At 38.2% G+C, this 72,089-nt stretch overlaps 1 pseudogene; it reads left to right on the plus strand.

Moving 5' to 3' along the window:
* Positions 1-34,497: 34,497 nt before the first annotated feature.
* LOC107546267 (hydroxymethylglutaryl-CoA synthase, cytoplasmic pseudogene) lies at positions 34,498-36,197 on the plus strand (annotated as a pseudogene).
* The last annotated feature ends 35,892 nt before the right edge of the window (positions 36,198-72,089 follow it).

Genomic DNA, 72,089 nt, shown 5'->3' on the forward strand with positions numbered 1-72,089 from the left:
GTAATAGATGATATCAGTGGAAATAGAGGGAATGTTGAACAAAAATTTTTAAAAAGCCCAGCCATGTGTGGCTTAGTGGTTGAGCATCGACCTAGGATCCAGGAGATCGAGGTTCGATTCCTGGTCAGGGCACATGCCTGGGTTGCGGGCTCCATCCCCAGTCCGGGGCGTGCAGGAGGCAGCTGATCAATGACTCTCTCATCATTCTCTCTCTCCCTCCTTCTCCCTTCCTCTCTCTGAAATCAATAAAGATATGTTTAAAAAAATAAGTTTAGCCTGGCCAGGCATGGCTCAGCGGTTGATCGTCGACCTAGGATCCAGGCGACCGGGGTTCGATTCCCATCAACATGCCCAGGTTGCGGGCTCGATCAATGACTCTCTCATCATTGATGTTTCTGTCTCTCTCTCCCTCTCCTTTCCTCTCTCTGAAATCAATAAAGATATATTTTTTTTTTAAAAAAAGTTTTAAAAAAATGCTAATTGTTAATCTCAAAGAGATTTCAGAAGATATCTCTTCCAAAAGAAAAGGGCAAACATAGAATGGAAAACACTTTTGGGAATTAAACAATATGAGTACCAAAGTACAAAATTTAGTGCATAGGATGAATAATGAAAGAACATGGCTTAAAGTAGTATTGGTTACATGAAAGACAAAGTTGACAGTATCTCCCAGAATATAGGATGAAATTTAGAGATAAAAAATATAAAAGTAAGTTGAGCAGGTATTAATATAAGTTCTATAAGAAGAGGAAGTAATTATAAAAGTTAAAAGAAAATTTCCCCAAATTGTAGAAATCTTAGGTCTCAGGAGACCTTGAGGATAAGCTCAATACTAAGAGGAGTTAATACAAAAGAGAAAAGAAAGTGGAGAAATATCTTGTTTCAGTTTAAAAATTCTAAGAGTAAGGAAAAATCCTTAAAAGCTTCTGAGGACATGGAGATAATTCATTTACAACAGGAAAGAGCAATAATCTTGGCAACTCTGGATACTTGAAAGCAATGATGTGATGACTTAAAAATTATAGCAAAGATGACAGTTCACTTGCAGTTCTCAATAATAATTCAAACTGTCTATAAAATAGTATTCAGAATTTACATTTTTAACATATAGAAACACAGAACATTATACATAGCACTCTATGAAAAAGTTACCCAGTGGGTGCTCAGGATAAAAGAAAAAGAGAGGATGAGCTGACACACAGACAGGGTTCACAGTGCAGCAGGACTTGAGGAGCGTTTAAGGGAGCTTGTCATTGCTGGCAACACAAATTAAAGGTACAAGTATTTTATTTAAAGCTACACTAATCACCACCAGTGGAACTAAAAAGAAATAATCCTACCCTTGGAAGTAATTTTAGGGATGGGAATTTTGAAAGATTTGTATTTTTTTATCTTTCTGTGTTTCTTGCAATGTATTTTTTACTATGTAAGTATATGATTTTATAATAATAATGACAAAAATAACTAGTTTTGGAAAGAAAAACTCCTAAGGTCTTTGATATAACATCAAAGAAAGCACATAAAATTATTTTAAAAGTTCTTTTAAAATTTTATAGGTACTTCAGATTTTTGCTTAAACCATCGAAAGCAATCAAGGCAAATGGTAAGAAGAGGCAGTGGATGAGGGCAGGAGGGCTAGAGATCAAAACAATTACTATAGTTTAGGAGAACTTTGAAACAAACGGATTGTGGCCAGGCATTCAGCTCCTGCACTAGAGAAAACATAACAGGGTTCATGGTGTGTAACCTGTGCAGTTGCACAGGAATCTATGCTCAGGAGCATCTCTTGCTTGGGGTTAAATGCTCTATGGTTGTAGTCTTGAAATTTGTGATAATTTTATCTTTGAACTTGTATTTTGTAAATGAAGTCCAGTGCAATGCTAGAGCATGAGATGGGGGCTATGAGCCTTGGAGCCTCAGAGCCTTGGCTCTGTCAGGACTGATTCCTCTTCTCTACCTTCCCACCTCCCTGGAATCAGTTATCTGCCTCCTGGTGTTTGCCACTTGGTGCTCTGGACTCTGCTTGGCCTCTCCATCCCCGCCTCACCATGGCTGCCACCCCCTGGGCTGCATTGGTGGGAGATGTTTGCATTCTGCCCCTGTCTTCTGCTTCTGGAAGGACTTGGGCATCAGCACAGGAGGGTAGGGATTAGGCAGACGCCTTCTGGTGTCTCAGGGTGGGATAAAGCTGTGACCCTTGTCACTTCAGTCTGGCCGTGCTGTGGTGCATTCTGCAGGCAACTTGGCAAGGGGTCTGCAAATGGACTGAATGTCTGTGTCTCTCAAAATTCATGTGTTGAAACACTTAGGTGATAGTATTTGGAGGTGGGGCCTTAGGGAGGTAATTAGATTATGAGGGTAGAGCCCTCATAAATGTAACTAGTACCCTTATAAGAAAAAACCAGAGAGCTAGCTAGCTCTTTTTCTACTATTTGAGGATGCAGCAAGAAGACAGCCCTCCATAAACTAGGAATAGAGCTCTCACCAAGAACTTGACTATGCTGGCACCCTGATCTCAGCCCTCCAGCCTCTAGAACTGTGAGAAATAAATGTTTGTTCTGTAAGGCACTTAGTCTGTGGTAATTTGTTGTAGCAGCCTGAAGTAAGACAGAGCCTTTCCATTCCCCATCCAGCATTGACATTGGGGTGCACATATCTGCTGTGGAGTGGGGCCCCAGGCTGTGGAAAGGAAAGATTGACTTTGCTTCTTCCAGTCAGGACTACAGATTTTCATTTTGCACTAGGTCCTGCAAATTATGTAGCTACTCCTAGAAGTCAACTTCATGTAAAACAAAGACTGAGACATCCTTGGGTACCATCCTGCCGTTTCTGTTGGGGTCACAATTCTCTCTCCCTATTCCCAGAAGATATGAAATGTCAGGAATTCTTGTTGATCTTCATATTAGTACCCTTGGCACTACCATAGCCACTTCCTGAGATTAATACTTCCTTCTCATTCTCAGTGATATTTTCTTCTCTTAGAATAGCCACCAGTGCTGCTGTGGACTTCAAAAAGTTGCCCACTCACTTTGTTGCCAGTTCCAATTTCAAATCACCCAGTAGATTTGTTCCTACTTAACCAATCTTCCCTGACACCTTATTTCCATGCATTTTGCCTTCTGCTGCAGTCTGCTCTCACTTGTATTTTCTGTCTCCCAGTCCAGTACTTTGTTCTTTATACTCCCACAGTCTCTTTGTCCTTGTTAATCTGGTGGTAAGATTTATCTCCTGCATTTCCTGAAGCTAGGTGGGATTTACATTCTTGCTAGCATTTATTTTTTTACCAAGCCATTTTTTATCTTGGGAATGGTATTTTTCAACATGTCATTATGTTGGGTGCTTTGTCTAAATCAAAATATAGGTCTCCTGAAATTTGGGAGTACATCTGTGTCTTTAATTAACTCTACTCCTGCTGATCTTCATTCAGATTTCATTTGAAATAATTTCTGCATGCCTACTGTCTATAAGGCCCAGCACCTGGGGCTGGAACATCCACATAAAATGCTCTCCTTAGAATTTTTCAGGAGAGCTGCTTCTATTTGAAATAGAAGGAAAACACATAAACTACAAATAATTTTCATACAGTTTATATTTCATTTTGATGATCAGTTGACTATTAGGTATATTTCATATGAAATTAATATTAATGTTTCAAATATTACCATTAATATTTCTTTTCTCTTCCATACTTTCTCACCCAGCCACTGGAATGGCTCAGATTACTTACTCTAGAAAATACAGGAGCAGATAGGCAGGATAGAAACAGTGACAGAAGTGAAGTAGGAAGGAGAAATGTACCTAAAAATCTTTGGCAGGCCACTCTGGTGTGCTAAGACACAGTTTGGGGAACACTTTGACAAACTTACAAGTGTGTTTGGTTTTCCTATGTTTCAATAAATATTACTTGACAGCAGACCATAGCTCCTAAATAGATTCTTGGTAAAGGCAGAAAGAAAGAAATAAAAATGTAATATATACTCTTTCTTCTATATGCAAGGCATTATACTAAACTTTATACATGTGCTATTTTATGCTCACAGTTTCTGAGGGAGGTGGATATTATCCCACTTAGAGGCAACAGAGGCTCAAAAACATTAATTTTCCATACTTGGACAATTGAAGAGTGGGAGAGCTCGTCCTCGTACATCAACCTGTCTGATTTTGTGATATTGCACGGCACTATAAGAATTCTGTTCTTTCTTATTTATGTTTGCTTTGTTTTCCTTAGAAACTCAGTGGGCTAATACTCAGCTTTATTAATGAGACAGCCTGCTGCCTGACCTGTAAAACCTCACCTTTTCTCTTAGGAACCGTCTTAATTTAAAGAGCTGCCAGTCTAGGAAGGGTCAGCAATCTCCTTCCTGTTGAATTATCATGCCTCATACACTTTGTTTTATGGCTTCAGATTAGAGCTAAAGTTCTCCCTAGTTATCCATTGCTGTGTTTCAATAGGGACAGAGTTGGGCAGTGTTTTCCTTGGAAGTCCCTGTGGTCACATTCTGGCATGGGAGGAAACTTGGGCTTGTTTATCAGTATGCAACCAGCCGTGGGGGAGGTGGGCTTCCCCTGCCCCTCCTTCTTCCATGTTAGTTAGCTGATTTCGGAGGAATGCGAGTAATGATCACAGAGACACAAGTTATGAGGTTTTGGTTCTTCAAAGAGAAGAGTCATTCTGGGACCACCTTTTACAATCCTGCCCTTCATAACCCCAATTTTTAAACTCCTGATTCAGAAGATCATGGATAAAAGCTAAACCAAAATCAATGTGAGAGAGAAAATTGTGAGCCATGTCAGCTGCTGGGACCATTGTTCTTTGCAGTATTCCGCTGACTTCAGGAATTAATGAACTACAGGGCCCTAGATGCAGGGTAGATTCCGAATTAGCAAGATGAGTGTAACGCTAACCTAACCCTGCCAGCTACAGCTGTACAGACAGGATTTGGAGCAGGGTACTCTAAAGGCCTACTCTAAAGTACCTTTCCAGACTTTCCTTTGAAACTTCTTGCAGTCCTCTGCCCCAGGACTTACTGTTTTCACTCATTTTCTTCTAATTTTAAAATTTTACTCAAAACATTTATGCAATGTTTATTATATAGAAAAATTTAATCCCATGAATAAAACACATAAAAAGGAAGAAAATAATTGTGATAAAGCCCTGTGCTATTATTTTGTACATTTAGACAATGTGCAGCATCTCTGTAGTAAAATCAGTGTCATTTAGAGAATTTTAAAGAAAATGATGGAAAGAAAGCTATTTTCTGAATTCCAGTTCACCTTTTTAGTCTTAGAATAACCTTCTTCTCTCTCTAAAATCAGTGGAAACTTCTCTGGTGAGGATTAAAAATAGTAATAATCAGCTCAAAATAATCAATATGCCAAAGAGGCATATTTTGGGGTGGCACATTCTGCTTCTCTTCAGTGGGTTAGGACTTCAGCATATGAATTCCAGGGGGACACAGTTCAGCTCATAATACTGCCTGAAATCTATTTACAATCCAGCAACCAGAATGATCCTTGCTGAACACCCGTCAGATCGGGTCATTTCTCAGCTCCAGTGCGTCCTTGCACGTTCCCATCTGGTGCCTGGCATAGAGGAAACACTCAATGCGTATTTCTTGAACAAATGTACTTCTTAAATGTGCTTTTAAAACTTCAAATTGGTCCAACACCTGTTTAATAAAATGTAGCTCTGCCCTCTTTTTTCCGTGTAATAAATGTAATAACCATGTGTTTTAGTGTTCCAAGCTCTTGCTTTACCTTGATGCAAGTATATTCTGTATGCCTAATGCATCTTAACAAGAATTTCAAAGACACAGAAAGGTGAAAGGTTAAAGAATTCACAGCTATGCTCATTAGTCCATCACCAGTTATCCCACATATTGTGGGCAGCATATTTCTCGAAACCACGTGTAATTGACACAACATTCAACTCTAAATACTCATAAAAAGTAGAGCAGACTTTCTAGTTGATGTAAGTCTCTTGATATCAGAGAAAATGTACATAAAACTTTATATTCATAAAGTATAACTTAGTGCTTTTAACAGCAGGCTTGGTAATTAGTTGGGCAATTAAGGGACCATAAATTATAATTTTAACTCAGATAGACATCCTTTCTAGCACCTTGGGAAGTCCATTTACCATTACTTCTTCTATTTTCTCACCTACAAAATAAGTTTAAAAATAGATTCTCCGTAAACTTGCTCATGAACTAAAGTAAAAAAAGACAGGTTTAAAAATGAAGGAGACCTTGTAAGGTTATCTGGTAAAGTCCCCAGCTTTCAGGCACATTAATTTCATGAGGCTAGAAAGTCACCTTCTCTATTTGAGTCTTGAAAAATTTAAAGTATTTAATGTGTTTTAATGTTGTTTTTATAGAACATTACATAAAAACATTGCAAAGTGATATCCATGTAGTAGTATAAGTGTGTATCATATGGGAAGCGAAACTCTAGCTAACGTCTGCTACAAAGGTGAATGTGTTTACCAGGGGCAACTTGATTGCATCTTACATTTTAAGGCCAAGCATGAACATATGTAAAGTAAGGTAATCCACTTTCATTAAGGCTGTTAGTATCTGTAGGTCATGATTCATCCATCTGCCACCCAGCCTCCTCTATGCAGACCCCATTCTGGATCCGGAACTGAGCTTAAACGTTCCTCTTCCTTTCTGAAATCATATTTTCTTAAAAGTGCTGGCTTGTATTTCTTTTCCTCATTTTGTTGCCTCTTTTCTTTCTCTCTCTCTTTAATACATACCTTGTTACTAACAAAACCATCAATCAAACCCATTGTGCATTTTTACAGTTCTGCATTTCTGTTATCCCAAAGGGATTTCATTCCTACAATATTTACTGCTGGGCCACATTTATTCATCTTATCTTGCCTTTATATATATAGTTTTCTACTGCACTCTTCCCTTGGGACCCCAATGGAGCTGAAGTTTATAATATTGAAGCGGTAATGCATTTTAGAGCTGCACCACCTGGGTGGCCTCCTGCAGTGGTTCCCAGTTTGGGCATAGGAGAAGGAAGACTACTGATATTATCTCCTCAGAAGGTCATGTGTTGATGAAAAAATTATTCTGATACTTGTTAAGCTCTTGACACTTATTCCACTATTGCTATAGCTGTCAAGACTATTGCAATAGGGAAGAGAGAGATGAGCTCAACTTCAAATACTAGAACAAGTGGAAATTTTTAACTAAGGGGTGTGTGTGTGTTTGTGCTGGTGGTGATGGTAGCAGGGGTAGTAAATGGATGGAAAATTAACAAGAGGAGAAATCAAGGGTATTGGGGATTCTTGCTAAACTGACTTGACAGAATTCTTGCCGAAGGCAGATCAGGATGATCAGATAGTAAGGGGGTGGTAGGGGGTAAGGAATTTGACCAGCTATCAAAGGTGACCAGATATCCAGAATGGGAGAATTCTCTCTAAACTGGCTTAATAAAATTCTTGCTAAAACTAGGTTTAGCAGTCCCAGCAAGACCCAAGGTCAAGGCTTAGTCATGAAGAGGAGCTCTTCAGATTGTCTTGATATTGATAGATGACCTGACTTGAGAAAAATTGGCTCAAAATGTCTTCCTTAAATCCCTGCAAATTTGCTTATTTCAACTATGTATTTCTACATTGGTTCTCAACTCCAGTTACACATTGGAAATATCTAGAGAGCTTTTAAAAACATAGCTGCCTCAGCACCCATGACCATCATAGACTTACTGAAAGTGTTTGGAACTGGTTATAGGCATCAGTGATTTTTGAATTTCCCTAGGTAATCTGATGTTTAGCTAGGGTTGACAATCATGTCTCTAATTCACTAAATTAAAGAAACATTACTCAACAATGCCCCTTTCCCAGAAATTAAAATGATTTCTATCCTTAAGTTTGGCAAATTCTTAACATTTCCTTCTCTTAGCTATACAACCACAATTCTCTTACATTTTTCTTACAGGAAATATTTTTCACATTCATCTATGGATCAGTGAGGGTTTCCTCACATCCTTTCTAGTCTGGATACCCTGTGTTAACAAATGTCTGACATTTCTGATCCAGTAAAAATAAATATTTCCTGTTCCTTGCATGACTTATTCAAATAAACGAATTGCTGAAGTTCAAGTTACTATTTCTAAGTCATCCTTGTATCAGATTGCCCTTTTTTCAAAAGGAATTGTCTGAGTAAGGGGGGGGGAGGGTGGGGCAGGCAGTAAGGCATTTAGGAGATTAGGGCCTGTAGTAACCTGCAGTTGTCTGTTGGGTGAGGCAGAAACTTTGTCTAGTAAGCTTGTGCTATGGGAGACAATGTAGTCTTCTCTGAAGAAGCTGTGGGCTACCAATGTAGTTCTGTGGTCATAAGAACCATGAGAAGAGCTCTTCTTTTAGTCTTCTTGTGGATACTTAACACCACCAGTGAGTCACCTTCTCAGGGAATTCTGTGGCTTTTCACAAGTCCTTTCCTTCTCTTTTCTGTAAATGGTTATGAAATGAATTATTATTAATAAATTATATTTCTGTGACACCTTTCTTTTGCCAAAGCTCCTAGGGGGCAGCACATACAGAAATAAAAACACAAATAAAAATATTTCTTATACCTCTTAACTCTGCCCATTGTCTGAAGGAATTATTGTTAATCCCAAGAATCACAAGTATTTTGAGTAAAGTTCTGTAAAATCCTTCAAGCTTGGAGGATGGCAGCCGTTAGGATGAAATAGTTGTAAGATAAAAAGCTTTAAACTTTAAAAACAGCTAAGAGGTGTATGAACTTTGGCTTTTTGGACAGGAAGAACCTTAGAAGAAATTGAAAAATTGTGTAAATGTTATATATTTGGGGGAAATTTTAAATATTACCAACTTGGTCTAAGTAACTAGTCACTTTAAAATGCAGAGTGTTTTTAAAAACTAGATTAGAATCTTAGCCAAGGACTAGGATTAACTATACGTTTTTGGTAAAATTTAAATAGCTGTGATGAAAATGGCTAGGGTTCATGCCTTTAGCAATTACTTTTAAAATTTGTCTTAATCCTCAACGCAAAAAGTTAAGAAAGGGAAATCAGTTGAAAACAAAATACCCAGTTTATAGCACAAAAGTAGTGTGTGGGTGAAGCTATCATGACTATAAGCAGTTATTTCAAAGACAGATGCATGTTGAATATGGAAGAATGATAAACTCATAGAGTGCAACTGAAACATTAAAATTTCATAATATAAAACGTAAATTTCCCCCCCTTAGGCCTCAATACATTCAAAATAAACTCCACTTTCTTTTTTGTTTGCACACTGCTATCAGAAGCTGTCATGTCTGCATTACTTAGATAATAAACTAGAATCATTGCCTGAGCTCAGGCACTTTGTATGGACTTTAGAAACAACTCTCATTACTGGCGTTTACCCAAAGTTTAGACATTTCTCTGATTCTGGTTACTCTGGCTGTAACTCACAATAACTGAGTCCTCTGAGGTCACTTGTTAAAGCTGATACCTTTTAAAAAATCAATAATCTGGACCACAGCTTGCCTGAAACCAGTTGATATGTTTGTTTTCAGAGAATCCTGCACAGTGACCTGGTTCTCGAAGTCAGAGGGGCAATGATGAAGTGGTTAATCATTTGTCTCTAGCCTTACACATATCTGAGCTTATCATTAATCATCAGTGTCTATGGGTGTGCTAGCACTTTTTTTGGACTGGTGAGTTATAAAAAAATATATAACTGGTGGATAATGATTAGCAGAAAGTGGATGGAGAAATATCGATGCTGTCAGTTCATTGTTTTGTGCTTAACTTTTGCCAGTATTCATTATTACAGAACGTTTGAATGACTTCATGTCAACACTGTGACGAGCAGTTCAAGCCTTCAGAAATTTTCACAAAATACTTTGAAGCCATAAAAATTGTCACTGGGGCATATAAGGCTAATCTCTTGATATAGCTCTTTGTGTTATGCCTGGATTCAGACTTGGAAGAGTATATCCCACCAAGTGAATGTTTTGTGTGTGGCTTATTTCAGGGTCCTGGTTAAGTTTCTCCCTAAGTGCATGTTTCCATACAGTTTAAAAAGTATTTAGATTCCATCTCTAAGCCCAATCTTTCAAATTTAGATTTATCTCAGTTACATTTCAGGGATATTCTTAGAATTGCAAAAGGTGAATTCTCTCTACTTTCTGGTACCAAACACTAAACCTTCTGGAGTTTACTCTGACCCTGCGACCAGACATCATCCACATCATAGTCTCAGTAGGCAGAGTTGCTCAATCACCTTTTGGTTTGGTGAATCTTGAGGTTTATCCCTTTCTATGAGTTTATCATTACCTGACTGGTCTTTTCAAGGACAAATTCTTTACTTAGAATAAGAGTCACGTTAAGTCATGGCTCCTGACAGTGACTATTATGTCTCTGGTCAGTCATTCGGTTGCACCTCTAGCCTTTGGCATTGGCCAGTCAGTGAGAGGACATATGAACAACATTCCACGTTGGTCAGATCAGACCATCATAAGCAAGTAATAGCCGTGTGTGAGTTTGGGAGTATGCTATATTCGCTCTTTGCTGGTTCCACCTCTGTTAAATTCCAGTCTCAAAGAATGTTTACAAGAAATACCTACTGCATTCCTTTTTGGATAGAGAAACCGGGATGCAGAGGACATGACCTTCGAGACTTGAAACAGCAGTATCTCAGGCATTTGGCCCATGATTCACCTTTTTAAACCTTGTCTGGTATGTAGGAGACAATAAATAGTTCTTAAATAAATGATTGAACATTGAGTTAATCTTTAATGGTGCCAACCAAACTTACACCTTATCATGTGCCTTTCATTTGCTAGTGAAACATTTCAGAGGTTTACCCCTATGATACAGTCTGAAATTCAAACTCATTGTCTTGTCAGTCAAGTTTCAAAATAATTTGCATCATATATATTTTCAGTCTTATCTTGCATTATGTTCTTACAAGAGAGAAAATTTAAAATCATTAATGCTAATACTAGGTCATATCATTGTATATAGGAATAATATATGTATAGTACATTTTGTTTTATTTTGAATGATGGTTTTATTTTGAATACCATCTATTTTCAGACTATCACACTGATGTTGAGAGCCATCTGGATGAGATTGTCTTCCTCACTGATTTTCCTCTTCATTCATTTTTAGTCATATTAACCATAAAACCATTAGGAAGATGCAGTGAATATATCTGTGAATTGATTTTTTTTTTTAAGTTCAAATTTCTTTGGAGAAAGCTGATGACTGAAATACATTTAGAATTTTTCCCCTGTGTGTTTTTTCCTACAAATTTTTAATTGTTGAAAAGGAAAGAAAAAGTCAAAATTAATGCAACTTTAAATAAAATATCACTATGTAAAATGAATGTAAAATGTGAAATGTTATGATGAAATTAATTAGTAAAGCCAAATCTAAGAACTAGGATCATATGTATAAATATATATAAAATTATTATGCATGTATATATGTATAATTATAGTACATATTGGATGCAAACATTTCCCACTTATTTTTGTTACAATATTTTGAAAAAAAATTATGACAGGTCTGACAACAATAGGAATTCATAATATATAAAATAGTTTTGCTTAGATTTTTATATATATTCAGTATGAGCAATTACTAGTAAAATTAATGACAAGAACTGAGAAAATGTCTCTGTACTTGATATCAGTAAGACCTTTTCCTTAATTTCTTTAGCCATATGTTCTGATGCTTTTTCTCAGCATCAAAACATACTTAAATATCATCCTCTTCAAAGATAAAATAAAACACGAAACCAAATTAAGCCAAAGAACCTGTCTCAGAATCAATTTTGTATCTAGCTTCTACCTTTTTCAATTTTATCTGCAGATCCAAAATGCTCAAAAGACTTGTCTACCCAACTGGCAACATTTCATTATTTTCCATTCACTCATCAGTCTACTGTAAGGAGTCTTTTCTCTCTTTACTTCACCAAAATGGTTCCCTTTTTGACCACTAGTGAAATCCTTATGTTTAAATCTGTTTCCACGTGCTTTTCTTCTCAGCAGCAACTGATACTCTTGACCACTGTCCTTGAAATACTTCCTTTAACTTCAGCTCTGGGTTTCACATTTCAGGCTACAGTTTTCCTGTGCAGGTTCATTTCCCTCTACCTGGCCATTAAGTGTTGAAATTTCTCAAGCCTTTACTCCCTTCTGTTTTCTGTGTCTTCTTCCTATGGTATCTTCTCTATGTCCATACTTTAATTTACCATCGGTCTGATAAGGACTTTGAAATTAATATTTTGACCTCAAACTCTTTTTTATCTTTAATATTGTGTATGTCGATTGTGCCTTCTTTAAAGGTGTCTTTTTTAGATGTTTTTAAATTTTTAAAAATTTCTTTATTTTAATTTTTATTGTTGACACTTACAGATGTCCTCATTCCCCTGACTTTGCTGCCCTCCACCCAACCCCCACACTCCTTTCCCTTCATCACCACACTGTTGTCTGTGTCTATGTGTTATTCGTATATGTTCTTTGGGTAATCCCTTTACCTTCTTTTATCCAGTTGCCCTGCCCTCCCTTCTGACAGCTACCCAACTGTTCCATGTATCCATGCCTCTGTTTCTATTTTGTGCATCAATTCATTTTATGACTTCTTTTTAAAAATGTTTTAAAGGTGTCTTAAACTCAACATGTCTAAAACCATACCCATAGTCTTTGGAACCACACTGTTATCCTGTGTTTCCTATCACAGTGAATGCTATATCACATCTCATTCAAACTTCCTCTGTGCTATGTTCCAGTTGGCCTGCCTGCCATTCTTTCAATAAACCAAGATAATTTCTATCAGAAGACCTCACACTTGCTTTTTTCTGCCTCTCCATTCTTTATTCACTTCTCAACTTAAACATCACCTCCTCAAAGAAGCTTTTTCTTGAGCATCATCTTCTATCTGTTCCTTTTGGCCAGGAAGTTTCTTCAACTCTACCCACTCCCAGCTCTAGATTTTACCTGGTTAATCCCTACTTGCTCTTCCAGTTTCATCCCGAAGTTCAATATACTGTGTCTGGCCCTGTGCTGTTGCTAAAATATAATGATGATCTGAAAACACAAGATGCTACTCTCTTACCCTTAGTCTAGAACAGAAACCTGTCTATAAACTCACTTGGTTCCCAACAGTAACCCTTTCTAACCCTCTTAACCTTTGCACAGCTTGTAAATATACATATTTATGCATTTATGGAATTAGTTTTTATCTCTCCCACTAAGCAGTAAGCTTCATGATTTGCAATATGTATTTGTAGAATAAATGAATTAATCATGTCTATTTAATAAACACTTCTTACATACTAACTATGGTAGATATTGAAACTCAATCCTTACTTCAATAATTAGTATGATAATATTTTGTGTATCTGTCCATATTTACAATGAAGAAAATTCCATGGTTAAAATTTGATGCTTCTGTTATTAAACACTCAGCTCAAGTTCATGTTTTGTAACATTTTCTCTCTCTCTTCTATAATCTAAGTTTCTATGCATATCTCTGTGTAATAGAAATCTTGCTTGTGCTAGTTTATAATATCCTTCTATCAGGCTAATCTCTTTTCTTTTAAACCACAGGTTTGGTAGGTCATCCTGTGGTATCTCTTTCCCCCTCACTCTCTTTTTTAACCACATCATTTGCATTTGTGTGACTCACATTACCTTCATCTTCCTACCCACTGAGGACATGTTTCTAAACTATGTTAAAGAGCTGGGCCAGTGGAATGTCATTCATATGGACAAAAATGTGAATGGCACCACATGGACTGGGTAAGGATGTGGCTATCCTATAGAGGATCATTTAACAATTGTTAAGTTGGCTTTCAAGTGTTTGATCCCTTCAAATGAAAAGGAATTAACTAATTTTAAGGTTGGATATTTATAATGGTAGTAAGTTCCTTTCTACAGTGTACTGAAATCCACCCTTTCTTTTGGTTCTCCCTTCTTCCATTTAATAATCTAAATACTTGGAGAAACTAGTGCCAGACAAGATCTGAACATGGCCAGATATGTTATCTCTTTTCTAATTGTTTCTCACATAGTAAGATGTCTAGATACCTTCAAAGGCCCCTCGAGCGGGGACAGAGCTGGAATGCACCTTCACAGATTTTAATCTAATAGTTTTTGTTGTTGTTTTTGTTTTTTTTACAAAAAGTTCTGTTTTCTCATAAATGGATTTAGTTTTATCCGAGGGACTACTAAATTCAGTTGAATATACTATTGTAAAGATAATATAAAAAACCATTCTGGGCAGAAATGTTCTTTAAGAGCCTAAACCCAACAGTCTGTGTTGTAGACATTCCTTAAAATAATTAGTTGACAAAAGTTTCCATTTTAGTTACCATCCAGGGCTAAAGAAATCAATACATTTGATAAATTTTAATAGACTCAGAATTGGGAGAGATATTTGAGTCTCTGTGCTGAAGTGAAATCTGAAAAAGTAACTTTATTTTTATCTCTTACCTGAAACTTTATTATTTCTAGGGGCAAAATATACTTAAAGTGACAAACTAGACTTTTAACAATTGTTAATATAGCAAGTATTCTGTGTCTTGGAAGTTAGGACACTTTATGCAGTATAACTTCAAGAAAATCAATATAATATTTCTGTAGATATCCTCCTTATTGAAAGATTGCATATGTTCTGCCCAAAGAGACATTAAAACACTCAAAAGCAAATTTTTGTTCCCAATATGCTCTCGGGAGATATGAATGATATTGTCTCAATGTCTCTTCTTATAGAATATATTTAAAAATATACAAATAATTATTTAGGAAACAAACTCTGAGAGCTAGTTAAAATTGAGCATGTACTTTGTAAAGGCAGCCTATCAGGTGTATTGAGCACCTGCCTTGTAACTATACCTGTGATCTCCATAATCCAGAGGCCGAGGGAAGAGCACATGGTGACAGAATATGTAATGGAAGGGGGGATGACCCCCTTCCATTCTCTTCATTGCAGTAGGTGGTAATACTACTTCATGGACAGGAAACTGTAAAGGAAACAGGGGCTGCCTCCTTTTTTCACATGGCCCCAGTAAGGCAGGGACCATTTCAATATACTTAGGCAGAGGAGCCCAGGGAGTACAGGCTCTCTGGATGGACCATGAAGCTGTTTTTGCTAGCCCCCTTTGCATAAGCTCCCGCCCTAGCCTCTCTGTGCATCTCTGTTGCGGGTATGTTAATGCTGCTTATTTTAGTGGCCACACTTGAGGATGAAGTAAATTGCTTGAGCTCTGCCCTCAGCAGCAGAGTTCTGTCTCTATGCAGCATCCCCAGGGACGCCCCGACTGCCATGGACAGTGGGCGTGTTGCTCACCCTCTCGCTGGACCTCGAGGCTGTGTTTGACGCTTTCCGGGCACCCTGCTCTCACCCTGCGGTTCTCCTAACGCACCTCTCTGCCCCTTCGTGCCTTCCTACCTCCCTAGCCATTCCTCAGATGCATGTGTTTCTCATGGTGGCGGGTCCTGCTAATTGCTTACTCAGTATCGATTCTTCCCTTTTCCTTCACCACTGGAATCCTGCCTTTAATGGGGCTAAACTATAGTACAGGTAAATGTATTCACTTCTCCAGACCTTTTTGAGAGCAGTTTTGTGCAATGAGATAGAATCAAAAAGTCTAGAGGGTTAGCTTCTGGGGATGCTCTTGTTTTCTAGATAAAAAGGGACCTGTACCTTTTCTTTTTCCCCCTTCTTGCCGAGAATGAAAAGCTTGCCTGAAGGTAGACACGCCAGCTGGTAACCTTGGGGGTGAGAATCGCATGCTCAGGAAAGCAAAGCGAGGTGGGTCATGGGTTTTTTATTCCTTCTCTGCCTGCCTGCCCCTGGATTTCTCATGTGTCATAAAAATAGATCCTTCTTTGGTTAAGTCACTATGATTTTTGTTTATTTTCAGCCCAAAGCAAGTCATGCCAATCTCTGCCATTGTATCATGTTAAAAATTATTTTGGAAAAATCTTTTAGTATTTATTTTTATTTTTTACTTTGTTTTTATATTGTTATAACTATCAGTTAACAGTGTCCTTCCCTTTAATGCAAGCTCCTTAAGTGCAGAGGTTGGGCTTTTGATCCATGTACTCAAACTACCTAGCGTACATCTGGGTAAAGGCAAGAACACTGTGCTCTGACGCTGTATACATGAATGAAAAACGGAATTGGGAATCAGACTCCATGGAAAGGCCAGCCATTTTAATACTATTGAACTTTCCATTATATTACACTTTTTTGGGTAAAAAGTTTAATAATTTTTAGCGGGAGCCCTAAGAAATAGTAACTCAGTCCAAGGTTCCTAACAACCAGGAAGTGAAGAGAACCCAGTAAACACAGGGAGGTGCTTTAAACACATGGACTATCTAATGTTCTAGAAGGGCCAGAGGAGAGAATGGCTGCAGATGGGTGGTGGCTGGAGTAGTCGAGCGAGCATTCAGAAAGAAGAGACTGGTCTGAGCGTAGTGCGGCCATCTGTCCCATTTTACTTCTTCCTTGTTTTCTGGACGTCTACCACCACTGTCACTTTAGAAATGTATATGGTATGTCTGCTGGACAGCTTCTGTGGTCTCCAGCTTTGTCCCTTTAAAATTCACCCACAACCATCAGTGTCCCAAGATTAAAACTTGGCCATGTGAGTCCCTTGTCTAAAAGGCCTCCAAAGCCCTTTACTGCCACTTACAAATCTAAGCATGGCACACTGACCCCTCCTTGGTCTGTTTTCCCAAGTCCTCCCCAGTCCATGCCTCGTACTTCAGCGCCTCATCTTCACGGAACATTTGCACTTTTCTGCATGTCCTGTGCTCCTCTTTGCCTCCACACTCTTGCACAGGTTATCTCCATCGCCCATGTTACTGGTCACTTACCTGGTGGCTTGGCTAGTGCCCCTTAATTGTTTTAAAACAAAAGTCTACTCTGTCTCTTACAGAAGCTTTAACCGCTTATTATCTACAGAACCTTGAATAAGTTACTAACCCTTTATTTTCCTTATTAGTATAATTGTGATAATAATGGCACCAACCTCATGGGGTTTTTGTGAGTTTGAAATTGGTCATCTCAATACATGTAAAGTACTTAGTACACAGTAAATAAGTACAATAGGTGTTAGTATATAGTATATTAGCCATTATTATTTTATCATAATTTCCCCAGCCCTTCTTTAATAAATCTGAATTTGATATATGTGCACTGTGTTCTGTAATACCATGTGCATATTTCTACTCCTTGACTCATCAGCAGGCAGAATGGCATAGTGGAGTCAGAGTATACAGGTTTGATTTTTAGTTCTGCTAATAGCCTCTCTGTGCCTTATTTTTCTCAGCAGTAAAATCGGGATAATATAAGATATATTTCATAGGATTTTTGTGAGGATTAAATGATTTAATTAATATGTATTAAGCTCTTAGAGTAGTGTGTGGCACATAGTAAATGCTATAGAAATCTTTGCTGTGCTAATAACATATTTACAGATATGTTTTTCACCACCTGAAAGTGAACTTTCTTTTTTCAGCTTGACTGAGATGTAATTGACATATACTGTGTAAGTTTAAGGTATACAACATAATGATTTGCTACATATACATATTGAGAAATGATTGCCACAATACGGTTAGTTAACACGTCCATTACCTCACATAGCTACACACAGTGTATGTGTGTGTGTTTCTAGTGAGAATGTTTAAAATCTACTCTTAGCAGTTTTCAAATATACAATACAGTATTGTTCATTATGGTCACCATGGTGCAAATTACATCCTGAGAACTTATAACTGGACTTTTGTATCTTTTGGCCACTTCACCAATTCCCCCCTCCCTCAACACACATGCCCACCACCCCTGGCAACTACCATCTGCTCTGTTTCTATGGGCTTGATTGTTTTAGATTTCTCATTTAAGAGGGATCTAACAGTATTTATCTTTCTTTGTCTAACTAATTTCACTTAGCATAATGCCCTCAAAGTCCATTTATGTTCCAAAGTCTGGGATCTCCTTTGCTTTTTTGTAGCTAAATAATATTCCATTTTGTATATACATATATACACCATTATTCTATTCATTCATTTGTCATTGCCTATTTAGGTTGTTTCCATGTCTTGGCTATTGTAAATAATGCTGCAATGAACATGAGCATGCAGATATTTCTTTGAGATAATGATTTCATTTCCTTTGGCTATATAACCAGAAGTGGAATTGCTGAATCGTATGGTAGTTCTATTTTTAACTTCTTTGATCTGTTTGTGTGTGGTTTAATTTCCATATATTTGTCAATTTTCCAGCTTCCTTTCCATTATTGATTTCTAATTTTATACCATTGTGGTAATAAAAGATACTTGGTAGAATTGCCATCTTCTTGAATTGCTGAGGTTTGTTCTGTGTCTTAACATATGACCTCTCCTCATGAATATTCCTTGTATACTTAGAAAAGAGATTCCAGTTATCTTGTTTATGGATTGTTGCTAATTGGTCTTCTTGTGAGGGGGACTGAAGTCAGGAAACGCCTATGTTGCTATTGTGATTTCTGAAGGTAAGGGTTGTGACATTCATTTTATAAATTTCCAGTACCTAATGATGCATGAGGTATATAGTTGACATTTCTCATTCTTGAGTGAATAGAATATTCTTTTCACAAAGGAACAAAATTAAAAGTAAAAACTGATGAAGTTTTAATTTAAACATCCCTAAGTTTACTATTCAGAAAGAGTGAAATTATTGGCATACAATGGATTTCACCATTCTCCTCTGCTAGTATTTCTTTATTCCTGTCAGATTTGATAAGGAACATAATAAAACCTAGAGAAGAGATTAAACTGCTGACATTTGAAATATCTAGTTAGAAAATCTGATGTTCTCAGTATTTTCACTCCCATGGTTCCTGACTATATTAAGCAGGTTTATTTAAGGGCAACTTAGGTCATAAGAGATCTTATTCTGGATGACAGATTATACTGGGCCTATGCTTTGTGTGTGTTCACCACATTGCACTGTATTGATGAAGAATTTGTTGAGCTTCCTTCTATTTTATCATCGGGTTACCAGATAACTTGGGTCAGGCTAGTTCCTCTTAGAGGCACATGCTTAGTGCAGGAGCCTGGTCCCTCTGGAAACAATCTCTTCAGTCAGTTTGAAGATTTTACACAAGAGTGTAACGTGATTAAGTTTGGATTCTAAAAAGATCAATCTGGAGTCCCTGGGAAGAAAGACTAGGGAGAGTGAGAGCCACGGTGGGAGAACATTTAGAAGAATGATGCAATAGCCCAGGCCAGGGACCAGGACAGAAACAATCATGGGGTGGCGAGAAAGAGCTGGAGTTAGGAAATGTTAAGGATTTATAACAGGTGATCCTTGTTGTTGACTAGTAGTGATGGATGGAGGATGTTGGAAAGGCCCCTATGCATCTATATTATATTTCTGGGTGCCTAGTATAGGACTATTAGTCAGTGTAGAGAGGAGAAATAGTAAGTTTTATTTGGGAAGGCAACCACTTCTGTTTCCGGAGGTGCCTGTGGCCAGATGGATGTGCCTGGCAGGCAGTTGTTACAGGGTCTGGAACTCAGGAGAGTAGCCAAGGCTGGAGATAGAGGTTCAGGCATTGTTACTGTATGGGTATTAGTGGAGACCATTGCTGGGGACGACATCACAGGCAAAGTATATACAGCAAGACAATTAACAGAATGAACTCCAACTTGCCACAGTGGCAAACTGATTTATTTTTTAGGAGATAAGGAAATGGAGTGCAAGAGATCTTGAAACACTTCAAGACCTACTTATGGAAAGTTCCTTAAGGTCATGGAAACAGCCTACTATCTTTTCTCAGAGATCTTAAAAACGTAAGTTACTCTTTTATATGTATATGGATGATTCAACAAAGGGGTATGTGTGCAAAATATGAAACACAAAACAAAGCAAGTAACTACCAAAAACCAAAACTCTTAGGTACATTCTTAGTTGTAAACAACCTCCATCCCTTTTCTTCAGAAAAGGCTATAGGGCAGTCCTGTGCTCTAAATTTATAGATTTTTTTTTTCAAAGTGAAAAATACTTTTTATGTTACGTTCTAGTACACACACACGTATGCATACCACTGACACAAAAGTGTTTTTTTTTTAATATATTTTTATTGATTTCAGAGAGAGGAAAGGAGAGGGAGAGAGAGAGAGATAGAAACATCAATGATGAGAGAGTCATTGATCTTGCCCGCAACCCGGGCATGTGCCCTGACAGGGAATCGAACCCCGATCGCCTGGATCCCAGGTCAACGCTCAACCGCTGAGCCACGCCCGGCCAGGTGACACAAAAGTTTTATAAAACAATACTCAACCTTGTTTCCTGTGATGTACTCTTGATGTTTTTCACTCCATTCTGTTTATTTGGTTTCATTCTGTTCCTTCTTTTCCATTCTGTTCCACTGTAAAAATAAATAAACTCTGATTCCACAACATACAGAATTGGTTTTGAAAAGTACTAAGAGATCACAATCGACAGTTTGAAAAACTCTGCTTTAAAATCTACTGAATTCATCTTGTATAGATTAAAGATGAATTCTACGAGTAATACCTTTATTGAAAGTAGGCTAGTGTGAAAGAACTTCTAGAAGACTAATTAGGGCCCTGTGGATCTTCTCACAGGAACCTTGCCCGGGAGTTCTAAACCAGTTAGTTGATAACTTACTCATTTCAAATTCAGCTGGTGATATTATGGGCTACCTACCTCAGGTATGGCGCTGTGCTTGTTGCTGGGGATAAAATGTTTTGGAGATCCAGAGTTTCTGCAGTTTAAAACTTATGTAATTTGGGGACCCACTTTAAGGAAGAAAACCCATAAAACTGTAAATATAAAACTAGGTGCCAAAGTGATTATTTATTTATGATGGAGAAAAAAATCACATTATATTCTTCGAGTCTCAGGTCCCTTTTGTCTAAGATCCCTTTAGGCAATTTGCCAAAAATGTTTACACAGTAATGCTTACTGATGGCAGCCTCTTTCCCTTCTCACCTAGAACACTGCAACCCCACAACTTCCACCGCTCACAGGGGCCTGTCTGAACAAATGGACCACAGCCTGACATTTCATTAGCTTCAAAGTAAAGCCACCTCCGCTTGCTCCTGTGTAAACAACATTAAGCACTTGTGTCCTCTGGCAAGGCAGACACAGTTAAAGGACTAGTCAAATAATACATTATTCAATTATTTTGTGGGATGGAGAAATACAGGGAACTAGGAGAGCTTACAGTAGGGAAATTAGACCTGGTCTGCAGCACAGGGAAGACTTTCCCGAGGAAAGACCAGCTAGGGGCAGGAGTCCAAGCTCACGTGCCGTAACCATAGGCCAGATCCAAGGACAAGTGTTGGTGTGCAAACTGTCTGCACCAGACATGACAGGACACATCCAGAAACTTGGAGTTAGTGCCAGAGCCCTTTAAAACAATTTGAAGGAGTAATTTAAAATCCATTAAGTCTAGTAATATATTTAAGCGTGCATTGTGCATGCATGCCTTTTATTTTTTAGTTTTGTTTTTCCAGAAATTAATTTTTCTTCATTTACAAAAGTATGAATATGCACAGATTGGGGGGGGGGGGAAACCTGGTCCTTCCCATTGATAGACTGAGAAGCACTGCCAAAGACACTCCATACAGTAGAACCCCATGTTCCTCTGCTTTCTGCCTGTCATACTTAAATAAAATCAAAGTGAAAATAAACATTTAAAATAAGAACTAGACATCAAGAAATATTACCATTAGTAAATAAGATACAATAATGACATTAAAAATAGGATGTGAGAGTTAAGAAAAATTCAAGATAGGACATGCAAAATTAGAATGTGATAACTTCTAAAAAACATACAGAACCATTAAAAGTATAAATACTTACATGCCATGAACTGATATAAAAGGAGCGTAAATGACGACGAAATTTTCACTTAGGAGTTGAAAACCATGTGGATCCTTTTGTACTCCCAACACCAGGCTTGTTCTCTGGTTGAAAGCCAATGGGTAGAGATGGATCCCTTGGTCTTGTTCTGGTTGCTTGTGGGTCCCAGCATCCATGTTGCTTTATGCAGGGAGGAAGCGCTGATTGTTCTTGGACTTGGGCATGTCTCCAGTGTACAATCCAGCACTGGTTCCTTTGGATTATTACCCCCCATGTAAAGAACATCTGTTAGAAATACAAGGGCATTATCTTTCAATTTTCAAAGTCCAGAGCAAATTTCACTTTCTGATGTTTATGGACTAAGAAAGGGTTTACTTCTAAACATTTAATTTCATTTCTCAGCAGTCAGTAAAAGAATGTTTGAGTAATTATGAAAGTGATAATGGATTTTACTTTAAACATCAATCTTTAACTCTCTTTTAAAATAATTTCTAGGTGTTCAGGCAAATTTAACATTTTGATATTATTTTTGTTACATTCATGGAAACAAAAAGTAAAAAACTAATAATATATTTATATTCAAAATTTCCCCCCTTTTTCTCATTCACATATTTTGCTACTTTAAAAATAATATTGTTTTAGCATGACCCCTGATTTCTTAAGTAAATTTATATTATTCCTTTTGCCAGTAAATAGTGAAAATTTGGTTATCTTAAGAGAGGATTTATTAATGCAGTAAAAATACAATATTTTTAAAAGTTGCTTATAAAAATATTAAAAGTATGATTTCTTTTAATTGAGTTAAACTAGCAGACTGTCTAATCATGTATTTATCTCTGTAAGCTTCCAATTCTTGCAGGGTATATGTCATTATTTTAAAATCAATTCATAATTTTGTCAATTTTTTTCTTGACAGATTTAGAACATTGTATATTGGGTTCATTTAGAGTTGTTTCCATATTTACAAATTAGCAGGAATGGATGACATTTTCATTGTAGCTTTCTTCAGCCCTTACGTCATAATTGCTTAATTTAGACAAAGTAATGTCATGTCACACTGGTAATTTAGCAAAGATAAATCACCATTTTGTTAAGTTGTTTTCCCTCCACCTAGTTAGAAGTATGCACTCTTAAGGAGTTGGTGAAATTTACAAATGGGATCTGCTTTGAACTGAATTTTAGGGGAAAAAATCTTAACTGAGATTAATGCAGAAAAGATTAATGCAAGTGTTTACTTGCATTTTCTATATTTGTTATTATTATTTGTGTAAGTCATTTAGTTTTCAGAAAATTGGGACAATTTTAGAGAAATGTCCTGTCCTCAAATTGTAACATATAGATTGTAAATAACTTATTAAATGATTGAAAACATTGCTGTCAACAAGAAAGAGCACACATATTGTCCAGAACTTTTTAATTGCAAGAGGAGCACACATGCTATCTGGAACATTTTTATTAAAGGAGTTGGTGTTGTACCATAACAAAGAAATGTAAACATCTCTTGATAAATTGATGGTGATGATGTTTTCATAAATCACGCTTCCATGAATGATCTCTGATCGCACTATTTAGATAGTTTTGTATTGGTTAGAACGCTGCATAACCATTCTAACAGCATCAGGGAGGAAGGAATAAATGAATAAATGAATGATACTGGAAATATTTGAAACATTGATTAGAAATCATCAAATCCCTTGAAATGTTTAAAGATTTGCTGGAAATTCTGCCTTTTCTTGGACTTCTTTGGATAGTGTGATAAATTGGTCAAGCCCATTTTCCAGACTCCTGCAGGAGTTTTATCAAAGCAACAGCAACACATGCTTGTGGACTTTCTTTAATTTCCCTGTATTATTTATTCTTTGGAAGACACATTTCAAAGGGAAAAGCATGTGTTGCAGATGCTGTGGATCTAATTACAGAAGTACACAGATGTCATAAAAAATTTACCTTCAGGCCCAGGATATAAGATCAGGATTTGAAGCCCAGGAGTCTGCTGAGGTAATATCCATTGTTCTGTAGCAAACAAACGTGACAAGCTCTGCAAATGAGAGGCATGATGGCATCTAATGGTGCTTTCCTCCCATTTTGCTGATACAGTTCATCTGGGCCCCACTGTGCAAAACAAGATGAAATTCAGTCTTATTTTAGTTGACTTCTTAGGGCTAGTTTTGACATATAGTTGTCAAATTAGATATAATAATAAAAGAAATACAATTATTCAACAAATTACAAGTAAATTTAATTGCTTATAAATAAGGAAATTAGGAGAGTAATTTGTTGGAGTAAAATAAGTATATTTTGGATAATGTATGTCAGCATTAACGTGGTGTTGCTAGATCATGCTTATAAAAATCCATTGTGAAATCTAGATAAGAAGTTATCCATTTACTCCCTTTAAAGCAGTCTTTTCGCCTGAGACATGGATGTGAGAATCTAGCTTTCCTTTAACCCAAACACATTATTACATAGCAAAGAAGAAAGAGAGTAGGACGGGGGAAGGCTACTCAGTAGAGGCCAGAAGCCTCTCCACTCTGAATTTTAAGTGCTGCTTCTGAAGTCGTTTTCTTCTTTTTCATTAATAAAGGATATTAAGGAAGTAACACAAGCATAATAACTGTTCACACAGCCCCTTTCACAAGATATTCTCAGTGGCTTGCATTTTCTGGGCTTTGTATCTGATAGTGGAATAGAACTGATGCAGATGGTGGAGAAACAAATTCTTTGGAAGTGGATGCAAAGAGCAATATGGTATAATCTTGGACACAATGCTTCCATTGTGTTTCATGCATTCATTCATTTGCAGATGCATTCATTTGCAAATTACTCACAGCTCCTATCTCTTTTCAAACTAAGAATATGTCATTCCAGGAAGGCCAGCACATCCACTACCCACTAGATTCTTTAAAAGGCTGACCTCGTTCTGGTTTTCTCTGCCCACTTCTTGTTTCCTTTGAGAGGCTAGAAGAGCCTCAGTGAAGAAAGCATGGGCTTATGCGGATTTTGAAGTTAGTTCCCCAGCTACACATGCCTGTACATTTTTCCTGCAAACACTTCGTTGCACATCTATCGGAAGATGAATTTAAATTAGTGAAATTAACCATATGTTGTTGAAGCAGTCTTGTCAGATAGAAAGAATTATGTTGGTTAAGTTTATTTTTTATAATGGATGTGCAATAAGCAGAGAGAAGACATACTTAAATGGATACCTATTTTTATTTATCAGGGGGAAAATATTTTACATATTCTCATATTGGGTCAATGTTATAATCTTGGGAGAATTAAAGAAATAGAGAACAATGATATTATTATAGAGGAAAAAGCCATAAAAGGAAATGGTGGCAAGATAGAATAAAATTCTCCAATAATTAATAATCAGTGCTTGGTGTTTACCAGTTCACAAAAGTTTCAGTTTAGATTGATCAAGATGAATCTGTTGCCTGCTCTGTGCCAATGCTAGGTCCTGAGTCTCGGAGATGAATGAAACAACCTCCATCTCCAGGGAGCTCCCAGTTGACAATGGCATCTGGGCAGAGTGAAGCCTGGTTGTGCGGGAAGCCCATCCTTGATAATGAAATCCCTGAGCGGAAACTTGAAGAATGATGTCAACTGAGTGCCTACAGGGGATAAGAGCAAAGACATTTCCAGCAAGGGCTCAGGAAGAGAGAGGGTGTGAGGCGAACGAGCAGTTTCAACATGACTGCATGGTCTCCGTTTCAGCAGCGCTCTAGCCCCGTTACACTCTCTCCTCAGATTCACCGAAGGCTCATCTGTACATTAATTTAAGTGTATTATTGACTTGCTTTTGACCTTTTTATGTTTTGATGCTATTCATGATATTATCAATGGTAGGAATAATTGAAATAATTTCAGTTCCCTTCCCACCTGCTTCCCGATTTTTGACATCCATCCTGAGAAAGGTATTGGAACAGATCAATAGAAACAGTTTGTTGAGGAACTATGAAAACTAACTGATCACCGGAAACTACTGCTGTTGGCACAAAATAAAAATCTCCATTTTCCTTTTGGGTTTTTTTGGGACATTAGAGAGTATATCTGTACTTCAAAGTGTAATGTATAATAATTCTCATATTCTGTAGGAAAATATGGAAATGTCAGGAAGGAAGCTAGATGGATAAGTAATTGTTTGCAGAGGTCATTAGTGGCTCAGTTCTTGTCACTCGAAAGGGAAGTGTCTAGTTTCTTGCCTCTTGACTCTGTCATCACTCCTAGATCATCAACATTGAATGGAAAGGTTAAGAATGCTGTTGCCAGTGCAGCAGTGTTGTAATACAATCTTTTCCTTCCCTTTCTCTCTCTACAAATAATGATAAAAATGGAGAGCATCTATTATGTAGTTGGCATTAACATACTTTTTCTTTAATCTTCACCATGTCCTTACCATATAGGTAGGAATATTCTATGCCAGTCCTAGAGATGAAGGTAAAATAACCCACGTGAAAAGGCATATAGCCTATAATGTGGAGCAAATGTCCCAGAGATGGCTCTTCTGGCTCCCAGACCTATGCTTTGCCCACTGTTTCAACTACCTGTGCAGTGCCTCCTTTGAATATATATGTCATTAAAAATATCTGCGCATTAGAATCTTTCTGCTATCTCAGGTGTGCTTCCCTCCCGAAAGGAAACATCTCCACTGAATGAAGAGGGACTAAATATTCTCCATCACTCTAACTTGAAAATATCATCTTTATAAGCTTCTTATATGATGGAAAGAACATAAACATTGTTATTTACTTTTTAAATAAACTTTTAAACATTTGGAAAAACTTTACCTTTGCATTCAAGTTGTGAAGATAGTGCAGAGGGTTCATGTACCTCTCATCCAGTTTCCTATGATGCTAACATCTCATACGTTACATATGTTAAAACTAAGTAAAGTTAATACCGCTGCTGTTAACTGTTCTACAGACTTTATTTGGATTTCACTAGTTTTCCCACTGGTGTCCTTTTTTGTGTCAGGATCCAATCCAACATCCCACGCTGTTTAGTGTTCATGCCTCCTTAGTCTCCTCTGGTCGGCAATCATTTCTAGTTTTTTTTGTGTGTGTTTTTTTTTTCTCATGACTTTGACAGCTTGGAAGAGACCTGGTCATCTGTTTTGTAGAATGTTCCTCAATTTGATTCATAGGAGGTATTGGTCATGATTGGTTATGGGTTACTGTGAAGACTGTCAGAGATGTGAAGTGCCTTTTCTCATTACACATTATCAGGGGTGCGTGATATTATTGGGGAGGAGAGCTATCTATCTTCTATTTATCTTAGATTCTTGGATGGGTCTCTGTAACAAAAGATAGATTAAAATGAACAAGAGAAAAGCATACAAATTTATTGAATATACATTTTACATGACACGAGAGCCTTCATAAGGAAATGAAGATCTGGAGAAGTGGTTAAACCTGAGCGTTTTTATCTAGGTCTGGTGGAGGGTGGAAAGTTGTGGACAAATGTGAAAGGACAAACGAAGCGGAGTATGAGCTGTGTGGTAAATTAGGGTCAGGTTCCTCTTGTCATCCCTCTGTGTTTGAAGATAAGGATGCTCCTTTTTCTCTGAGTGTAGAGAGGGTACCTCTCACATAAGTGTTTTATGACCTGCTTCAGGGAAAATCAAAGGATCCTTCCTGCACCTCTAGTTTCTCAAATTCCTTCAGTAAAATATCCAATATGCATGTTAAGGCACCGTATTTTGAGGTAAGGGGTCTGATTCCTTTCAACCTCAATATGACCTAGCACTACTGATACTAACATTCATGACTTCGTAAAAATTGTGTTTGCTGGGTTTCTTCACTGAAAAGTTACTGTTTTTTACAGGTTGAATTATGTCTTCTAAAAAAGATATCTTGAAGTCCTAGTCCCCAGTACCTATAAGTGGGACTTTATTTGGAAATAGGGTCATGGCAGATTTAATCAAGTTAAGATTAGGATGGGCCCTACTTCAATAAGACAGGTGTCCTTATAAGAAGAGGAAAACATCATGTGAAACGTAAGTAGAGACACAGAGACACACAAGTTGTATGTCATGTGACAGCAGAGGCAGAGATTGGAGTGAAGCATCTGCCAGGGATGGTTGGCAGCTGCCCCGAGGGCTAAGAGGAGGCAAGGAAGGGCTCTTCCCTACACATTTCAGCAGGAGCACGGCCTCACTGACACCTTCATTTCAGACTTCCAGACTCCAGAACTGCGGGAGACTAAATCTCTGTGGTTTTAAGCCATTTGACTTGTGGTATTTTGTTATTAAAGTCTTAGGAAACCAATACACTATTCATCTTCCATCCTTTATCCTTTGTAAGCAAGTCATTATCTCCAGGTCACATGCAAAGGTATTTAATTTGCTTTCACATATACATTTTGAAAATTTGGGGCAGAGCTTGCCACTATCTCTTTATCCTAGTAAACCTTTGGCTGATGACATGGGCAGTGGAAACACTAGAAGACAGCCACTGACCATGGCACTGTTTAAGCTCATGAAAGATTCTCTTCAAGGGCAAAAATGAAATTCCACTCATTTGCATTCCCTTAAATGACACTATTCTATTATAATGCAGAAAGTCATAATCGGTTTTTGTAACCTTTGCTTAGCACATTATTGAATGAATGAATGAATGCAGTAAGAATGCAGTTCTCAACTCAGGCCTTTTATATGAAATTCTCCAAATAAACACATTTTTATTTAACATTCATTTGATTGAACTAGCACGACAGTGTGGTTTAAACCACTTGAACCATTTATAAGAATTAAACTATAGTTCCAATTCTTTTCTCTAACAGAAGGAAAGAAGGAATATCAGATTAAATCTATTTATGTGTAAAACCTCCAAAGTAAGCTGTGGTCTCAACTGTGTTTCCCCAATGTAAATTGTGGTTTCAACTGTGTTTGAGGAAGCTAATGCATTTTATTTTTTTATTTTTTCTTTGCAGTTCTTTCTTTCTTTGCAGTTTTCTTTCTTTCTTTCTTTGCAATTTTCTTTCTCTCTCTCTCTCTCTCTCTCTCTCTCTCTCTCTCTCTCTCTCTCTCTCTCGCTCTCTCGCTCTCTCGCTCTCTCGCTTTCTCGCTTTCTTGCTTTCTTGCTTTCTTTCATTTCCAAGAGAGGTCACTTTCTGTGGAAATAAGTGTATATATATTTGCTTTAAGTACACATTAAGTCTGGCTATATGAAGAAAGATAGAAGAAACATGTAGAAATTTGTTATTTTTTGCTATCCTTTTTGCAGTAATAACACCCATTTTCTGAGATTCTTGAGCATTTCATTAAATTTACCTTAAAATTTAATTATGTAAAACCAGTGCATTAGAGCTTGTGAAATCATAATGGTTTGGAAGATGATCCCTCAGGAGTTGCACACCCAGGGGAGCTGGGAGGTTGCATTACCAATTACCAAAATATGCTTAATACAAGCCCATTTTTCTTCCTACATGATGCAGCATCTATTGGAATCAGTCCAAATCCATATGTATGCCCTACATTGTCCATTTAGCCTAGTGAAAAAGAAGTGTTTCCTGTTACATTATACAATACTGGCCATTAATTACTTTTACAAAGTGTGCTGCTGGAAGTTTTAAGTAAGCATACAGATTGAAACTACAATATCCCATACCTTTGCCATATATTTAAAAAATTACAAGTTAGCTTCTGATACACACTCACATACAATTTGTATGTATTGGCTTCCTACATAAAAATATACATGACTAAAACAGTTTTTATTTGGGATATGGTATATAATGACCTTACTGTTTCTATATGAGTAGACCAGTTTAACCATTTTTATGAGTACATCTCTTTCACCATTACTCACAACTTAATCTCCAAATGATGCCAGTGAATTTGTTTAGAGATAGTTTTAGAGAAGGGAGATGTCTGGGAGAGTGAGGCAGAGAGACTGTGATGACAATGCTCTAAGTCTAAGATATCGGAGATGGAGACATCTTGTTCTCCCTTGTCATTTAAGACATTCGTCATGCTTTGCTCTTGTTCAATTATCACATCCTCAGGAGGTTACTGCAGTGAACAAGTGTAATATCATCTGAGTTTGCTAAGTATGTATCCATTTTGCTACGTAATAATTTTTGGCAATCACTGATTACTAAATGCATCTTTAACAGTCAATTGCATAAGCCATACTTTGGGTCATGAGAAGAAGACATGCAAGAATCACCAGTCTAATGTGAATGATGTCATGGGTCTTTATGATAAGCTGCCCTCCATGTTTCTCTTTACATTTGGTTTCAATTAGATTAATTGTGCAGGAACAATTCAGAGTGCTTATTCAGCAAGATCCTGTCACGTACTGGGTATCACATGAAGGTAGTTTGGCACCAAGGAGAAAATACTCTAAGTTTTTGAACTTTCTTAAGGAAAAAAAATGATGTTACATTAAAAAAAAATGTTTTTCTTGATTTCAGAGAGAGAGGAAGGAAGAAGGAGAGAGAAACATCAGTGTGAGACAGAAACATTGATGGACTATCTCCTGCATGCCCCCCACTGGGATCGAGCCTACAACCCTGGCTTGGGAATTGAGCCAGGGACCTTTTGGTGCATGGATGACACTCAGTCAACTGAGCCACATCAGCCAGGGACGATGTTACATTTTGATGAAAGAAGAGAAATCATCTAGCAGAGCTAAAACACCTAAACATATTGAGAATATGTATAGATTTCTGAAAGCCTTTATTTTAAAAAGTGTTTTGTTCTTTAGCAGTTTTAACAGTTGGGCCATTTGTGTAAGATTTCCATCCAAAGGAATAAATCTTCAAAATCTGCCAGGTATCCAGCCATCGTCCTACCACATCATATGTTATAAAAGTCTGGCTACAGCAAGTTTAGACAGAATATTTGAAAACATGACATATAAATACATAATGTGTAGGAGTCATGAAAAATGAGAAAAATAAAGCCAGAGATATTCTTCCTTCAAATTGCCCCAAATGAAATTCCAAATATTTTCAAATATTTGTAGTTTTCTAGGGAAGACATTGTGTTACTTACCTGAAATGATAATTTCCAGAATGCTGCTTTAGAACATGCCAGGTATTTGCTTAGATTAAAAATGGGATTTTTTAGTACATATATGAACATTTAAAAATATGATTTCTTATATTTTAAAGAGGGACCAGATTACTAAATTTTCTCCTTGGGCCATTTTATTAAGAGTTCAACTTGATAAAGACTTGAAGACATTCATTTTACATTCCTTGCTTTCTTGGTCCCAGTCCTCTACCAGCCATAGAACCCTCAGCCAGTCAAGCTATAGTTTTTAGAAATCATCAAATTCTTTTGACTTTATTTTCTAGTATTTATCAATTCCCTCCTGTTCCAGTAACAAAGTATGCCCAAACTCAGAGGGCTAGAATAACAACAGTAAGAGAGCTAATCTTCGCTTCCGGTGATGGGGCATCAGCTTAGAAGACTTGAAGGATGGGATTTGGAATGATCATGAGGCAGCTTTACTCACAGGTCTGGCAGTTGATGGCATATGATTGGTTGGGACTTCATCTGAGCTATCAGTCAGCAGTTACATGTGGCCTTTCCATGTGCTTCTCCAGGTAGGGAGAGTTTGAGCTTCTGCAAAGGATGGCAGCTGGGCTCTAAAAACAAGCATCCTAAGTGGACCAGATGGAAGCTGTATAACATTTTATGACCAAAGTGTCACTTCTCTGTAATTACAGGGGGAGGAAATATTTACCCCCCATCTCTCGATGGAAGGAGTCTCTGAGTCTCAGTGGGCCTTAGGGTTGTGGGATGGGAGTTGTGGCAGTCCCTTTTAGGTAGTACATTCTGCCACATTTTCATTCCTCTCCTTATCTGCAATGATTGTTGTAGGTCTGCATCTCAGCATCTTTTGCTGGGACTTTAGGGCCAGTGGTCTATCTGGTATCCCTGCCTTCACTCTACTGCTCTTCAAAGCCACCTTCCACAGAGCTGGAAGGTGACCTTTCTAAAGTGGAAATCTGTCCATCAGTACACTCTTCCAAAGTCCTCAAGACTTCATATACAAGAAAGGCTCTCGGCCTGGCATACAAGAGCTTCGGGATCTGCTTGTCAAACTGTCCACCCCGTTCACGTGGCACTCTCCATCAAAAATTAGTTTCGTGCAGTCCCCCCCCCCCGTACACATGTACACACACTTCCCACACTTTTTCCGTGGTGTGGTGTCCCCCCAGCCATACTCTTCACCATCCACACTGTTCTCTAGCAAACAGTTCCAGTTCTCTACAAAGAGAATCCGATGTTCCCCCTCCGCCCAGCTTGCAACCTGGCTTTCCTCACTTGCCTCACTTTCCTCATCTATGAAAAGGGAATATAGTCCTGAATGCATATGTTGTTACAAAATTAAATGAATTCAAGACATGTCAATTCCTTATAACAATGCCCAGAATATGGGAACTGCTCAAAAGATATTAGGTATTATTATTATTGTGATTATTAGCCACTTGCACCTTACACTTCTGGCAAACTGGAATAATTCTGGAAAATGTCTCGCTTCAGTGTCTTTGCTTATGTTCTTTTCTGCATGGAATTCTCTACCCCAATCTCTATCTAGACCCATTCGCTATATTTCCAAATTCTATTTTAAATTCCACAGATTCTCAAGGAAATCATCTGCAGTGGACTGAATGTTTGTGTCCCCCCCAAATTCATATGTTGAAACTTAATGCCCAGTGTAATGGTCTTAGGAGGTGGAGGCTTTGGGAGGTGTTAGGTCATGAGGGCGGAGCCCTCATTAATAAGATCAGTGCTCTTTCAGAGGAGACCCTAGAGAGCAAGCTTTCCCCTTCCACCATGTGAGGGCTCCGGGAAAGGCGGTTGCCTGTGAACCAGGAAATGAATTCTCATCAGACACCGAATCTCCCTGTGCATCACCTTGCGCTTTCCAGCCTCCAGAACAGTGGGAAGTGCATGTTTGTTGTTTATAAGCCACCCAGTCTCTGGTATTTTGTTATAGCTGCTCAAACAGACTAAGATAGCGTCTTTCTTCTCCAGACTTTGAAACCTTTGTTTGTATACCCTGTTCAAATCTGCGTGTTCTATTTTTATATTAATTTGTTTAACGTCTTATTTATGGAATCATTGGGGGTAAGGATTACATCATATATCTTTATAGCTCTAATTCCTAACATTCTACCTTGCTTGGTGTAAGTTGATATTCGCTGCCTTAAATTAGACTTAAGACAAAAGAACTACTTTACCAGAGATTTTGATATTATTAAACCAAGACAAGAGTATATTACACTTAAAGTTTAGATTTCCAGCCAAGGGGAACATTAAAGGAGTAATTGGAGGACATGGTATTTGGGCTGGGTCTTGTAAGAAAATTTTGGTTGGATTTGGTAAGCGTTTGTTATTCCAGAGAAAAAGAGAAAGCAGAAAAGTTGCCTGTGACTGTAACAGTGTGCGCATAGCTGTTCGGTAGGGAAGGGCGGGGGTGTGCGGGCGTGGGGACTAGAGTGTGGTTGAGATGCCCTGTGGGTGTAAGGGGAGGAATAGGGAAGGCGGGGCCTGGTGCCAAAGTCTTGAAATATTATCTTTTTTCTGTAGGTGATGTAAAGCCATTAAAAAGTCTAGATGTGATCAAACTGAGTTAAGGGAAATTGCGTGGGGAAATAACCGCTGAGGTGAACTGATTAGTAAAGGCGTCTGATCTCAAATACTTTCTCCGTAAATGTTTAAAGAAAATCTAATTTGGTTGTGGATATATTTGCTTTTCCACTGGCAATCCTATTTGATAAGCTTGAGGTTGCTTTTTAGATGGGGATTTTCAGTCACTCCCAACCCAGGCGAGAATCACTCCAGTAAATGACCCTGGGGCGACAGCTCCACAAACCAATTACAATACTCGGGAGATTTCTGCACAGGGTCTGTGTCACTCTGATTTCAATTAACATACTTCTTAATTAGGAAGAAATACAGAGGTAAAGAGGGTGATACTTTTAATTCGTGGCCCCTTGTTTAGCTTTTTGTCCATTTGATATATAAGATAGCCTAGATGGATGGAGAGCCAAAATCATGGAGAAACTTATTATGACAATAAAAAATGTTAGGTCAGATAAATTATATGCAATTTAAAGTATTTTCCAGGCTTCACGTTTGCCTTGGAGAAATTGTGTAGTTGTGCTTTAAAAGAGATTGCTGTGGACTCCAAATGTCAAACTGTTATGGACAGTGTTCTAATTAAGCCAACATCATACATGGAAATTAGATCCCTAATTCAGTTTCCAATAGAAAAGTCTGCAGTATAGCTACTCACCTCAAAAACAGCAAAACAACCAAACAAAACAAGGGTTGCTTTATTGTGCCAACTGAACTTCAGGACACTGTGTCATTTGGGTATATACATAATTTGCCCATAGGGGGTTACTTTCAGTATATAAACGGAGAATATTACTTCAGCCAAAGGGAAGTAATACTCTACCACGCCAGCCTTCTGATCTTTCCCGAAAGCTGGAGAACCTGACCTAAACTAAAAAGCTCATGTGATAAAGGTCAAAGGAAATCACTGCTTCCTGAACTTAAGACTAATTGTGTTCACATAAGAAGGGAAGTGACTTGTAATAAAAATGGTAAGAGAAAAGCAACTCAGAAGGTCTTTTAACTGTGTCTTCCTGGCTTGCTCTCTTTCCTGTACTGACACCTGGCCACCTTTGGTGCCTGAGGGAGGAAACAGTGACAGACATGGAGACTGGTGGTCTCTGTCCCTCACATAGTGCTTTCACCCTGCTTAGGTCACTTCCTTTGAATGCAGAAGCCTGCTGGCCAAAAGATATGGGAATTGTTGCCCTTGAGATTTATTTTTCTTCTCAATATGTTGATCATGCAGAGCTGGAAAAATACAGTGGTATTGATGTTGGAAAGTATACTACTGGTTTGGGCCAGGCCAGGGTAGGCTTCCACACAGATAGAGAAGATATCACCTCTCTTTGCATGACTGTGGTTTAGACTCTTATGGAGAGAAATAGCCTTTCTTAGATCGCATCAGGTGGCTAGAAGTGAGAATAGAGACAATCGTCGACAAATCAAAGTCAGTGAAGACTAATTTGATGCTGCTCTGTGAGGAGTCTGGGAACACAGATATAGACAGAGTAGACACCATGAATGCCTGCTGCGGAGGCACAGCCGCTGTCTTCAATGCTGTGAACTGGATCCAGTCCAGCTCTTGGGAAGGACGGCATGCCCTGGTGGTTGCAGGAGATACTTTTGTATATGCCACAGGAAATGCTAGACCTACAGGTGGAGTCAGAGCCATTGCTCTGCTCACTGGGGCAAATGCTCCTTTAATTTGTGAACAAAGACTCCGTGGGACACACATACAACATGCCTATGACTTTCACAAGCCTGGTATCTTTCCGAATATCCCACAGGAGATGGGAATCTCTCCATCCAGTGCCACCTCAATGCATTAGACTGCTGCTACTCTGGCTACCACAAAAATACCCGTGCCCAGTGGCAGGAAGAGGGAAATGATAAAGATTTGGCCTTGAATGATTTCAGCTTCATGATCTTCCCCTCACCCTGATGTAAACTGGTTCAGAAATCTCTAGCTCGGATGATGCTGAACGATTTCCTGAATGACCAGAACAGAGATATAATTAGTATCTATAATGGCCTGGAAGCCTTTGGGGATGTTAAATTAGAAGATGCCTGCTTTGATAGAGATGTGGAAAGGCATTTATGAAGACTAGTTCTGAACTCTTTAGTCAGAAAACAGAGGCCTCTTTGCTTGTATCCAACCAAATGGAGATACGTACACGTCTCCGTGTCTGGCTCCCTTGCTCCTGTTCCAGCACAGTACCTGCCTCAGCAGCTGGCAGGAAAGAGGGTCGGCACGTCCTCCCATGGTTCTGGTGTGGCTGCCACCCTCTGCTCCCTTAAAGTTACCCAAGATGCCACCCCAGGGTCTGCTCCCGATAAAGTAACAGCAAATCTATGGGATCTTAAATCAAGGCTTGACTCAAGAACTTGTGTGACACCAGCTGTCTTTGGGGAAAGCATGAAGCTCAGAGAGGACACTGGCCACTTGGTCAATTATAGTTCCCAGAGTTCAGTAGATTCACTCTTTGAAGGAACATGGTACTTGGTTAGAGTGGATGAAAAGCACAGGAGAACTCATGCCTGGCGACCTTCTCCAAATCATGACACTTTGGACGAAGGAGTAGGACTTGTGCACTCAAACTCAGCAGCTGTGCATATTCCTAGTCCTCCTAGTCCTGCTGAGAAAGTGCGCGGAGTCCCGGGAGCAGCAGCAGAGCCAGAGCCGCCGTCACTAGCAATGCGGAGCGTTGAGAACTTCTGTGTGGGGAAGACCCTTGGGGGCTGGGGGGCTGGGTAGGCATGGGAACCATTGGGAATGGGATGTCTGGGGACAATATTCAAGGACTATATGTTGTTTAAAATTTTATGTACTGACATGGAGCCTGAAAACCTATCATGTTCTTGGGAAAGTGTCTTTGCTCAGTTTGCTAATATGCTTCCCATTGTGGCCTAGCCGCTGCTTAATGTGCTCCACGATGTTAAGGGCTCTGTAAGCTTCGTACCTCTCTGGCCATTCATGTGCATGAAGCTTCGTTTTAAAATATGGGTTCATGAGCCGTGTACTTCCGGCAGAAAAGGACAGAGGCACTAGTCTTCGATTTTAATTTTTTTGAATGTGTAAGAATTTATACTTTGAACAAACAAGATTCCTGAAAGTACCTGTGGCTTTTGAGAAAAGTTTCTAGTTTAAGGAATGTGCTCTTACATGTGATATGAACAAACCCTGTTTGAAAGTGGGGAGACAAGCATGTTCTTTTTCTAAACTTTGTACATTCTGGAGAGAGAGAGTTGGGATGGTAACTCGGTTCTGGAACCTGGAGTGTGGCTTAAAATCCAGGCCAGCAGTCACGAGTGGTTGTAAGGGCCCTGAGCAGAGATGCTGTCCCTGAGCAGGCATCTGGGAGGGACAGCCTGGCCCACTGGAGCTGAGTGTAGCTCCAGGTCTGCTCCTGAGCCAGTCATGATGGATTAGGCTGAAAAACACTGAGATGTTACTGGAACTTGAGTGTGAGGAAGTTTGTTGCTGCAATTCTTTGTACCTTATTTTGAAGAATAAATAAAACATTTTTCTGACTGCTTTGCAAAAATTTTTAAAATGAAGGATAGGGGCAAGGCATTATTAGGCTACTTCTGATGCTTCAGTGTTATAAATGCAACTGAAAGACTGACAACCTAAATTCTTTTAAAAAAATCAGTTTAATGAAAATAAAAAGGTAAAGCCCATGTTTTTACATAGTTTGATCAGCCAAAATGAGTATTCCACGTAAGATCTGGAAGTGGGATCTATAAAGCATTTTCTCAGACTTACACCTTAAAAAACTATCACAAAGTCTGACAAGACGGGCTAGACAGTTTTGGAAATATTTTTGGTGCTGAACGATGACACGAGCCTTATAGATTGTAAAATAGAGCTAGTTGGAACCAACATACAGATTTAAATATTTTAAACTTTATTTGTGCTAAATTCTCTGAAGCCTCAGCTATCTAAAATAAATGTACACAAATATTAAATGTAATGTTTCAGATTGCAAGGTAATATGCAATGTAGTGTTTGTAAAATACTCTTGTCTGATAGTAACTGGTGGTACTTTGATTTGTACAGTCATAATTTGTTAAAGTGACTTGATTTTAACACCACTGATACAGATAGATAATGGAGTTCAGGTTTAAAGATTGATGGAAAATCGTGCATGCAATACTTTTGCAAGTATTGGGAGTCCAGTATGTTTTGAAAAGAATAATTTCACTTTTGTTTGTCAGAAAATGGGTTTTCTCAAAGTCCATTGCCAGCAATGGGCAGGCCTAGTAATACTGGCACAGAATTAACTGTACAGCTATTAACAGTGAGGTGAATAACTTTGAGTAAAGTTTTAGGGAAGTGTTTTTTTAAAAAAGGGCTTTTAAACTACAGTGAAGTCATTGCTTTGTAATAACATGTTCAGCAAAGATAGTAAGAGAGAAATTTTTACTGGAAGTTTTTGCAGGTATTAAACACAGATATCTGGAGGTAGGAGTCCCTAATCTAGGGCTTTATCTAATCTCTCTTTAATTAAAGAGGAGAAACACTTTTATTTAATTTCAACCGAGCCTGTGAAATGCTTTTATCATTTCATACACATTGTGATGAGACTATTATGGTTAATGGAAACTGGATTGTTCCCTTTTTAGGTAGATAACAAGACCTTCCATTTTGCTGAATGTTTATCTTATAAGTGTATCCTGTAAACTATCTTATGTATTCCCCACAAAGTATTGTGGTTGATATAATTACTCACGTTTTATAGGTGAGGAAGCTGTGGCTAAACATGTTCAAAGATGTTCCCAAAGTTACATGCAATTAAATGAATCTGTTTGGATCCAGGTTAGTGTGAATTCAAAACCTGAGCTATTTCCCACAACATTTTAATGACTGTCCTGCAGTACTTCAGGATATTCTGTGGGGTTGGTATTTTAAAGTGTCTTTAAATCAGCATTGGCATTGGGCTTCCGGTGCACCTTCAGCAGTATCCTATTAATTGGGACCTCTTAATGCTGAAACTGCGAGGTTCACAGGCATATCACCTAGACGCAAACTGAGTTAGGGAGGGTTCAATTTGTAACTTAAAAGTAGCTTTTTCAGATCCCTAATTTGACTAATATAACTGTTGGTTAGGAAGGAAATGAAACTATAAATTGAAACAATTCTACTTGCTTTTTAGTCTGGGTAACTTAGTCTTAGTTAAGGTCCTTTCCTGATGCTGCTCTTTTTCCTGTTCAGGGAGTAATGTAATTGGGAGGGTAACAGCCCCTTATATTTAGGACAATCTTTATGTAGCATGCATGGTTCAGCCATTTAGAACTCAAATGAAACTTAGTACCATAGTTTAAATTAATATTTTACTTTAGACTGAGTGCTGTGGTCTGAGTGTCTGTGTCCCCACCAAATTCATATGTTGAATTCTTAACCCCCAGAGATGATGTATTAGGAGGTGGGTCCTTTGGGAGATGCTTAGGTCATGGGAGTGGAGCCTTCGTGAATGGGATTAGTGCCTTTATAAAAAGAGATCACAGAGATCCCTTGCCCCTTCCTTCATGTGAAGACACAGTGAGAAATCTGTGATCCAGAAGAGGGCGCTCACCTGGCCATTGGTGGCACCTTGATGTCAGACTTCCAGCCTCCAGAACTGTGAGAAATAAATTTCTATTGTTTATAAGCCACCCAGTCTGTGTATTTTATAATAGCAGCCTGAATGGACTAAGACACTGATATCTCAAAGTTTTCAAGTAGGAAGGCTTGCTTTTTACTCTTATTTCCTTATCTGAATATATTCTAGTCATTTTCTAGCTCTGAGTCATGCCTACTTAGCTTCCCATATACCTTGAATATCAACTAGAGCCAAGGGCTACTTCTTGGGTTTGTCCTGTCAATTTCTAATTTAGGAAAATGGTATGCAGCAACCTTCTTGTACTATTTATATACATTCAATACTTCTACACCTTTAAACCCTCGGGGACATTCTAGGAAATTTTACAGTTTTGTGTCACTTTCTACTCAGATTCAAGGCCATCAGAAGTATAATTAATTTGCATTTTAGGCCTGTGTGTAAAAGGATGTCACTTCTTGGAAATGCTCCTGGGTGACAAAATAAAGAAAAGGGCACCCAGTACTCTGTGTACACTTAATTAGAAATTCCAGTTAATTACTCATTATGTCCTTTTACATTTCTAGAGATTTATAGAGAAAATCTTTTCTTCTACCTTTGTGTCAAAAAAATAAAATCTGTTCAGGAGAGCTTTTCTTTTTTGTATGATCAGATCCTTAAGTGACCTTTGTTAAAAATCCTTTTCTGTCTCAATGTTTCCCTTTCCCTTTCAGTTGTTAAAAAACGGCCCAAGTCTGAAAAAAAGCAATTTTATAGTTAAGTACACTGAAAGCACAGCATGGAAGAAAATAAACTTTTATTTTTGTAATTTAACAAACACTTATATTTTAAGTGCTTTGCAATATTAGCTTATTTAATCCTTGTAATAAGCCTATGAGGCAGAATATTTTACATCTGTGACTACATATATAAGTGATGTATGGTGTTATTTGTTATTAGATAATATCATTAGATGAGCAATGGAAAAATGTTTGAGTTCTGTATACAGGTTTAGAAAAATAGCAGAAGTGCTGATTACTAGTGTCTTTAAAGAGCTGCTATTTCTCTCTGTGGCAGCTTTCTTGGACTTAATAATGGTGAGTCAAATTCATATTACTCGCAACTTTTTAAAAAAAAAATCTATTTTTGTTGATTTCAGAGAGATAGAAATATCAATGATGAGAGTCGTTGATCGGCTGCCTCCTGCACGCCCCCTACTGGGGATCGAGCCTGCAACCCGGGCACGTGCCCTGACCGGGAATCGATCCCTGACCTCCTGGATCCTAGTGGGTGCTCAGCCCCTGAGCCAAGCGGGAGGGCTAGATGCAACTTCTTAAGAATTCTAGAGGACAAGCTCCTGCAGTTAATTCTAAAGATGAACTTAGGGTATTAAATTTGCACCAAGGTGAGTCAGATTATGGTGAAACTCCAACACGGTTTTATTTTTATAGTTGGAGCAACAAACTGAAGGAGGTTTCCTTTGCCTCTGAGCCGTCCTCCGCCTGACTGCTCACACTTGTCTAGTAGGTGGTAGCAGAAGCTATGGGAAAGGGCGGCCAAAAGCAATTGAGTGCTCTTTGTTCCTTAATGGACTGCGTGATTTTAGGCAAATCCTTTTCTGATTTTTGTTTTCTTTTCAGTAAAACAAGAATAATGACACTTTTATTTCCCTACCTACCTCCTAGGAATAGCCTCTGATGAAAGCTCAAAAGAGCCCTTACTCCCCAGGAGGAGAGGCACAGCCGCAGGCCCACTTTTCTTTTCTTCTCTTTCAGCTGACGTTACACCCTGGTAATATTATCCACGATTCCTGCCTGAATGGCATTTGTGATTTTGATGGACAGGGAGCACTTGTGAAGTTTGTCGAGCATCCTAGTACAAAAGCTTTTGATAAAAGCAATATTTTAACACTTTTCAGACTATAGAAGTCTTTTCCTTGAGATTGTATCTGCTTTGATGTAGTGGGCAGAAAGGTTAATGTCTTAGTTTTTACACAAATAATTACTAAGTGCCTACCAAAAGTGAATGTATAAGAAGTAACATGGGTCAACGCTGAAGTAGAATTTACAGCCCCCCTTTTAGTTTTTGCTTTACCACCTATTGGCCCCAGTCCTCAGAGACTTTATTTAAATTAGCTGAGATTTAGTTTCCTTAATTATTAAATGAAGCTGCTAATATCCCTCCTGTTTATGAAAACCATAAAAGTACTTTTTTTTCTTACTGATTTTTATAGATAAATGATGGTGGTACTTAGAAATGAAACTAGTTACTAGGTAGTAACCCATTCTAGTTTTGCATGAGCAATAATGCCATTAGTCCTTTTAGTTTAAATGATTTTGTAGTAAATTAACTTTGTCTCTCTTTTTTTGAAAGACAGACTGTTAATGGGGAATTATTTGTATCATAACAAAACTAATCCAGATATTTTCTCTGGGCTTCCAAAAGTTCTAGTTAAGTTTGGATTCCTTTGCAGATTTTCTTTAGTTTCCAGCAACCATTATATGGAAAATGCTTATTCTTTACTGTGAGCCCAGGTCAAGATAACACCAGGTTCCTACTCAACTCCTCTTTTCCCTTTATACATGTCTAAATTGAATTTACCATCTTTTCTCCAGAAATTATTCCTTCTTCTGAATTTCCTGTTTGTTATGCGTCATAGGAGGGAAACCCAGAGTCATCATGGAATCCCCCATAACTTCTTCTCTCTTCCTCTCCTTTTGCCCAGTATAACCTGAGAATCATCAAGAACCATTGATTTCTTCTTCTTACTAGTACTTACATATGCTTGTTTACATATTTATTTCTTTTCAAAATGTTGAATTAACATGAGGAACAATGTGTCAGTGGGTGAGATGCTATGGAGCAGGAGAATTAAGGCCACAGAAATGACCGTTGATAATACAGCCTGTAGTGAGTGCTAATCATGACAACAATGACAGAAAACCAAATACTTTCCTCTTTAAAACAGATTTGAAGAACAGCTTTGAAAAGAGTAGCATGCTGCTTAAGCGTTTACCGATTGACATGGAAATTAAAGCAAGCCATGGATGCTAGTGTAAGCATTCACTAGTGTACCAAACCAAGCAATATGTAAGAGCCATTCTAGTTCATAACAAACTTAATGACTACAATAAAATGTTAATTACAGTAAAATGATAGTTTTTGGTTGTCCTGTGTGTGTACATTGTATTGCATAGTTGTGTGTAGACAGTACTATTGTAAGGTATACTATTATCATAGATATAAGAAAAATAGCTAAAACATATTCAACATTCTTCTAAATCATTTCCCAGACAGACTCTTCTTTAAACTTGATAACAGTTCCATGCAAGAGGTAATTATTATGCTCATTTCACAGATGGCCATGACTGAGGCAGAGAGTAGTAATTTGTCTAGAGTTGCAGAAATCTAGTAAGTTGCAGAGCTAGGATTCTAACCCAGAAGGTCCAACTCAGAGTGTAAACTCTTAATCTCAACACAGGGTCCTGTTCTGCCTCAGGAGAATTTTATCATGATCCTTTGTAAGCAGTCATACTATTTATAAACAGTCATACTATAAACCCTGTCAGGGCCTAAAATATAACTATTATCAAGGAACTAATACACCTGAGTATTTCACTTTTCTGCTTATTGACACTTTCAACATTACATTCAAACTGTATGCATGGGTGGATTAAAGGTCACTGTGTGGGAGATAGATGAATAAAAGAAGGGAGAGCAACCCAGTGTATGTGGAGGGATTTAGCAAGTTGGGAAGGGGTAGAACTGGGTTCAATCACAGAGTCTGCCTTGAGGTACAAGTTTCAGGGAGCCCACTGTGATCTGTGCTTGACTCTTATGTGGAAATTTGAAGAGTGGTTTCCTACCCCACTGAAGAATATGTGGCATATTATGGCTGTTGTACAACATAAATGTATATGTACAGCAGTGGTTTTCAACTGAAGGCAATTCTCACTCATCCCCTGGGTAGCAATGACTGGAGACATTTTTGATTGTCATGACTGGGGGAGGGGGTGCTACTGGCACCTAGCGGGTAGAGGCCAGGGATGCTGCTGAACATCTGACAGTGCACAGCAGGCTCCCTAGACAGTAAAGTATCATGGGGTCCAAAATGGCAATAGTGCCACTGTTGAGAAATCCTGATATGGAGGCATAGGTCCTTCTTGCTTTATCACCACAGACTTCAGGAAGTGTTTTTTAGACACAGTGTAAATTCTTAACAGGATGCACCATAAGCCATAAGGTCCTATCAGTAATGGTGTTGGTGAAGCTTCCTGATGCATCTTCATCTTCATGTGGGAAAGTCTGCAAGAAATATGGGGCATTGTTAATACAGAGGTATTTGTGGGGAATTCTCTGATGGCCTCCAGAAATAATAAGGAAATAATTTGGAAGGAAACCCAGAGATTCTTCCCTTCTCCCTCCCTTCACTCACCTACATTTCTTCTTTCTTTTCCTCTTCCCCCCCCTTCCTTTCCTGCCTCCCTTTCTTTCTTCTTTCAATTGAAACAATTGTACATCTATTATGTATTAAGCAATCTGTATAGATACAAAGATGAAAAAGAAAAATGTCACAATGGAATAAAAATGTTTTAGAAGGTCATAACAGGATATGAATCTATGTATTTAGAACATTATAACGATGAAACCAATGGCACCAATTACAGACATGTATGGGTCAGCCAAATTTGTTCAAGCAAAGACAACCACACCTTTGCCTTTTGTCCCCAAATTCAATACGCTGAGCTCTCAGATGTGTGCAGTTTCATCACAAGGGGAATCAAATAAGATGCTGTGGATATTTCTGTGCAAACCTATCATCTTAAATAGAAAATAAACAGAAGTCCACATTATACTGACTAATCACTCAGATTATAGACTCGGAGAGAAGACGTGTCATTAGGAAACAAACAGGAAGTACAGGTATTGACAACTGTTTCTTCCCTTTTGAAATAAAACTGGGAGATTGAGGGAGGTCCTGACTTCCATAGGTGTATTTATTACAGAACTTCCTAATCAGTGAAAAGCAGCTCATGTGTATATTTCTTTTCAGAAAAAAATTATGTATAAATTTCTTTATAAATACGTTTTTAGTCGTTATCTTTCTGGAATATTCTGCTAAAACCAAAAGGAACAACCAAAGCTGCAGAAGAAGCAGGAAGACAAAGGCAAATAGTTCAGCAAGGCAAATCCAAAGCAAACAGAGAAACAAATGCGGTGACAGACAACAGCGTGAATGTTAATGAGCATAGTGCCATATAGTGGAAATCTACTAATTGCATAGTTGAGGGAATTTAGAGGACATATCCCTAGCAGTTTGTTCTTGTTGCTTAAAATTTTTTTAAAAGATACCGCAGGATGGCCCAATTTAGCCCCAACATCGTATTTTGCAGCTGCATTACAATTCCCCACTGAAGTTCTGCGGAAGAGTTGAGCCTAATTTAGCACAGTTGTTTTGCACAAGACCATCAAGATCAGTAAATGAGTACCTAAAGCATGTGTGAAGGCTGAGAAGTTACTGCAGTTTCACAACCAAGAACTAATGAGACTTCGGAGGTTCACTAATTTGTGAGAAGGGGAAAAAACACTATATACAACAACAGCAAACTCACCTAAGAGTTAGTTAACTTTAGACATTTACCTTCAGCTTCAAAATGTATTTCCTATACATTTTTATTTATAATGATGAAATAGGAAGCTTTGTAATTTTACATTTTTATTAAAGTATAGTTGACATGCAGTATTATATTAGTTTCAGGTGTACAGCAGCATTTATATGCCTTGCAATATAATCATTATGAAAACGTTTTAATTTTTAACCAAGGGAATGGGTCACTTCAGAACCTTGTTTATGTTTATGGTATCCTGAGAAGGAAGACATTCTGACACTCTTAATATACAGCTAATACGACAAATCATGGAGATGGATTTTTAGTTTGAGGTAAAGAATGGGCTGCCTTGATTTTATTTCATACTGTATAGGCCCATTTGCCACGTTACCATATAACTTGTCCAGCTTCCCCAATAGGCTGTGAGCAACTTCATCTTAAAGACTGATTTTAGCTCATTCAACTTTGTATAGTCTTGCCCTTCCTTCCCTCTTCCCTCCCTCCCTCTTTCTCTCGCTTCCCTCCCTCCCTCCCTCCCTCCCTCCCTCCCTCCCTCCCTCCCTCCCTCCCTCCCTCCCTCCCTCCCTCCCTCCCTCCCTTCCTTCCTTCCTTCCTTCCTTCCTTCCTTCCTTCCTTCCTTCCTTCCTTCCCTCTTTATTAATTTGTATTTAAGTATAGTTGGCATAAAGTATATTTCTCAAAAGAGCACTTTATATGCAGTATGTTTTTAAATTTATTGGACTAATATTGGTTAATATTATATAAAGTTCAGGTGTACAACTTTATAATGTGATAACTGTGTGCTCACCACCTGAAGTCTGTTCTACCTTGCAGCACCATTTATTAAGGTTTGCTGCATAGATGAAGAGAGAACAGCTCTTAGCATGACAGTGAGTAGAGGGATTAAGAATCTGGTAGAGAGATTTGGGAGCTACTGGAATAGTTATTAGTTATACTTGGATTACCTCGAGAGGAGTGAATATCAAGAGGCTATGAGAACAATCGCCAGTGATTGTGAATATTGAGGCATGAACCATGCTAAGTGCTTTACTAGCACCAACTAATGTAATCATCTCACAACTTAATGTGTAGTTGTTCTTACTGATGTCATTTTATAGATAAGGAAACAGAGACCCATGGGCACAATCTTGGGAAGCAACAGATTTTCTGAGGAGGGTGTGGGAAGAGGGATCAGTGAATGTGACAGAAATGAAATGGGCAGAGTTAGGAAGAAAATCTCCGGAAAAAAGAACCAGACCAAAGACAGAACCCCAGGGAACATTTGTGGGGTGGGCATGGAGAGGGGCCTGGTGGGGGACTTAGAAGTGGTCAGGAATTTAGAAGGAGAACTGGTAGAAAACAGAAAGAGAGTTTTGGAAAAAAAAAAGGGAGACTTGGTGGGCAATGCCTCAGACTGTGAGAGGTCAAGTTATTTAGGGGATGAAAAGAGCCTTGAATCTGGCCTTTGGAAGCTTGTTCTGTGCACTGTTAGCAGGGTGGTGGGGCAGCAAACTCAGTACAAAGGATGAGGGGGAATTGAATGGAGGGGGGGGTAGTGAGTAGCCGTCTGAAGGGAGGTGACACTGAGGAAATCAGTGGTGAGCAAGAGGAAGTTAGGTCTCTAACTAGAGGAGAAAGAGCACCCCCCCCTTTTTTCTTAAGATAAGAAAAAAGATTTATCAATTTGTTTATATATAAAGGCTGAGGGGAAGGAACCACCGAGGGTGGTGAAGATACAGAAGACTGGCATAATTGCCAGAATAATATCTTAGAAGGTGTTGGACGAGATGGGTCAAACTATAAGGAAGGACAGAAGAAAGGACACCTCCTGCCCTGACTCTTGTTCCGGGGGCGCAGAGCTGGTCTGAAACACTGAGTAGCACCTGGGAGGGGAAATGTGAAGGGAGGCCTAGGAGGTGGGGACGTTCTGAATAGAAAAGCTTTCACACTGTTCCTCATGCAGAACTGGGGCAGGCTATACAGTTTTATATATTTTTTTCATAAAGGAAAATAAATGTAGTACATCTGCATAAAATGAGTTTGTACTAAAATGAGCCTCACTATGGTGCCTTTTTCAAAATTAACAGATAGAGGCATAGAGTGTTACAGAAAGTAGTTTCATTTAATTTACTGTATTTCATTTGTTTAACATGGCATTTGCAACTGATGTTCCTTTTGCTGTGATAACTGTCTACAAATTACAATGCTTTCTTCCTCAGAAATTCACCCTCTTTGAGAAGAAAAGGATTAGCACATTTTATTAGACTTTTATTTTTAAAAATGTATATTTGCGAACATAAAACATACAAATCTACATATTTCTTAGCTCTGTTCATCCAGTCATATATTAATGATTTAGTCAAACTAAGCAACAACAACAAAGCAAATGAAGGCAAAAGGAATAGAGCATAAAGTAGCTCCTGCATAAAATTCAATAGAAAATGAAAGAGTTTAGATCCTGTATGGTATAATGGGTTCATTTGAACTCCCCCCCCCCAAGAGAGGAGGCTTTGCTCATAATAAGACCATTTGATAGCGTGTCTCAGTGACATTTGGGAAGAAATTCAATTCCTAAGCATGGCTGCAGCACAGCGGATGAGGCGAAAAGTGAAGTTTTGTTCCCTAAAAAATGTTCATTTTTCTAGTATCTTGTTCTCTAAAAGTAAGATATTTTGACATCTAGTGTGCATGCCGGTAGAGGATGCCTACATGTGTAGTCCAGTTAAAATTTAGTTATTCATTATTACTCAGTCATTTTTTGGCTAGGATGCCAAACGAGATATGTTTAAATGAGATAAAAAGCAACCTCGCTATTATCTATATCTGATAAACATGTACTTTGATAAGGAACTGAGTATTTCCATCTAACGATTTGTTATGGGAAAAGAAGGGATTTTTAAATTTGACTCTGATCTTATTTGCTTCCAACTTGGTCAAAACAAACAAACAAACAAAGTAGTGTCTTATGTCCTATTTTTTTTATCTGGATGTTTCTCAGACACCCTGTCAATGGGAGTAGGTCCTTTTCAAAATTATCTCAAGATCTGAACACCCAGATCAGGCCTTAAGAGGAGGGTGACTACATGTGTGTCTGCTGGACATTATGTCCGAGAAACCAATATGTCACTGATTAAACTCTCTTACTCTGGCATTGGCACTGCTTCCATTATTTCAATATAAATGTCTTTGAGGGATAACATATTAAGTGACTGTTTCCTTTAGAAATCAATTTATAAGAAATAAATTCTCACCGATAGGGTAGAAACAAGATAGCAGGGGAGCAGTGTGGCTAGTCAGGGGTGACAAAGGGCTGCCTAAAAAGTGGGCAAAATCCGCAGAAAGTGCAGCTAGGGGACCTCAGAAAACCCTTTCTTGTGCCTTCATTTTGCATGTGGCCAATAGCACCCTTGTCTTGAGGAATCCTTTGCACACTGGGCTTTTTTATGCGGAAGTGCTATTAATGGACTTTCCAAGAAGCACATCAAAGGATTTTCATGTCTATTAGAGTCTGTTTTTTAGCTAAGTTCACGCAAACAGAATTTCTTGGCCAGCTCATGTAAATAACATATCTGGATTGCCTGAAAATACTACAATTCATTTCTCTTCCCTCAGATTTATGGAAAGTTCATAAAGGCCAAATTCTTCCCTTGCTTTGCGGACAACACAGTTTGGTGTTAGGAATGTGATTCTCAGACATCCCAGATACAGTATGGTTTCTCAGAAAGTATTTCAGTTAGCTGCTCCTCTGAATCTCTGAGCTAAAGAAATTGGGTTAGTAAGCATGATATTTTCTCTACAGTATATATGGGATATACTACTCTCGAAATAATACAAGAAAGGCTGTTTTTGTTTAGCATTGTATGAATCAGTTATCTAAATCTTAGGGAATATCCAAAGATCTTTGCTTAAATTTATTTGGAGAAAACACTGATAGTAGAGAGCCACTTGTGACTAGTCACATATCAGGGACAGACCTTATTTGTATAGAAATCATTATTGTGCCCTATATTAGGCAACTGGGAACTGTTTCAGATGGCTACAAATTTTGCCTATTAATCACTTTTCTTCTAGTTACTACCAAAAGTAATGTTAGATACCAGCAGTTAACTTTAAGTTTCCCCTGCCATTCAGGAGTTTTTCTAACTGCCCAGCAGTCCTGTGCAGGTGGCAGGTGGCTGACTTGCTTCTTAGAGTGAGGGATAAGGTCAGAGACGGCGAGCAGCGGACTCAAGACCTCACAGCTGGCCTGTGGCAGAATTAAGGTCCAGTTCAGGATCTCTGATTCCAAACACAGTGCTCCTTCCGCCAAAAGCAAGCAAAGCAGCCTATTTATGGTCTGCAGTTTACAGGAGAACCAAAAACCACAACAGGATGACTCGTCAGAGCAGAAAAAAGAAGCAGCTTTAGACTCCCAAGGTATAGACAATTCTTAGTCTGGTTAATGCACAAGGAGTTCCATGAGTGACCTTCCAAGTTACAGTTTTTTCTATTGATATTGTTGTCAATAAAGAAACTCAGCATGATGAATGTAAGCCACACTCCCTCAGATGGGAGTACACTGTAAGTCCTTCTGAAATCCGTCTATGAAATGTTTTGTTCATGCAAATATACAAACTCTCACCCTGAGATACTTGACTCTGTGACACATGCTGAAAATGTATGCAGACACACTTGCAGAGTTCTTATCTAGCAACAAAACATTGTCCTGTACTTATCAGATTGACATATAAAGGGTCAAGGATATTACATTTATTTTGTGTAGGAATTCATATTCCCCCACTTTTTTGGGGGGGCATTACTAAAGTTGTAGGAAAATAGGTTCAATGGTGTCTGGAAACATAAAGAAAAAAATGTCAGGCCCGGCTGGCTTGGCTTAGTGGTTAAGCATCGACCTGTGATCTAGGAGATCATTGTTCGATTCCCGGTCAGGGCATGTGCCCGGGGTGCGGGCTCGACCCCCAGTCGGGGGTGTGCAGGAGGCAGCCGATCAATGACTCTCATCATTGATGTTTCTATCTCTGTCTCCCTCTCCCTTCCTCTCTCTGAAATCAATAAAGACGTGTTTTTTAAAAAAAGTTATTTTTTAAAAAAAGAAAAAATGTCAGTAGTCAGGGAGGGGATGTATAATTCTTACTGCCTTCAGAATCCTGCAACAGAATACTGAAGGGAACAGGGAGGAGCTAACAGCTGTGATGTTTCTGTGTCTGGACTGTAAGATCTTTCTGCGTAATCAGTTTTATCTTCTGTCATCTCCACCTACTGTTGTAGCATTAAGCATTTCTTTCTCATCATTGAAAATATTTGGGAAGCATAATATTTAAAAGCTTGATTAATGTTTGCTGTAAAATAATGTATTAATCCTTGTCTTATTGTCTGTGTATATTTTTTAGGTTCAAAATGATAAATAATGCTGTGATGAATACTTTTGTTTTCCCCATGAGAAAAGCATAATGAAACCATGGAGAGCTTTGAGAGAATGTTCTTTCCATTCTGCTCCAACATGTATCGAGGTTCTTTTTTTTATTTAATATAATCCCGTTTATTTATTTACTTACTGATTTTCCATGGAATTTACTGGGGTGGCGGGGTAAAATAGCGCGGTTTGCTGTAGAGCGCTCTGCTGCGTGGAGTCAGGGAATGGGGTGCAGCGTCTCTCCCGACTCTGCCCCTGGGTTCCAGAAGTAATTTAGCGCTTGTCACCCGTTGCCTGGGTGGTCCCCCCCCCCCCACCGAGGACTCCAGAGTGTACTCGCTGCCCCCCACGTCGCCCGGGTTGTTTCCTCCATCCTGTCGGCAGGCAGCGGACAGCAGTTGGCAGGAGGCCTGGGGAGCCGTGGTTCTCCGATCCCTTCCATGTTCCCATAAACTCAGGTGAAGAAAACTTGGCTCATTTATTTATGACTGGAAGTAGCGGTGTCGACTGATAACACTAAGGATAGACAGAGGCATCTTTTAACCTTATCGCGTTTTAATCACATCGTAACTGTTAGCTCCTCTCTGCTTCCTTTGTATTTTGTTGCAAAAATTATACACCCCTCCCTGCCTCCTGACATTGTTTTAAACTGCATTATAGTTTTCTGCGAGCCTAACTGCCACATGGTTTACGAAGAAAGTGACTGAGAAAAGGAAGATGAATAGAGGGGCTTTCAGTCTAAAGTTCTTTTCAGACTTATGACATAAAACCACAGAAATTCACATTTTTTCTCTCTTCTCTCTCATTACTGTTAGTATGGAACCTGAATTATGTTTTGAAGAAAACCTGGGTTTGTCTCTGAGCAAAACGAGGTTGGTTAGGCAACTCAAATTTCACAAGAGAATATGAAGAGAGGCTTCACTCACACTGGCTCTCCATTTACCTGTCAGCCCAAAATAGCTGAATTCTAGGCACTCTTGGTACTTAACAGCGAGTATAATTCCCAACTCCCAGCCTCTTGGTATTTCTTAAAAGCTTGGCAGAGAAAAACAAATGCTTATGGAGGAGTGCCTGGGAGAAAAGCAGTAAATTTATTCCTGAGATCTGTGATTCTCGATGCACGTGGGGAAGGGAGGAGGGAAGGGGGAGGCCTGATGTCCTTTCCTTGGGGGTGGCTGTTCCCAAGATGAAGATGATTCTGTGGTGATTCACGTTACCGACGCCCACTGCTGCCTCATTGCTGATGTGGATGACCTCGGAGAGCCATTGCTAGAGCAGTGCCAAAGCAGGGTGAGCACACTGGAGGCCTCTACTCAAATCCAGCTTCCAGACAAGTTCTCTCTGCCTTTTATGTATATACATACACACATGTGAATAGGAAATAAAATGTTTGCATAAAATCTGGATTTCCTTGGAAACAATAAAAAACTTGGCAATACTAAGCACGTATCCCTGCCTGGTAACAAATGCCTGGAACTGAAAAATGGTCCCTTCTTCGATCACTGTCCTTATTACTTCCCTTTCCTTACACCTGGCTCATATCACTGATTTAGGTTACCTGTCTGCTCCCTGCGGCACCGGCGTTTACAGCCGGAGAGTAACAGCTAGATTAAGGCAAAGAACAACCAGCCGGGTACCTGGGCCACATTATTTTACTTTCTAGCACTGATTTTCTGGATTTGTGTTTTAGCCTGATGCCGCAGGTGCTGTGACCGAAGGGAATGACCCTAAAGAACTCATTTTCAAGTTTACTGTCAGAATATTTCGTTCACTACCTGGGTGATTTTATAAGCACAGCGGTTCAAAGAGTGGACTTTGGAATGAGAGCGCCTGGAATTCGATTCCCCGCCCGGCGTTGCCCAGCCCCAGACCGTTGGCCTGGCGTCAGATCTTGCTTTGATTCAGTTTCTGCTTTCGTAAAATGGAGAGGGCAGTAGTAGTACCACTTATTCGGCATTTTTGTTAAGATCAAATATATTAATTTATGTAAAGTGTTTAGGACAGTGCTTAGCATAGACAAATATTTGATAAGTGGTACTTCTGCTAATATTATTACCTCCTGTCTCAGAATTAGGAATAGTTGCTCCTGATGCCACATTTTTTCATTTTATGGAGAACCTAAAACTTGTAATGAATCATGTTTTTGTCTTCTTACTCGCTGCTGGAAAGTTTGATGTAAAATTTGATACAATGTAGTAAATATGTTACCGTTCATCTTTTATCATGCACCATCTTGTTTTCCTACTCTGCATTTTTCTCTGTATAATTCTTAATTATTCTTGATCATTCCTATTTTTCTGTATCATGTGCACCTTTGCAAATCATCTTAATTCTCTTTTGAAACAATATAGGCCCTAAAAATAAACCAAAACCAAACAAACATATGTGAGCTCCCCTAAGTAGACAAGTGTGACCAGTAAAACTAATGATTTTTCAACATAAATTTCATGTGAAGTTTGCTTTTTTTCCTGACATTCTGAGCTCCCATTTATTTTCAGCTCTGTCTTTTAGCTTTAGGGATAAACTGATCCAGTCATCTTTGATAGCAGCACGCCGGCAAGTTCTTGCAGTCACGTTATTTCCCAGATGTCTTCAAATATATTGCATTGCTGCAAATTGATTTTTAGCTTGTCTTTAAACCTAACATCTGAGCCTCCTATGCCCAATTGGCCTTTTATAGGTCACCAAAGGCAACTGTTTGTATATTTAAATTTGCTATGTGAGTGATAGTAAGAGTAACCACACATTCTATGTTTTGTATAAAATAGGCTATTAAACTGATATAAATAAACCTATTTGGAAACTATCCAGTCTCCTAAAGTTTACTCCCAAGAGACTTCATAGAGTGCATGGGGAATTTTACTCAAATCATTTGATACGAGTATGAGAAAATTTTCTATTTGTCCACGCTGAGGCTGGTAGAATGGCTGGATTTTATTTCTCTTCTTTTAACTTGATGATAAATAAATGACAATTTTTAGGATCTTATCAGCCATTTAAAATCAGAGAAACAGAAGCCATTCTATATGGGAAATTGGTTACCAAGTGAAAGGTGGCAGGACAAGCAGAAGGGTGTTATCCAGGGCCTGTGAGTCTGCACCCAACCACAGACATGGCTAGAACCCTTGTTTGGAGTAGGACCCATGGAGCCCACACTCTCACTAATGCTTTTGTGTTCCTTCCCTCTCCCCTCTTCTAACTTCATGTAAGCACTTCCCATCGGCAGAAATTAACAGGAATACAGCTGGCAGGGGGTCCTAGGGAGTATAATTTCAGACCATTGGCCATCCCAGGTAGAGGACAGAACATATTTACCATCATGTGGTTCTAGCCTCAACCTTTTTATTACTCGGAGCCACTTTGTTCCTCCATTTCTTTCATGTGTTATGGAAGTATTCTAATTTGAAAACATTTTGAACTAAATGGCAATATATCTAACTCCAGGATTAGGTCAGTTATGTCATAAATAAACACACAAGTCACTTACAGGAGTCTAACTGGAAATACTTTAGGTTATTTTATTGCCAGTTATATGATTTACGCCAGTGCTTAAGTTGTATATTTTTTGTTGGGAGAAAATACTCAGTGTACTTCTCTATTGTTTTAGCTATCTGAATTCCATGTTTCCTTGTTGGGATCAAAATAATTTAATTCTTACACCTGAACATTTCCCAGTCTAATTTATTTGGATTTGGTTTTCATTTTGGTTTCCTGATTTTCATAAACTTGCATTTGTCTTTAACTGTCCTGTGTCAAAATACAGTTTTGAGCATTCAGCTCCTACATTAAAATTATGGTTGATCAACTTTTGTCTTGACTGCCAAGACATTCAAATGAATTAGGGATTCTTAAAATGCATCATGAAATGCACCCAGAAAGACTGAGGTGTTCAAGTAGCAGAGACAGAATTGCTCAGAGCGGCACCAGTGTAACTGGGTTGGCAAGTCAACAGGTTCTGAAGGGGAGAGCTCCTCTTTCCCCACAGCCCTTTGTCCCCAGAAGGTTATTTTGTTGTTGTTGTCATTTTGGCAATGGTTGACAGGACTAAGTTGAGCCCTGACATGTGCTGTGACTTCTATAAGTGTTTCTGACATAAGTGACATAGTCCTGGAGGCTTTTGACAAGTTTGTCAGCCTAATGAATGGGTGACTAAGCCTTAAAACCACAGTAAAGGTCATGTAAGTTGTTCAACAGAGGGTGCAAAATCCAGGTAACCAAATAATAGTTTCAGAGTTATTTTTGCCTGCCTGCTTGCTGATGACACTTCAACAGACCAAGAGACAATAACCATCTTTGAAATAACTCTCCATTTGTAGCAGGACAATGTAGCATATGCCTTATGCGAGAATACCTTTGTCTAAAGGTATTTGTAACATTTATCTTCTCTTTTTTTATCTTTTTTTTTTTTTTTTTTTTTTTTATGTATGCTATAGCTGGAATGTCTAAGGCTTTAGGCCTCTGATAAATTCTGGCAGTACCTGCAAGGTTTAGGTTACTGTGGTGAATGTTTCCTAGAAAATGGAACAGTGAGTGTTAAATAACAAGGCTGAAGTGAGGATTACCCAGAGCAATTACAACGCTTGGGACTTTGTTTCAGGAGCATTGCTCTATGTGGAAATTACAAGGGCCTCTGACACTCAAGTGTCACTCTTTTTGAACAGAATCATAATTAATCATAGCATTTGGACTACATTTTGAGAGTTAGAAACTAAAAAATGATCATTGCACATGTCTGCAAATTATTAAACAAAATAAACTTATATTCTACCTTTACTGTTTTACTTCAAAGGTATGCTCTTTGGCTTTTCAGGCTAGATGTACTTGAATATCTAAACTGGGCCAGAATTTTATTAAGTCCATTGAGGGGCCCTCGGTTCTCCAGCACTTGAGAAAACCTGTTATTCTAACTTTATACATGGATTAGAACATCTCCAAATGCAGATTCTGTTTCTTATCTTGTAGCCTGTCAATCAACCAATATTTTTACTCAACTGGAGTGTGAAGGTAGAGAAAATTTTCATGTGCTATATTAAAGTTATTAACTTATCCTGCTTTTTAATCTTACAATGGATCTATTTGAAGATACTCCCCTCCCTTGATCCTATTTTCATTCATTGTTAAAAGCTGGCAGGTGCAGTAAAGATGGTCACATCTAAGGATTCTCACTTTTCCTTAGGGTGGGGTTTAGGGGTCATAAATGAGGTAGGAGGTAATAAGATGATGGGTCATTAGGAATGAGGGTGAAGTTAAACACAGACAGCTCTGCACTCTCCCCTCTTCTCAGACAAAAGGAGCTATATATTGGGGGTTTCTGTGATTTGTAATTCTTCTGCTAACCAGCACCCGTACGTTTCAAATGAGGAAACATGGTTTCAGAGAAACTAATCGGTGTTTGCCCAAGGCCACAAATCTACTTCATGGCCAACCAAATTCAGCATCCAGACCTCCTGGATCATAGTGATATTTTCTCTTTTTCTAAATTCGACAAATAGTTTCTGTTAAGATTTCTGATAGCAGGTGGAGGTGGGCAAAGTGGGGGTAAATGGGGCCATTTGTAACAGTGTCAACAACAAAAATAAAGTTAAAAAAATAAAAAATAAAATGCATATTACATAGCAATAAAGTGTTTAAGCAATAATAACTTCACAACTCATAACATAGTACAGTATTATAATAAAAACACTAAGTATGAAAAAACCTCTAATCCTTTCATAGAACTTCCATGAACATAATAATAGATGTATACACAGTTTCTAAACAAAGGTAGGCTGCTCATGTCTTAAGTGAGTCAAGAGAAGTTTCATGTAACTTCTATTTCTTTAAGATTCTACCCTTTATAATATTAGTAAACATATTCTAGAAACTTTCAAAGGAGTTGATTGCTTACGGAAATCTTACTCTATAGTCTTATTTTCATAAAAATAGCTAGAAAGATATTTTAATTGAGCATAATCAGTATTTCTGATCTACAACTTTAAATGTATCAACTTAGCTGCTTCCCATATGAGTTTTTTCCTTTCATTGAATGGTTTGAATCACACAGTGCTTGCAGTTCAGCCTCAGAAGTGTGCTTTTCTGGTGGAAGTTAACAATTGCTATAAAAAGTAATGATAATTATTTCACATAACATGTGACCTTGAGGTCTATGGCTTTAGGGATGGCTCAACAGTCCCATCACTGACCCACGATTTCTTTCATTCCTGAGTGTGTTGACTCTTCCTCCTCTGGCCCATGGTGTGTGGTTGACATGCTGATACAGCTCTGGCCTCAGGTCTTCACACAGCAGCATCCCCAGTAGGACAGAAGGGAAAGGGAAACCACAGTTTTTCTTTGTCAAATAGATCTAGTTTCATCTGCCAAGAATCTTTGATTATTTTAGTATTACATTTTGATTAAACTGACTAAATACAATATATTTGGGTTTATCTTAAATAGAGTCCATTAGATGTGGGCTGTCCAACATTGATATGTGTGTGTGTGTGTGTGTGTGTGTGTGTGTGTGTGTGTGTGTGTGTGTGATGTAAAGCCTGTCTATCCCTCACTACATTTCCTGGGAGTGATGTGAGAGGAAAAAGGGCCAAGGTTCATTCATACAGTCCATGCTGGGAGTAGTGGGCTGAAAACCGGCACGTGCTTTCCTCCAAATACAGCCTTTATTTCTAAGACACAGGAGTAAGATAAAACTAGTACTTACCCATACACCTTGGCTGTCACTCACTCACCTTAAGTAAATCAATCTGTTATTGAGTACTATAGATATTTCTGCCCTAATATCTTTCTCCTCTTACCATACCATAGACACTGTGCTTAGAGCTGCCACAGTCTTGCTGGGCCCACTCTCAAAGCCTCCTAAATGGTCTTCCCATGGACACTCCACCCCCACTCCAATTTGTTCTCCACTCTAGTCCGAGTGATCGGCTCAAAATGCTTAGAAAAGTTCAGTAGAAGCCATTGCTCTTAGAAGAAATAGAAAAATCTTAATTGCCCTCTGGAAGGCTTGCCATGGGCTAGCTCACCCTTGTTTCTCCATCGGCACAGGATACCTGACTTGTTTTCTGAACTCCCACTCTAGTAGTTCTTCAGGCCTTCAGGCGCCCTCGGCTCCTTCTGATCAGGGATCCCTTGCTTCTGTTGCTCCCTCTACCTGCAGTTTCCTTTGCACTTCCATCTCCCTCTGCTCCAATATACGTGTTTTTTTTTTTAGTTGAAGGTTATTCATTTAATGTTAATAATTTGGGGACTGAAAATTTAAGTTTCATTACTTCAACACTATTTTTTTTATCATCCCCATAAGGTCATAGACATTTTTTTGTGTTTTATAATATCTGATAGATTTTTTTCGAACTCTACATTGATTTCTGTTTCCAACAAGCAAGGTCCCTGCTTTTGTGCCCAATTCCTATAACTCTTTTTAAAAATTTTTTAATTTTAATTTTTATTGTTCAATATGCTATTATTTAGATTTAGGCTATGTTGTGAGTTTCTGAGGAAGACCTTTTCTGACCCTGAGGCGCTCTGCTCTCTCAGCATGCCTCCTTTATATCATTTACACGACACTGTAATTTTACGATAATTTTTGTATGAGCCATTAGTATCCATCTCTCCCCATAGATAGATGCTGAGAAACTTCATTGGAGTCCGGACCATATCTATTTCTTAAAAATTCATCTTTGTGTTGACAGTGCTTAACATGAAACTTGGCACATTATAAGCGCTCAGTATGTTGTATCAATAAGTGAATAAATAGTATTTATTGTGTTATCAGAATTCTGCATCACTGAAGAATTTCAGTTGCTGAGTTTAAGTAGTTGATGTGGCTGTAGTTTGCACTTCAAAATAAGTCATTTTGGGACTTCTGCATGAGAAAATCAATTAGAAAATTTTGCCGTCAGAAAAATCCTCATATATGTTTTATACATATGAGGTTTTAAGTCAGAGACCTTCTGAATGCAGAGATGACTTTTCTCAACAAAACTGGAACCTAAAAATATATGATTTGGAGTTCAGAAATCAGGTACTACTGAAATAGTGAAAAGTTTTAGATCTTCTAGATATGGTTTAAGTTTAGACAGGTCCAGGTATCATTTTGGAGTAAAGCCTGTTGAATAGCATGATGTTCAAAGTAAATTATAAAAAAGGTTAAGATGATATGGCTACAAGGTCAAAGTGATTTCTTCCCCAACCTTCTTTTTAAATTCTTCTATTTCTCTGAAGTACTTATTATCTTTGCATTTAGCAATTCAATAAAAGTAAGGGACAGTTGTTCAGCCGATGCTGTGTGTCAATTTATTAATTTGATGAATAGTTATTGGTTGCTTCCTACTTGAAAGCCATAAAGTTATATCTTTCTTGTCAGAAATTTGTCTGTGAAAATGCCCTAGTTCTGATTTCAAGTAAAAACAGTGTGGAGGAGAAATTTAAAACAGAATGGGATAAGTACAAATATTTTGTTAGACGTTAGCAGAGTGGGTGATGAGAACATACAGTAAATGGCCTTAACTCAATTTCTGTTAAGGCAAGGGGGAGAGGAAAATTGAGGTCAGGCTTCCTGGAAGAAATAACATTTGAGCTGAATTCTGAAAGGCGAGTTCAACTAAATATTTATTAATTATGATGCCAATTTTCTTATTGTATGTAAGTATTTAAGTTGTTTTTTTCTCCCCAATTTTTATATTTTTTCTCTCTTACCTATACACTAGAGCCTTCTTGAGAATGGGAAGTGTGATTTATACTTTTAGGTATGTAATAAATTGTTAAACATAGGGCAGTGCATCATCTGGATACACATTGGTGGCTTTTTCTCACTAATATTAAATGGGTTGCAGCTTTGATATAATTTTATATAATTTTTATACTTTCTTTTTTTGTGTCTTACTGAAAGCATTGCAAACGTTTGTTATTGTTCATGTAACTCTTGAATATAGATAGCTAAACTTTTTCTGGTCCTAAAATTTGGGCTTTTGCATAGGCACAGACTCATGAGTCTTCAACTTAGTGGATTCTGTCTTCAGAAAGGATGAATGGTGGGCATTTAGTAAATGCACGTAGCTGGCGATCAGCCTGTTTTCCCTTTTCTTGACCCTCTCTTTCATCTGTTACTTCTTTTACTCTCAAACCCATTGAGGAACATTTCAAGAAATACATGTGGATTATTTTATCTTAGAAGAATGGGCAATTTTTAACTATTGTGAGTTAAAGATACACCAGATATCTTGGTTCCTAAGGCCATCCTCTGGACCAATACATGGGCATTTAACTGATCTGGAGAGACGACAAGATAAACTTCTTCCAAGGTTATTATTCAAGAGGGAAGAGTAACCTTTATAGATACACCGTCACATTACTTCCTTGCATTTACTCCCTAAGAAATATTGCTTCACTGACGTTTATTGTTAAAGATGTTAAGTTTATTATTTTTGGTTTTGTTACTGACCAGTAGTCTCTCTAATCATCTTCCCTCGTCTGTTTCTCTGCAGATGGATTGTTTATTTTCTATTAAGTTGTTCTACTCCACCTACACCAGTGAGTTTTGAGGAGCTAAAACTCCTCAAAAGGAAGCTGGGTTATCTGTTCACTTAATCTCTCTTCAGAGTTCACATTGCCAAGACCCTCCATTATTTTTAGAAGCACTTCTTTGTACTCTTCCACACTTTTTCAGTGGACTATTTTAAAATCCCAAAGGCAGTTTGTTTGTTTGTTTTTAAATATATTTTTGTTGATTTCAGAGAAAAGAAAGGAGGGGGGGAGAGAGAGAGAGAGAGAGAGAGAGAGAGATAGAAACATCAATGATGAGAGAGTCATTGATCGGCTGCCTCCTGCATGCCCCTGCTGGGATTGAGCGCAAAACCCGGGCATGTGCCCTGACCCTGAATCAAACCTCAGTCTCCTGGATCCTAGGTTGATGTGCAACCACTGAGCCACGCTGACTGGCGGCAGTTTTTAGTGCTTTGTAAAGCAGCAATATACCCTCTCATTGTGGAATCTCTCTTTTTAATTCTGTTGGGTTAGTACTGACCTTTCCTTTTTCTTTAAGGAACCTTTGTAGCCTAAGAAGCACTTATGCCAAGTGCTTATTTAAAACGAAGAAATATACACATTAAAAAAGAAACACACACATCCATGCAACTGCTTACTCATTGTGGAACCACCTATCTGACAATCAGAACTATTTGAAGTTTCAATAAATGCTGGAAAAGGCCTCTGTTGCTTATGACACATTTCCCAGAAAAATCTGTGGGCTGGGGGCTCAGTGGCTGTGCTCCTAACTAGACCCTCAGGATTTCACTTAGGGCCCTTTTACCCTTATTTATGAGGAAGCTGGGTTTCCTAATTCCTCAGCCTTCCACAGACTGGGGGTAGCAAAGTAGAAACCAGAAAGGAAACAAAGAACAGATGTGTTTTGAAATGGAGCTGATGTAAATAATGAACACACTGGAAAATTTACTTCATTTTATGACTTTCCTGGTTATGAAAGATAAAAGCATTTTGTTGACCTTTTTGCACACATTTTACTAAGAAATATAAATGGTGTTTGAGTAAGAAAGAATGTGTTTAGTTCAGGTTCTGGGGTTCCTTTTGGGTAAATAAGCAGAAATCTGAGTTATATAGGCAATTCTTTTTATTAGGTAGATTACTTTGTAATCAGAAAATATATGTTATTATATCTCAAAGACCTTTCAGATTCGGTTATTAATTATACATAAAACACACTGAGTATTTATCATCATATTATCTTTCTTAATTCATTTCCAGAGTTGTTTAAAACATTCTTTTTTTTATTACTGACAGTATTACAGATGTCCTCCAACTCCCCCCTCCGTTCCCTCCTATCCCTCCCATCCCAGCTCCTGCCCCCCCCACCCTGTCCTTCACCACACTATTTTTGTGTCCATTGGTTATATATATATATGTATATAAGTTCTTTAGTTAATCTCTTCCCATATTCCCTCCCTCCCCCCGAGATATGTCAGTCTGTTCCATGCCTCCATGTCTCTGGTCCTGTTTTGTTTGTCAGTTTATTATGTTCTTTAGATTCCACTTATAAGTCAGAATACGTGATGCCTGTCTTTCTTTGACTGACTTATTTTGCTTAGCATAAAAGTCTCCAGGTCCCTCCATGCTTTCTTAAAGGGTAAGAGAGCATTCTTTTTTATAGCTGCGTAGTATTCCATTGTGTAAGTGTCCCACAACTTTTTTATCCACTCCTCTGCTGATGGGCACTTGGGCTGTTTCCAGATCTTAGCTATTGTAAATTGTGTTGCTATGAACATAGGAGCGCATATATTCTTTCTGATTGGTGTTTCTGGCTTCTTAGGATATATTCCTAGAAGTGGGATCATTGGGTCAAGTGTTAGTTCCATTTTTAAATTTGGGTAAATTTTATACTGTTTTCCATAGTGGCTGCCCCAGTCTGCGTTCCCACCAGTGGTGCACTCGTGTTCCCCTTTCTCCACGGCCTCGCCAGCACTTGTTTGTTGATTGTTGATGGCAGCCCTTCTGACAGGTGTGAAGTGATACCTCATTGTGGTTTTAATTTGCATCTCTCTGATGATTAGTGACTTTAAGCATTTTTTCATGTCTGTTGGCCATCTGTATGTCCTCTTTGGAGAAGCATGTATTCAGGTCCTGTACTCATTTTTTATTTGGGTTATTTATCTTCCTAAAACAAACATTCTTAACCAATCCTCCATTGGATATTTGGGAGAGTGGTGGCAATTGAATTCCTGGCCTGTGGAAATTATATTTATTTGTTTTAAAGCAGATATAAATAATGTAAACATTAAAAGAGACATTTCATTTTGTGCCTGATATGATCATGAAAAATGAGAACATTTTAGTTCAATCCTTTGAATACCTTTTGTCCATTTTTAAGTAGTTCTTACATTCTAAGACTGGGGGTTCTGAGGTGTTATTGACACTTGGAAATCATAGATGTTAAAAACTTGCTGGTCAGAAGGACTAACCCCAAGTGCATTGGTGATGATGAATACAATCTTCCGGCCACCAATCGTTTCTCTATTCTCTAGTTTCATGTATAATAGACTCTGCCACCAAGCATTGTGCCAAAGACCATCCTTGATGCAAAGCTCATGCCATTTGAGATAGCAAATAAACTGTTTCCTGGGCAGGTCTTTAAACGTTTTCATTATTAGCAAATTACGATAATAAGTGACATATGCTTGCACCTTTTGGATTTTGTGCTAGTGACAGCACTCTGGAGCCCAGCTCTCATCGCTCTGGATCTTCCAAGGGCATTGCACTTCATCCTGTGAGATGTCACCCATCCTGCTTCTCCATGGCCCCAGGATGCCCTGTCAAGCATGTCACTGATGCTTTAGCAGCTGAATAAACTGCTAAGATTATTGCTGGTTTAGTAAGGTAGGTCTTCATAGGCGCTCGTGGAAGGAACCTTGGCTAACACAGACATAAAGCTTAAAAGCAAACCTTTTAAAGTAGAAATATTATATTTGGTTGCAATTATTATGTTTTGCACCTGGTGGTGTCGGTTGTTCCTATTAACAATTTTGCAAAGAGAAAACCGGCTAGAATAAGTGGTTGTCTTCCTTCCCCTACCACTTTCTTCCTTCAGCTCCCCTCTCTTTTTCATTCCTTTTTTTTCTTTTAAGGAAACATGGCAGATGCTATTTTTATTTTGCATGGATGCTCTTCTCCTGACCTCCCGCGCCCCCCCCCCCCCCCGCAAAAAACCCCAACCCAATTAGGGCAGGTATTTCTTTAGTGTAATGGCAACAGGTAAAATGGAAGAAAATTTCCTCTCTCTGCTAGTTTCTTTGAAAACTATTCAAGAAACAGCCTATTGTGAGACAGAGTCTTTGAGCAGGAACAGCAGTGGTTTCAAATGTGTGTACTCTGCGGCACAGTGTTTTTCACTCGCCAAGTTTTGCACCATCGCAGATCGATAAGCTGTGCGGCCTTCCGTCCACCCGGGCAGCGCGCCGCTTTCCTGGGTGCTGCCCGCCGCGCGGTTGGGCAGAGGACAAGCCGAGTGTGCGATCGCTGTTCGCGCCGGGGGATGTGTGAACGCTGAGAGCGTGTGTTCAGAAATCTACATTTTTCTGGAGCCAGCCCAAACTCAAAAGTTTTTATGTTCCTCCATATACCATTGAGTTGAGTTCAAAGAAGTTGTCAATGTCTGATAGCAGTGGTGTGGTCTTGTTGGGCATGGCTGCATTTTAATCACTTCGTGGATATTAAGGGCTTTATTCCAGTTTCTTCCTGCCTGGCTCTTCCATCCAACATTCCCCTTAATCTGGCTCTCAATAGGAGGGACTTGCCTTCAGGGGACAAACAGAAGCAAAAGATAACAGGAAGACCGGCTATGCCAGGGTGTCTTGAAACATGAAAGGTCACACCCTATATTTCTATAAAAATAAAATTCTTTCCACAGGGTCAGTAAAGCTGCTGTCATTAAAGAAAATCTCCACTTTTAGTTTCATCCTTTCTTTTTCTCTCAAAAACGATGCCAGTATTCTAGATTGATTATCTGTTACCAGTTTAGTTTAGTTCAAACCTCCCAAGGCCGTTTTTAAACCCCTTCAGAGGGCTAAATAATAAGGTCTGGCCTTGCAATAAGCACCGTGCCACCACAGGCCTTGGAGTGTGGGTCTATATTAGGATCATTATCGGGACTATTTTCTCTCCTTTTCTTCATTCTGCATAAATTGAAATTCCTTCAAAACTTCAGCAGCTTGTTATTAAAGTATTTGTATACACACACAAAAATTGCAAATGATTTTCTTCTGGAGGAAACAGCTGCTGAGGAGTCTTTGAAGCCAGTGCTTTTGTTGTGAATCTGAGAGCCATTGTTACCTAACAGATTCATACCCCAGGCAGAACTGCTATGGAATTGTGGCCATAAAACACTGTGTCAGCCTCGCGCGCCTCTCAGGAAGAAGCAGGACACTGATGTCCATCAAAAAGGAAAATGCACCATTCTCAGCGGCCACTGCTCCCCCACATCACTGTCGTGGCAAAGCAGATTGCCTGCTCTTTAACCCTCCTGTCTGCCCACTGCCAGGGAAAGACGGGAACAAATCCCAAGCCTGCCCTGTCCTCCCACTGAAATGTCTCTCTTACCCGACTGACAGGACCATTTTCAAGGACTCCTGGAAAACTTTGCCCTGGGTTCTGCTCTTCTGAGTGATACACATATGTATCTCCACCTATAAATGTACATACAGACAAACATATATAAATATACATGTGTGTATTATCTATCTGTCTATCTATCTATCTATCATCTATCTATCTATCTATCTATCTATCTATCTATCTATCTATCTATCTATCTATCTATCTATCATCTATCATCTATCATCTATCATCTATCTTCTGTCTGTCATTTACCTGTCATCATCGTCTGTCATCAGCTTGTATTAATTTCTAGGGAGATGCTGACTGAAGGCGGTTGGAGAAAGACCTTTCAGTGTTAAAGGCGCCCTGCTGCTTTAATCTGCCGCCACTGCGTATCCTCCTGTGATACGAGCTTCAGCGTGGAGGGAGGGATGGGAGGGGGTGCTCCGGAACGTTTTTATTTCTGTGTTTGTGTTTAAAATAACACTGAAAGGAGGATTTCGGTATTTTTAAGTCTTCAGAGAGATTCTACCTCCTGACCTTTCGGGTGCAGCAGAGGTGGGGGAAGTGAGAGGGAGAATTGTCCTGGACCTCAGATTCCAGCCTGGTCATCCTCTTTACTGGGATTTGCAGCCAGTTTTGCTCTATCCAGCTGTACTATATGAAAAATAAATTAGTATTTTATAATGGCAGGAGTCTGAAGTCCATAATGATGCCTACTCGGGGAATTTTTTTAGGCTCGGTACTTGTTCCTCTCTAAATCAGGAATAAAAACAAGGGGAACCTCCTGCTTAGCTGAGAAATGTTATAATGAAGGAAATTTCCATTCTTTGGAAGGCAATAAATTCAAGGTATTCAATTGCTAAATATATTTTATATTCCTGAATTTGGCTCACTCGATAAGTTCCATATTTTAAATTCAAACGCTAATGAAAAACTTTAATTTGTGAGAATTGTTTGGAAAACAGATTAGGTGATATAGGAGTTTTCCTGTTCTTCAGGTTTATTGCAGTCATTATGAGAAAACAATGAAATAAGAAAATAGAGAGTTTCACCATGGAGAAATGAGATTATTTTACTTTGCATATATGACCAAATAATAAAGGGATAACTGTACTTATATACAATTTGATTTTAGATAAACTGAGTGTATGAATTTCCTAAATTTCTTTAGGACTAAAATGATGTACTCAATGACTTATATTTTATAACTGCCTTTATTATTTTGTATTCAAGTTGAATAAATATCCTTCATGGATTTTAAATGTTTAGTACTAAAGAAATCTCTTCCTAGGTTCTTTTCCCATGAAGCATTTACCAACTCATTTGACATTGAATCACTGAGCTGTATTTTTACTGTTACTTCATGAAACAGTAAAGTCACCCCTTTTACACAGGAATACATTCCAGGACCCTGATGGGATGCCTGAAACTGCAGATAGCACAGAACCCTATTGATACACTATTTTTGCCCTGTACATACATACCTTTTCACTTAAAGAAAGCAGTTTATGACTTCTCCTTGGCATATCTAAATTGCCAGGACAGCTATTCTTGTGCTTTGGGGCCTTTATTACGTAAAATAAGAGTTACTTGAACACAACATTGTGATACTGCAACAGTGGTTTTAATAACCATGGTGATTACTAAGTGACTAACAGGAAATGTATATAGTGTGGAGATGACGGACAAAGGGATGATTCACATCCTGCGCCAGATGGAGTGGGGCCGTGCAGGATTTCATCATGCTACTGAGACCCACACAATTTAAATCTTCTGAATTGTTTGCTTCTGGAACCTTCCATTTAATATTTTTGGACCATGATTGACAGCAGGTAACTGAAAGCTCAGAAAGTCAAACTGCAGATAAAGGAGGGGGAAATACTGTACTGAATTTTACTCATTTTAAGGGCTAACCAGACTCAGAATCATTACTCAGTGAACTACCTGAAGTTTCAAATGTCCCTATTTTCCAAGTTGTGACCTTTTAGAAACCAGGTTAGTGGTTTTCAAGAGCGTTCGATGATGTCCTGATTTTGTTAAACTATATGTAACTTCTGACTCTAAAAGCCCTTCCTATTGAAACTATCATTCCTACAGTTCCCACATCTTCTCTATTCTTTAATACTTGAAACAATGTACTTAGGAGTCAGAGGCTAAACATTTTTAGCAATAGGTGGTCATCACTTTCCTTTCTATAAAAGAGATACATAATCATAGATGATAACATTGACTTATTCATAGATAATAATGTTGCTCAAAATTGGCTCAAGGAATTCCTGAAAAGTGATATTTTAATTTGAATGCCAAGTTAATCTTAACCACAGTAAAGCAAAATGATTAGCACATCCACTAATGAAAATAAAGTTTTACCTTAAATAAGAAAAAAAATATTGAGTGCTTTGGAATATTTAATTCATACCAGGTTTTTTCCAGAGAGGTGATTTTTAATTGTATTGTAATGTTTTGTATTGAATCTGTTTTATTTGTCAAATATCTATGAATATTTACTATTTCCCCCAAAATGTGCTAATCTACTGATGTAATAACCAGAGACAAATCAGTCTCAATCTCTGTTAGTTTATGTCCAAGAAGGATTTGAAAAAGCCTCTCGAGAACCATAAAGGGTTTCCCCACTATACTCTCCATACTTAAAATCTGCCCTCAGACGGTGGCGTAATGGAGAACTCTTACTGCTACTACTTGTTAGCACGTCTATAAATTCTCTGGTGTGCTCTATGTTTATTTTGATGATTTTAATGTGTTACATTAATGTGCAGAACATTAAAAAAATTATAACCAAAAAGGGGGAATTTCAGATTTTTAAAATGGGATGAAAAAGTTGGGAAGCCAAAGTTCCCTAGAAACTGAATACAGCCAAGATTTGCTTCTATTACTTGCTTTTCAGGAATGTGTCTGATGCTTAACTAACAGACTGCATTGACAGAAAGCATTTTCCAAAGGTTAATTATTTTACAATGAGAGTAATCAGCACTATATTGCTTGTTAACCTTTATTTTCATCTTAAAATTATTTCCCTTAATTATCTGACTGGGTAGTTTCAGGAATGTTTTTGATTTTTGATTTACCTTATCAGTTAAAATAGTTTTCAAATCTGGTTAATCTTATTTATTCTGAAGAGAATAGATTAAATCCACTTAACTGTCCACTTTATTAAATTTTTGTTATAATTTATGTTACTGTAATAGCATCAGGACAGAAGGAAATTAAATTGCTTAAAAAAATACAGAAGAGTCTGTGGCTTCCATAGTCTCCTACGTAAAGCCTGAAATCATTTCACGTTCTAAATGGGGAGAGTAGTGTTATAAAACTTGATGAAAACAAATGACAAAATATCGTTTACTTCTTTTCATTTAAATTGCAGCATATAGAAAAATCACTGGGCTTTCTGCATAGGAATTTTGATTTTCCCTCAACTTTATAGAATAATTTCTGTAACCACTCAGAAGTTTTAAGCAGAATACTTATTACAGAATTTTAATATCAATTGCAGTAGTGTAGGGATTGGGCTGTTTTATTTCTCAGTATTTATTCCCTAGGCAGAAATAAAATCATTTGTATTGGTTATCAATACAGTAAATCAATGTATGCAACTAATTTGGGCCATTCAAACATAAAAACAATACTTCATTTTATTCTGTAATTGTTCAAAAAAATTTACCTCTTTTTTTCCATTTCATTTTTCATAGCAACTTTACTTCAGATATATGTGGAAAGGGCATAGACTCAGGGAGATAACAAAAACTGTCACTGCTGGAGAATTTGCAGCTCTGTAATCTGTTGTGTCTAGTCTGGAAACTAAATCAACGGGAACCTGAACTAATTTGCTCTGCCCAAGAACCGTTGGAATAGGACAATGTGGTGTCGTTGTTGGGAGTGGTAAATCTGAACATTAGATAGTTACAGGCAGGTTTCTTATTACCTACATGTGTGCTAAGCAGCATGGGCCACCCATCATGTGGTTTAGCGGCTTGCTAATTAATGAGCCTTTATTAGATGCTTACTGTATATGAAGCAATAATCAAGGTGCTGTGTGTAGTGGTATGTAGGGGTGTAAAAGGCATATGTAAGACATATTTTTGAGGTACAGAAAGAGAACAGTCACATGTAGGGCTCACCAAAAGGTTTCAAAAAGACTTGAGAACAATTACTTAGTAACAAAGCAACAAAGTTAAGTGCATGTATTAAAAAGCCAATACACTGGTATGGGGTAGAAGTGGGTCTGATTGTTTTCCGTTAACTTTTAAGCCAAGAGACTGAATTCTGAGTTTAAAAACAAAGATGTATGTTTTTCAAATGCTCACATCGTTTAAGCACTGAAGGCCGAATTCTGTGTTCAGCTATTTGGCTGTTAGCACTGGTGCATGTAGCAGAAAGAAAACAGCTTGATTTCCGTAAGTTAGGCAAACCCTGGAGAGCTGGGAATGGCAGGGAGGCAATTGGCTTACAAAATAAACTGACCAAACCGGAAGCCAAATTTAAACAGAGTGCATAAGGATACCCCAGGGATCGCCTTAACAATGTAGTAGTTATGAACTAACTATTGTCCTTATTACCACTCTAATGAAGAAACCATAGGAGAAGGCAAGCATTGCCTCTCCTTTATTACTGTGGGCTTCTGGTTTAACTAGCTAAGGCACTCAATGATCCTTTAAAAAATGAATTGACTCAAATAGCTTTCTACTATTAGAGAGGTTACCATTAGACATGGTTTAGCTTCAGAAAGTATGAAGACAGTTTGGCTAATGATGACTGAAAGTGCTGGATAAAACAACAGTCGTAGACGTCATAGTTTTTGTTTTTTTTACCATGTCTTGTGACTTGATAACAATTTTAGTTCTAAATACATTTCTTAAAAATTATCCAAGGGAATTATTAAATGCCAGTGCTCACATAGAAATATTAATCCATTGGCTTAGTTAAGTCTTTAACTATTTTTGGTACTGGAAGCTTGGGAAAAAATATTTTCCCAGTGGTGGCTTTTAGAAGAATGGAAGTCAATTAGCATGCAAAATGGTGCCATTACAAAATGCTGCCACCGTTATTAACTATAAGATACCACCATTATTAACTATAAGATACCACCATTATTAACTATAAGATACCACCATTATTAACTATAAGATACCACCATTATTAACTATAAGACTAGTACCATACGATTTCACTCATATGTGGAATCTAATGAACAAAATGAACTAACAAGCAAAATAGTGACAGACTCATAGATAGAGAGCAGGCTGACATGTTGGGGTTGGGGGGGGTTAGGTGGGGGAAGTGGAGGGATTGAGAAAAAAAGAAAAAAAGAGAGAAAACTCATGGACATGGACAACAGTGTGGTGATTGCCAGGGGAGGTGGATAGAGGGAGGTAGAGGAGTGTATATGCGGGATAAATGGTGATGGACGGAGACTTGGCTCGGGGTGGTGAACACACAATAGAGGGTACAGGTGATGTACAGTAGGAAAAAAAAGATTTGTCTTTGGGGGCAAATAAAATCTAATGATTAATATATCTATGAAAATGATTATTGATTTAACCCTCAAGTGTGAAAAAGCAAAAGGTACTTCTTTGATTCAATTCTTATGTATTACTATTCATTTATTCATCCAATTCTCATCAAATATTTAGGTCTTACCACATACTGAACCATGTGATTAAAAATTTAAGAGTGATAAATACCATGAACACCAATAATAGGTAACATTTCTTGGGCTGGGAGACTTGGACTCAGGGTACTGATTAAAGGTGAGAGAACAAGTTCCTGTATCCTGAGCTGGAATCTGCCCTCTGCTCCTACTGACTGTCTGACTGTAGGCAAGTTCATTATTCCTCAGTTTTTTTATCTGTAAAATGGAAACACAGTAAGAGCACCCTTTCCATAGGTTTATTGTAAAATTGAGTAAGATAACATCTGAAAAAGCATTTTGAACAGTGCAAGTCTCATGGTAAGAGATCAATAAGCATTAACAATTATTACTTATTATTTTAGTTATTTAACTTTTTATATACATGAGCATACCAGTGAAGCACTTAGAATGAAATAGGCAAACAATATGAAATGGATTATAACTGCTTCTTTAGGAACTAAAATGTTCAGTTTCTACAGAATAATGACTTCTTGTTTTGACTTGTGAAATGTGTGCTCTATTACAAATAACAACAGATAAACAATAATAACAGCTATAATAGTAATAATAGGTTTGTATGAATTATTTATGAACATAGTGTGATTTCCACATTTTATAGATGAAAAACTGAGGCACAAAGAGGTTAAGTAACTTGTCTAATATCAAACAGCTAATAAGCAGAGAAGCCACAATTGAAGCCCAGGCAGTGTGGCTCTTTTCCGTGTTGCTAAGCTCTTTCCCAGCAGGGTCACATAGCTTTCCTCCAATTTAAAGATCACTTAGAAAATCACACATGAAGCCGGGTTTTGAGAGCAATTTACTCAAGGTAACCCAGTCCTGTAAAGCAGCTGTCTCTTTTCATCTGGAATAATTAATTAAAATGGGTCATTCTGATCTATAAAGCTGTAGAAGATCTGAATTCTGATTGCTTTAGAGATTAATTCTCTAGACTTACTATCATGATCATCAAAGTGCTTATGCTAATATTTCCCAGATTTGAACTTTGGGAAATCAAATGCACCTCCTTTTATTCTCACATTGTAATTTTCAGGCAACCTTCTTGATAAAAGGGAATGTAGGTCAAATCTTTCATATTCACGCAGGTACTTTGTATATGGAATAAGGAAGTAAATTAAGAAGAAAAGAGAAAGACCTCAATTTATTCTAACCGTGTGCTGTATGAGCCTGTGTTATGCTTAATGGAGAACATGTACATACACATAACAAATGAAATTGCTCCTTGACCAGAATCGCGATCAGTGTGTTATTGCAAACTGTGGGTGTAGCGAAGAGTTTCATTCCCCTCCCCTCAGAATAATGAAATGAGTCGGTATTGTCTCCTGTTTTCTACTCTTTACTACTTTTTTTCTCCTCTCTTCTATTGTTTTCTTCTTTCCTCTCAGTAAAGATAGTTAGAGATCAAACAAATGCTTTTCACTCGTTTAGTAGTTGTCCCCATCAAAATCAAACATGAGTTAAGCAGGAATAAAAACCCGGGTTTTTGCTAATGCTGTGCTCAGATTCAACGTTTTGATTTGATAATGAGGCGCAATGTAAGAGTAATATTAACATAAAAACACAATAGAACTTGTCACAAAGCGCATACCCAACATCATTGCATGTAGTCTAGAGCTTTAATTAACATATTTGTTAAGTGCCAGTTCTTTGAATCCGCACTATCAACAAAGGAAAGACTCCCTAGCACAGATAATGCAGGGAGCTCGCCTTGCTTTAGGGGAGATTCTGACAGGTACTTTAGTGAGCTCTGTAACTCCGCTGGGAGCCAACTCCCACCCTTCTGCCTGGACCCAGGCTTTCAGAATCAGAACGGAGGAGCAAGTCAGTAGCTTTTACTGTTCCAGTTTATTCCAAGGCAGGAGCTGTAAATGGATGCATATACAGACTAGGGAATTTACGTACTGAATGCCTCCTCTCAGTTTTCTTATGCCTACCCCTGTCCCTGTCATTTAATTTGCATTTATTCACCAATCAAATTTGTTTCCTGGATGCCTCACTTGCATGAATGAGTAGCAGAGTAATTACAGGGAGGCAAAGTGGTTTTATGAATGAAGATACCATTTACACCAACGAGTGTGGGTATCACTTCCCATCTCCTGTTTAATATTCAGACCTGTACCTTGCAAGCTGTTGGAAAGGCTCCAGAAACCAACATTGGATCCTTTAACAAATCACAGCAGATTTTACTGCTCTGGAGGACTTTCTTGGGGTTGAGCAAAAAAGTCTTAATAAGAAGCCTGAGATACAAAAGCTTGATTTCAAGATAGCATATAAAGAACAAAAA

This window comes from Miniopterus natalensis, chromosome 3 (genome assembly GCF_054644295.1).
Source record: "Miniopterus natalensis isolate mMinNat1 chromosome 3, mMinNat1.hap1, whole genome shotgun sequence".
In the NCBI taxonomy this organism is placed as follows: Eukaryota; Metazoa; Chordata; class Mammalia; order Chiroptera; family Miniopteridae; genus Miniopterus; species Miniopterus natalensis.